Raw genomic sequence first — 72,089 nt, forward strand, 5'->3', positions numbered from 1 at the left:
AGTGACGATGGAGTTGGGTGGCTGAGTAGTTGAGTGACGATGTAGCTGGGTGGCTGTGTAGTTGAGTGACGGTGTAGCTGGGTGGCTGTGTAGTTGAGTGACGATGTAGCTGGGTGGCTGTGTAGTTGAGTGACGATGTAGCTGGGTGGCTGTGTAGTTGAGTGACGGTGTAGCTGGGTGGCTGTGTAGTTGAGTGACGGTGTAGCTGGGTGGCTGAGTAGTTGAGTGACGATGTAGCTGGGTGGCTGAGTAGTTGAGTGACGGTGTAGCTGGGTGGCTGAGTAGTTGAGTGACGGTGTAGCTGGGTGGCTGTGTAGTTGAGTGACGGTGTAGCTGGGTGGCTGTGTAGTTGAGTGACGATGTAGCTGGGTGGCTGTGTAGTTGAGTGACGATGTAGCTGGGTGGCTGGGTAGTTGAGTGACGGTGTAGCTGGGTGGCTGTGTAGTTGAGTGACGATGTCGCCGATGTGGTGGTGGTGGTGGGTTCGGCGTGCGCGGTATAAAAACACTCGCAGGGCTGCCGTGGGTGGGGTCACAGCCACCAGCGCGGAGTGTCGCTCACGGCCCCCCCCCCTCCCTACCCCCCCTCCCTCTCCCCCTCCCTCTCCCCCCCCCTACCCTCCCCCCCTCCCTCCCCCCCTCCCTTCCCCCCTCCCCTCCCTCCCCCCCTCCCCTCCCTCCCTCCCCTCCCCCTCCCCCCCTCTCCCCCTCCCTCTTCCCCCTCCCTCTCCCCCTCCCTCTCCCCCTCCCCCCTACCCTCCCCCCCTCCCTCCCCCCCTCCCCTCCCTCCCCTCCCTCCCCCCCTCCCCTCCCTCCCCTCCCCCCCTCCCCTCCCTCCCCTCCCCCCCTCCCTCCCTCCCTCCTCCCTCTTCCCCTCCCCCCCTCCCCCCTCCCCTCCCCCCCTCCCCTCCCCCTCACGCCGCCGCCGCCTCCACCAACCCCCTCCACCCCCCCCGCCCCGCCGGCTTCAAAAGCGCCTCTTCCAGTTCCAGCAGCCCCGCCCCTCCCTCTCTCTCTACAGCGTGCTCCAGAACGCGCTCGAGAGAGAGAGAGAACGAGAGACGAGGAGCAGGTGGTGGTGGAGGAGGTAGTGGTGGAGGAGGTGGTGGTGGAGGAAGAAGTAGTGGTGGAGGAGGAGGTAGTGGTGGAGGAGGAGGTAGTGGTGGAGAGCCCCCCTTTTTGTCGTCGTTGTTGTTGTTGTTGTTTTCGTAACGCATCTGCAAACACAAAAGCATAATGTCGAGCAAGACCAGAGTGGTTATTGACGCATGTGTTGAGTTGTCGTCGTTGTCGTTGTTGGTGTGTGTGCCTGCAGACCGCTGCCAATGCAGTAGCAGCAGCATCACCAGATTCCCTCTCTCTCCATCTCATTCTCTCTCCATCTCATTCTCTCTCCATCTCATTCTCTCTCTTTTTTTTTTACGATCAGTGGAAACATGAAGATGCTCGGTGTATTCGGCACTTTGTTTCGTTCATCATTTCGTAAAATTTTTTTTTTTTATTTTATTTTTTATTTTTTTTATTTAAACGGGGCTTTATGTAGCCCTCGCTCGCTCTCTCGCTCGCTCGCTCACTCTCTCGCTTGCTCGCTCTCTCGCTCTCTCTCACTCGCTCTCTCTCTCGCTCATTCTCTCGCTCACTCTCTCGTTATGTACGCCGCCCCCCTCGCAGTCCTATGGCCTCCGACGGGTAGCTCATAACAGCATGCAGAGCTCCCCGTCATCTGCCACGGAGCACACGGCCTCCTCCATCGCCCACTGCTCCTTGAAGGCCGGCACGGCGTGGGTCAGCCGCGCGTGGCGGAACTCCAGCCACACCCTGGCTCCGACCAGAGCGCGGAAGATGCCCAGGCTGCTGGCCGGACGTTTCCCCTCCAGGGCCACCTTCCTCGCCCTGTAAATGGCGAGCTTGGCGTAGCCGACGAGCACGTTGACCAGCCCCTGGAGATGTTGGGGTCCGTCGCCCTTTCGGTATCCAAAGATGAGGACCGTCGGGGAGAAGTGGAGGCTGAACTTTAGGAGGATGTTTCTCAGGACCTTGAACAGCGAGTCCAGGCTCTTGCACTCCACGTATTGGTGCGCCACCGTCTCCACTTTTCCGCAGAACCGGCACTCCGGGGGCGTGTCGGTGAAGCGCGCCAGGGAGGCGTTGGTGGTGACGGTGCCGTGGGCGATGCTCCAGCTGAGGTCGCCGATGCGGTTGTACGTCGGGCTGGAGTAGAGTTGCCTCCAGCGCGGCCTCTCCGGTGAGATGCAGGGCAGGGCTTTCCTCCAGGCATGGTCCTTATGGCTCCTCAGGGTGTCCTGTTGGTGAAACCGGACCATGTAGGAGTAGAGCACCTTCCTCTTGACATTTGCGAAGGCCACCTCTGGTAGGTCCTCCAGCCGGCACAGGTTGTGATCCGCCTTCGCTTGTCGGCATTGGCGACGCAGCGGCACGACGGAGAGCTCCGGTGGAGGGGGACCGAAAGGGGCCTTGTGATCCCCAACGCCGATGGGGGGCGTTCTCCCCGCTGCCGCTGAGAAGGCCCCCTTGGCTTCGGCCAGGATCCGAGCAGCCACCCGGAGCGATTGCAGCCCTGTCTTTGCGGCCATGTCTGCTGGTCCGAGCCACCGGCCCCGTGTTCCAGGCTCCACCAGATCTCCCATCCTGGTGAGCCGCGCGTTGGTGAGGCGCCTCTCCATTCCGGGGGTGGCGGTGGTGGACGGCAGCTTTGTCTGCGGGTTCCTGAGGATCGGTTCGAAGACCAGATCCTCGGCCGATTGCGGCTGGTTCAGCCTCCTGACGGCGAGGGAGCTCCACGTCTGCAGGACGCTCCTGTAGAAAGGTGGCAGCTGTCCCAGTGGGAGGCCCTGCAGGTCCATATAGAATAGTTGTTTGGAGCACTGCAGACCCCCCAGCTGTTTGAGTAGGAAGGAGGCCGTGACGCTCCAGGCTGGTGCAGGGGTGGTGGCGTGCAGGAACTTTTGTGCGGCCTGCAGTCGGAAGGTGGCCAGCTGACTCCGCACGCACACCAGCCCGTGACCGCCCTCGTCCAGTGGCAGGGCCAGGACCCCAGCCGCGACCCGGTGTCCTCTGCCCGACCAGAAGAAGTCGAGGACTCGCTTCTGAAGCGCGTTGACGAGGCTCATGGGGGGGTGCAGGGAGAAGAGTCGGTGCCACAGCATGGACGTCACCAGCTGGTTCACCACCAACGTCTTTGTCCTGAAGGTGAGGAACTTGCACAGGCGACTCCAGGTGCCCAGCCGCTCCTTCACCTTCTCCTCCAGCTCGACCCAGTTCCTTTGCGGTGGTTCCTCCTCTGGTCCCAGGAAGACCCCCAGGTGGTGCAGCGATGTTGTGCTCCAATTGATGGTTTTTGCCTTCTCCGGGCACTCGGTCATGTCCCACGCTCCAACCAGCAGGCCGCTGCACTTTTGCCAGTTCATTTTGGATGAGGAGGCCTTCGAAAAGACCTCCTGACACTCGTGCAGCAGGGCGACATCATCCAGGGAACGAAGGATGAGGAGGATGTCATCGGCGTATGCCGTCAGGACCAAACTGACATTTGGTTCCCTGAGCACCAGGCCGCTGAGTCTCCGCCTTATGAGATTCAGGAAAGGCTCTAATGCCAGTGCATAAAGTTGGCCCGACAATGGGCATCCCTGTCTCACTCCTCGGTCGAATTTGACAGGGGCAGTGAGGGTGCCGTTGATCTTGATCATGCACTCCGCCTTGGTGTAGAGTAGGCGGATCGTTCGGACAAACCCATCTCCAAAACCAAAGGCCTTGAGGGTTCCCAGCAGGTATTTGTGGTCCACTCTGTCAAAAGCCTTTTCCTGGTCAAGGGCCAGAAACGCGATTGGGATGCCCAACCTCTGGGACATCGCGATGAGGTCTCTGACCAGGAAGATGCCGTCGTGGATGGATCGTCCGGGGATGGTGTAGGACTGGTCCCTGTTTACGACTTGTGCAATCACCCCTTTCAGTCGCAGGGAGAGAGCCTTCGTCAATATTTTGTAGTCGGTGTTCAGGAGGGACACCGGACGCCAGTTTTGTAGGTGCCCCGTCTCTCCACCACCACTACTCTCCCATCTCTCCACCACCACTCTCCCGTCTCTCCACCACCACCACCCTCCCATCTCTCCTCTCCCCGTCTCTCCACCACCACTCTCCCATCTCTCCTCGTCTCTCCACCACCACCACCACCACCACCCTCCCATCTCTCCTCTCCCCGTCTCTCCACCACCACCACCACCCTCCCATCTCTCCTCTCCCCGTCTCTCCACCACCACTCTCCCATCTCTCCCCTCCCCGTCTCTCCACCACCACCACCACCCTCCCATCTCTCCTCTCCCCGTCTCTCCACCACCACCACCCTCCCATCTCTCCTCTCCCCGTCTCTCCACCACCACCACTCTCCCATCTCTCCCCTCCCCGTCTCTCCACCACCACCACCACCCTCCCATCTCTCCCCTCCCCGTCTCTCCACCACCACCACCACCCTCCCATCTCTCCTCTCCCCGTCTCTCCACCACCACCACTCTCCCATCTCTCCCCTCCCCGTCTCTCCACCACCACCACCACCCTCCCATCTCTCCTCTCCCCGTCTCTCCACCACCACTCTCCCATCTCTCCCCTCCCCGTCTCTCCACCACCACCACCACCCTCCCATCTCTCCTCTCCCCGTCTCTCCACCACCACTCTCCCATCTCTCCCCTCCCCGTCTCTCCACCACCACCACCACCACCCTCCCATCTCTCCTCTCCCCGTCTCTCCACCACCACCACTCTCCCATCTCTCCTCTCCCCGTCTCTCCACCACCACCACCACTCTCCTCGTCTCTCCACCACCACCACCACCCTCCCATCTCTCCTCTCCCCGTCTCTCCACCACCACCACTCTCCCATCTCTCCACCACCACCACCACCCTCCCATCTCTCCTCTCCCCATCTCTCCACCACTACCACCACCCTGCCATCTCTCACCACCACTCTCCCATCTCTCATCTCCCGTCTCTCCACCACCACCACCACCCTCCCATCTCTCCTCCCCCCGTCTCTCCACCACCACCACTCTCCCATCTCTCCTCTCCCCGTTTCTCCACCACCACCCTCCCATCTCTCCTCTCCCCATCTCTCCACCACCACCACTCTCCCATCTCTCCTCTCCCCGTTTCTCCACCACCACCACCACCACTCTCCTCGTCTCTCCACCACCACCACCACCCTCCCATCTCTCCTCTCCCCGTCTCTCCACCACCACCACTCTCCCATCTCTCCACCACCACCACCACCCTCCCATCTCTCCTCTCCCCATCTCTCCACCACTACCACCACCCTGCCATCTCTCCACCACCACTCTCCCATCTCTCATCTCCCGTCTCTCCACCACCACCACCACCCTCCCATCTCTCCTCCCCCCGTCTCTCCACCACCACCACTCTCCCATCTCTCCTCTCCCCGTTTCTCCACCACCACCCTCCCATCTCTCCTCTCCCCATCTCTCCACCACCACCACTCTCCCATCTCTCCTCTCCCCGTTTCTCCACCACCACCACCACCACTCTCCCATCTCTCCACCACCACCACCACCCTCCCATCTCTCCTCTCCCCGTCTCTCCACCACCACCACCACTCTCCCATCTCTGCTCGCCTGCTCGATGGAGGTGAGGCTGACGACTCCGTTGTCCGTGAACTCCTCGCTGCTCAGCGCGATCCGTGGCGCCGTGGCGGCGCTCATCCTCTCTCCTACTCGCCCCGTCAATCACCGCCTCAAACCTCGTCCACCAAACCTCGTCCACCGAACCTCGTCCACCAAACCTCGTCCACTCAACCTCCTCCCCGCACGACGTCTCCCACACGGCTGCACGGCTCCAATAATCACAGGAACGCGCCCCGTGCAGTCGCAACGGCTGCGAGCTTTAACATCGCAGAATGCCCCCGGGGCCCCGAGTTGCACTGCGTGCGAGCAGCGCGCCGATTGGACGGGCGCCCTCGGGGCGTGTAGCGTTCGCAAATTGCGCAAGCGGTGAAGGAAACTCTTGTTTCGCGTGACGACTGATTCGTTCGTGGGGCGTGGGGGGGCGAAGCTTGCACGCCCCCCCCCCGCGCCCCACAACCCCGACGCGTTTCGATGCGTGCTGATTCGCTCGGTGGCAGCTCTTCCGGGTGGGGGGGGGCCCGGGGTGAGGCCGGGGGTGGGCCGGGGGGGCCCGGTGGGGGGCGGGGCTTGGCCGATTGTGGGCGGGGCGAGGGTGGGGCGGGGGGGGCCGGTGGGGGCGGGGCTTGGGCGGTTGTGGGCGGGGCGAGGGTGGGGCGGGGGGGGCGGGGGTGGGGGCCTTTCCCCATTCCGTTTGTTCATTTGTCTCAGCTGTGGCCAACGGGGGTCGAGGGGGTTGGAGGCCGCTGGGCTGATTGTAAACTGGGATGGTAAAATATTCTTAGGTTTTTTCGGTAAAGTCACGTAGGTAAAAACATTTTTTAGTAAAATTAATAGAAATAAATTAAAATCACGACGTTTCGGAGGCAACACAAGCTTCCGTCTTCAAGTGGAACCGTCACAGCACGATAGATGTTACTTGATACACATGCAGACGGAAGCTTGTGTTGCCTCCGAAACGTCGTGATTTTTATTTTATTTTTATTTTACTTTTATTAATTTAAATTTTTTACCTACGTGACTTTACCGAAAAAAACCTAAGAATATGAATCATTGCAGTCACGAAAGCTTCAAATCTAGAAGGGATGGTAAAACCCTGGGAATTGAATGAGTAGAGATTTAATTTAAATAAAAGCGTGCTTCTGTATACGTATGAATAACAAAACACGCAACACATGTGTCGATAACGTTGTGAGTGTGTGTGGCCTTAATAGGGAACGCATGTAAACAGGCGACGTTTCGGGCAATGGTCCTTCTTTCAAAACACCTTGTGCTTTGGCACTTTTTCGGGCAATTGCCGAAGCTTTGTGTATTTTTTTCTTTTAAGGCAGTGATATTGACTATTGTTCTATTTGTGTTTGTGCATCACTGCCAATGCTAGGGTGGCAAGATGTTCACTACCTCGACTGGTATGGGTTCGGCCCCGATCCTAACGTTTATATGTTTGGAGTTTGCATGTTCTCCCAGTGGTCGCATGGGTTTTTCTCCAGGTCCTCAGGTTTTTGGCTGCTAAGCATTTCCACATAAGCCTCTTTCTTCACTCGGCTATCAATTGTGGCCAGGTCGCTTGTAAAAAAATACTCATATAGATCAGTGGGCTTTACCTGGCAAAAATAAAAACTTTTTTGTTTATCACCAATTCAGAAGGGACCCCTTCTGGCAGCTTTCGCTATGGGGCCGTCCATAAATGACGTCACGCACCTAGAGGGGGGGCGGGGTGAGACATTTGTGACGTCACATCAAAAAGCAACTTTAAACAAATATAGACAACATGTTCTACTTAATTAAATTGACTTTTTAATAAATGTCTTCTACAACATCAGAGTGCAGCGCCACATTAAATACGCATTACAATGACAATAGTTTAAAGCGATTTGAAGCATGTTTTATATTTTATTTGGGGGGGGGGGATGGCAGAGCTTTGTGACGTCATATTTGAGGGGGGGGTCTGACTTTTTGTGACGCCGTGTGACGAAGGGGGGGGGGGGTCAAATAACGTCCAAAATCGCGTGACGTCATTTATGGACGGCCCCTATGCGGCGCAAGCCACAGCAGCGTTGTTGCTGTGGCTTTCACGCGCGTTTGCCTCTGTTGAACAAACTAATCGATGGAACATTTTAAAAAGCGTTGTGTTACGATTTGTCTTATGAGATTCCTGCTGGATACTCAAACCACTGCACTTAGTGGAATTCCACGGAGATTGGCCACATTGATTGATGAACCAAAGCTCACCGATTCACTAGCTTATCAGGGGTCAGTCGCCTCATTGATTCTTAACATCGCTACTAACCTAGTTATTGTTGCCATTAATTTCACTCGTTGATTCTTCAATCCATGTCGAGGACTCGGTCTAAATTGGCTGGGTTTTTTTTCATCCAGTGGTCACAGCAAAACTCACCCACTCAGTGACTCACTCAGTCACTTACCCACTCAAGTCACTCACCCACTCAATAACTCTACCACTTAGTCACTCACCCACTTAATCACTCACCCACTCAATTATTCATCCACCCAGTCACTCACCCACTCAATCACTCAAGTCACCCACTCTCACCCACTCAAGTCACTCACCCATTCAATCACTCACTCACCCACTCAGTCACTCACCCACTCAATCATTCATCCACCCAGTCACTCACCCACTCAATCACTTAAGTCACCCACTGTCACTCACCCACTCAAGTCACTCACCTGTTCAATCACTCACTCACCCACTAAGTCACTCACTCACCCACTTAGTCACTCACTCACTCACTCACCCACTAAGTCACTCACCCACTCAGTTACTCACCCACTAAGTCACTCACTCACTAAGTCACTCACCCACTCAGTCACTCACTCAAGTCACTGGCCCACTAAGCCCACTGCAGGTCACACAACACATCTCTTTCTGCTGACCCGCCCATGCTGCATTGTTGACCCCGCCATAGTGAACATGTGAAAGAGCTTCAGAGCTCATCGGATTCCTCCAGTCGCAATGATGATTCTGATTTATGCTTCTTCCCTTGCTCTGATCCGGTTAAGAATTCCCTCCCATCATCTCTTTTTTTCCCGAAGCTGTTATAATAACCTTGCGAAATTCAAGAAACGTGTAAACTTATATCTACGGTATTTAAACAGTTATTCGTACTGCATTTTGCTGGCCGCTTGGATATTTTTTAATCCTTTATATTAAGTTCACTTGCTTGCGCGCTTACGACCGTGCAAATCTTTCGGTCGTTTTTTAACCCACTTCCCGTGATCCAATTGAGCTAACATTTTGCACACAGACTCGTTGTGTGTGACAATTTATTTTCGTGAAAAAATTTTTGTTCCAAAATGTTACACTTTTTAGGAATTTTTTTTTATATTTAATTACTAATTGCTTAATGGTGGCAGGCAATCATCTGACCCATAGGTGGCAGCCATCTCAAGCCAGAGGACGAGAGGACTCTAGCCGCCACGCATATAAAGGATTTATAGTGAAAAACTGTTTTTACGGGTTAATTTTTTAGCCCTTGAATCTGCATTCAACAACTGTGTAAAATTAAAGTACAATGCAGGCATTTTCGATGACACAATTCACTCGAATTTTCACTTTTGTACCGTGCCGTAATCAACTGTTTCGCGCCGTGGCCCTTCTACGAATGTCAATGACGAACGGAATGGGAGTTTGCGTGTTTACGCGGGTCGATTTACCAAACGCGCACGTGACCGCGGGCCGTCCCTGCCACCCCCCCCTCCACCACCCCACCGCGCTTACCGTAGACCAGGTCCAGTATTGATACGGAATAGGAACGGTCACGTGACCAACGAGCCGCGTGCATTCGATTTAATTTCCTAGCGCGCATAGGAACCCGTCCCAACAACCTCCCTCCCCCCCACCTCGCGCTTATTCGCGCACGCGATTGGCCCACGCGCCCCCCCCACCAACCCCACCCCCCGGGGCCAATCGGCGCGCGCGCGCATCGCCAATGCGGGCTGCGATTTCCAAACGGCAGTGACGTCATCAGGGAAGAACGGCAAAGCTTGGGCGCGAAAGGGCCGGGGAGAGAGAGCGAGCGAGCGAGAGGGCATCGGATCGCGTCGTTCGTCGCTGTCTGACGCTTCATTAATCCCCTCCGCCTCCTCCTCCTCCCGCCGCCGCCGCTAATTAACCGCACGCCGATAGAAAGCCAGCGAGGTTAAACGGCAGCAGCAGCGACGACGGCGACGTCGACGAAAACAACGAACGGCGTAAAGATGGTGAAAAAGAGAAAAGGAAGGGTCGTGATCGACTCGGATAGCGACGACAGCCGCAGCGACGAGAGCATGGACGCGGTTAGTGATTGTTGGGCCCACCGCCGGCCGTCTTTGTCTCTCTACACCCCCCACTTCCCTACCCTCCGAGCGTAGTGTGTGTGTGTTCTAACGCAGCCTTACGTGGGTTGTTCGTGTCTCAAACGAGCGTTGAGGCAATGCTCGCCTCCTGTTGGCAAACCCACAGCCGGCGGTGGGATCCCACGTTCCTAAACCCATAACCCCTAACCCCATACCCCTAAACCCCAAAGTGGGGCTGTACCAAAACAACATTGACTACGGATGGATGATGATGATGATGGGCTGAGTTAACGCCGCAGGAGGAGCCCGGAGTTGAACTCGCGTCTCTCGCCATCGAGGCTTAAAGCCAAAACCCGGTCCAGCCTCTACGTGAACATGTGTTGGACATTGCATTACTGTGCCTGCAATTACACGCACGTCGTCTTGCCAACACCCCGCACAAGTTTGTATGACCTCGCACAATTCAATGAACTGCATTAAGGCTTGGCTAAACTGCGGTACAACTTTGATCGTGCTGTGTTTGGCCGTGATGAACATGTGCAGTGCGTTTTTATCCCGCGACAGCTTTCGGAAGCCATTCATCATCATCATTTAGCAGTGGTTTGACCATGGCTCATGCTAACCCCACGAGTATTAAACACGGCATATAAGATACCAGCGTGGCTCAAAGGGTCGCATATTAATCCTAAGTATAGATAGGTCCCGGGTCGGAACTAAAAGAAGGGGAGGAGTGATGCAGTACAGTAGTGTACTGTACAATGAAATGTGTGTGCACGCTGTCCTCCAGCGGAGTTGTGAATGTCTTCTTAGGGAGCATCTGAGAACCTCAAACAGAGAAACGCCACGTAAATAGTGCCCGATATCTTTACCCGCATTTCACAAGTGATAGCTTGGCCCCTGTAACTTCACGGCATATGTTTATGGCAGTCATTCGTTTGGCCTAGATGCACGTATTCATAACGTTTTTGGGTTTAGATCGCGTTGTTTATAAATGTGTCGTAACCCTCCACCACCCGACACGGCCAATCAGCAAAAAAGTGTCACGTTGACAAAAGACAAATAGTTCACTGCTTTAGCCCACCGGTGTGTTGTAAATGTTGTGGTTTCACGCTTCAACACACCGATGGGCTAAAGCAGTGAACTATTTGTCTTTTGTCAACGGGACACTTTTTTTGCTGATTGGCCGTGTCGGGTGGTGGAGGGTTACGACACATTTATAAATAACGCGATCTAAACCCAAAAACGTTGATTATGAATAATATTGATCGCGAAAGCCTGCCACGTGTTAAACTAGATGCACGTATGTTGAACTGTTTGCGCACCCTACGTAGTCAGCATTTTTAATTTTACAAAGAACACTGACTTGTTTTGGCATTTTGCGTCTCTTCAGCAGATGCTTTGTAAACAAACACTGCCCTAGCGACACTTAGACCAGTGAGCAAATGCTTTAAAACATACCAGACAGGAGGGAAACGCGTCCTAAAGGAGACAATCGCAGTGAAGATGGAGCCGTAAAAGCAGCTCCCTGTGCAGCAGCTGATCGGTGGGGCTTGCTGTGACTTGCAATGCAGGACCATGAGGGATTGTGGCAGGGTGGTGAGTCCTTCATCCAGCAGCAAATAGAGCATGGGGGATGATAATGATTACTCGGTATGTTGCCATATTCCGTGTTGTAGGTGGATTAAAGCAGTTGAATAATTTCAAAATAAACTTGCTTCATTTAAGTTTTGCTTTTTTCACGAATTAAATGCTTTTGGAATTACTGCAAATGCGTTCATATTCTTGGTTCTTTCGGTAAAGTCACGTAGAAGCGAAATAATAAAATAATATTAATATAAAACAATAAAAATTCTCACGACGTTTCGACTGCAACACAAGCAATCATCATCAGGTGTGATGAAGAACCAAGAATATGAATCCCTGCAGTCACGAAAGCTTTAAATCAAAATGTAATGCATTGTAGAATACATGAAACTTTTTCTTTGAAAGTGAGACATTTTAACCTCTAGCCGGAGGATCGTAGTCATCATGAATCTCAAATGTGTTCACTCTTGTGATGTGCGCAAGCTAGGCCACGGTACCCATCACGCTGGATGGGTGTGGAATGGACAGCTCGTATTGTTTTGACAGTCGGTGGGAAAATGCACAATGTACAGATGCGTTGTGTTCCTCGGCCGTCGGATGTAGGGGGGGGGGGGGGTTGCAGCGGTGTTCGTGCTCGGATGTGCCCCGCTCGTGTTTTTGTTTTGTTATTTTTAGTTTGATATGCGCAATGTTAGTCGCCGCGTCCACCGCCTGCAGACGTCATATTCCTGAGTTTATTCCTTCCGTCTTCTTGTGCAAACTTTGGGGCCGAATTTAAATGTCTTTCTGTTTTTGTATTTAGAGTTGTAGACGATATATACGTTTGAATTGTTATTTTAGTTCGGAGCCTGCTAGTATTGAATGACAATCTACCTATGCAACCTGAAAGGTTATCTACGAGTAGAATTCTTCCTCAAGGTCGATCTCTTTAAGCCCCTACGTAATGTGTACATATAATCGTGGGCAATCGCCTAGTTATTCATGAGTGGATACACTGTTCAGTTTCAGAGTTTGGATGGAGAAAAGCAAACAGCAAAAACGACAACAGCTGAAATAGTTACATCCCAACAGTCCCTCACCTGGTGTTTTTTAGCTGTTTTCCCCCCCAATTCTGTTCTTGCCTATGGCAATATGTTCAGGAGATAATTGGCAATGTTGAGGGACTGCTTGGCACGAGAGGGCTTCAAGAGAGTTCTTGGTAGCTTTGCTATTTCTCCGTTGAAGGATCGCAGGCTACATTGGTTTACTCTAGTTTGTGTTTCATGGCCACAATAGCGCAGTCGCTTGTCTTCAATTTCCCATATATACACCTTATGAGCAATCGAAGTCATGGCATGAGACGAAAAAGCCCTTCCGAACTCTTGCAGAGCATCATCATTAGACCTCCTTTGCCAGTATCAAAATATAATAATAGGGTTTTTCCCCTTTTTTCTGGCAACAAAATTGAAACCTTTTTACGAGGATTCATGTCTGCATTAACCACAATACTTGCAGTCAAAATGCAAACAAAAAACTTGGTGTGGACCAATTAGTTTCAAGGACAATGCATATATTATCATAGTATGTTTTTTGTTTGCATGTTGACTGCAAGTATTGTGGTTAATGCAGACATAAATCCTTGTAAAAAGGTTTCAGTTTTATTGCCAGAAAAAAGGCGAAAACCCCTTTTAATTATATCTTGCAGAGCAGTACGATTCACTTGCGTTAGAGAACAGCCCTGTAGAAGCGATATCGTGTACTACGATCACAGAGCCACCTCTGATCCCTCTAAGTGACCTCTGATCCCTCTAAGTGACCTCTGATCCCTCTAAGTGATCTCTGATCCCTCTAAGTGACCTCTGATCCCTCTAAGTGATCTCTGATCCCTCTAAGTGACCTCTGATCCCTCTAAGTGACCTCTGATCCCTCTAAGTGATCTCTGATCCCTCTAAGTGATCTCTGATCCCTCTAAGTGATCTCTGATCCCTCTAAGTGATCTCTGATCCCTCTAAGTGATCTCTGATCCCTCTAAGTGACCTCTGATCCCTCTAAGTGATCTCTGATCCTCTAGTGATCTCTGATCCTCTAAGTGACCTCTGATCCCTCTAAGTGATCTCTGATCCCTCTAAGTGACCTGCCCTCAGTGATCTCTGATCCCTCTAAGTGACCTCTGATCCCTCTAAGTGATCTCTGATCCCTCTAAGTGACCTCTGATCCCTCTAAGTGATCTCTGATCCCTCTAAGTGATCTCTGATCCCTCTAAGTGATCTCTGATCCCTCTAAGTGATCTCTGATCCCTCTAAGTGACCTCTGATCCCTCTAAGTGACCTCTGATCCCTCTAAGTGATCTCTGATCCCTCTAAGTGACCTCTGATCCCTCTAAGTGATCTCTGATCCTCTAAGTGATCTCTGATCCCTCTAAGTGACCTCTGATCCCTCTAAGTGATCTCTGATCCCTCTAAGTGACCTCTGATCCCTCTAAGTGACCTCTGATCCCTCTAAGTGATCTCTGATCCCTCTAAGTGACCTCTGATCCCTCTAAGTGACCTCTGATCCCTCTAAGTGATCTCTGATCCCTCTAAGTGATCTCTGATCCCTCTAAGTGATCTCTGATCCCTCTAAGTGATCTCTGATCCCTCTAAGTGATCTCTGATCCCTCTAAGTGACCTCTGATCCCTCTAAGTGACCTCTGATCCCTCTAAGTGATCTCTGATCCCTCTAAGTGACTCTGATCCCTCTAAGTGATCTCTGATCCTCTAAGTGATCTCTGATCCCTCTAAGTGATCTCTGATCCCTCTAAGTGATCTCTGATCCCTCTAAGTGATCTCTGATCCCTCTAAGTGATCTCTGATCCCTCTAAGTGATCTCTGATCCCTCTAAGTGATCTCTGATCCCTCTAAGTGATCTCTGATCCCTCTAAGTGATCTCTGATTCCCTCTAAGTGATCTCTGATCCCTCTAAGTGATCTCTGATCCCTCTAAGTGATCTCTGATCCCTCTAAGTGATCTCTGATCCCTCTAAGTGATCTCTGATCCCTCTAAGTGATCTCTGATCCCTCTAAGTGATCTCTGATCCCTCTAAGGGATCTCTGATCCCTCTAAGTGATCTCTGATCCCTCTAAGTGATCTCTGATCCCTCTAAGTGATCTCTGATCCCTCTAAGTGCTCTCTGATCCCTCTAAGTGATCTCTGATCCCTCTAAGTGATCCTCTGATCCCTCTAAGTGATCTCTGATCCCTTCTAAGTGATCTCTGATCCCTCTAAGTGATCTCTGATCCCTCTAAGTGATCTCTGATCCCTCTAAGTGATCCTCTGATCCCTCTAAGTGATCTCTGATCCCTCTAAGTGATCTCTGATCCCTCTAAGTGATCTCTGATCCCTCTAAGTGATCTCTGATCCCTCTAAGTTGATCTCTGATCCTCTAAGTGATCTCTGATCCCTCTAAGTGATCTCTGATCCCTCTAAGTGATCTCTGATCCCTCTAAGTGATCTCTGATCCCTCTAAGTGATCTCTGATCCCTCTAAGTGATCTCTGATCCCTCTAAGTGATCTCTGATCCCTCTAAGTGATCTCTGATCCCTCTAAGTGATCTCTGATCCCTCTAAGTGATCTCTGATCCTCTAAGTGATCTCTGATCCCTCTAAGTGACCTCTGATCCCTCTAAGTGATCTCTGATCCCTCTAAGTGATCTCTGATCCCTCTAAGTGATCTCTGATCCCTCTAAGTGATCTCTGATCCCTCTAAGTGATCTCTGATCCCTCTAAGTGATCTCTGATCCCTCTAAGTGATCTCTGATCCCTCTAAGTGACCTCTGATCCCTCTAAGTGATCTCTGATCCCTCTAAGTGATCCTCTGATCCCTCTAAGTGATCTCTGATCCCTCTAAGTGATCTCTGATCCCTCTAAGTGACCTCTGATCCCTCTAAGTGATCTCTGATCCCTCTAAGTGATCTCTGATCCCTCTAAGTGATCTCTGATCCCTCTAAGTGATCTCTGATCCTCTAAGTGACCTCTGATCCCTCTAAGTGATCTCTGATCCCTCTAAGTGACCTCTGATCCCTCTAAGTGATCTCTGATCCCTCTAAGTGATCTCTGATCCCTCTAAGTGATCTCTGATCCCTCTAAGTGATCTCTGATCCCTCTAAGTGATCTCTGATCCCTCTAAGTGATCTCTGATCCCTCTAAGTGATCTCTGATCCCTCTAAGTGATCTCTGATCCCTCTAAGTGATCTCTGATCCCTCTAAGTGATCTCTGATCCCTCTAAGTGATCTCTGATCCCTCTAAGTGATCTCTGATCCCTCTAAGTGATCTCTGATCCCTCTAAGTGATCCTCTGATCCCTCTAAGTGATCTCTGATCCCTCTAAGTGATCTCTGATCCCTCTAAGTGATCTCTGATCCCTCTAAGTGATCTCTGATCCCTCTAAGTGATCTCTGATCCCTCTAAGTGATCTCTGATCCCTCTAAGTGATCTCTGATCCCTCTAAGTGATCTCTGATCCCTCTAAGTGATCTCTGATCCCTCTAAGTGATCTCTGATCCCTCTAAGTGATCTCTGATCCCTCTAAGTGATCTCTGATCCCTCTAAGTGATCTCTGATCCCTCTAAGTGATCTCTGATCCCTCTAAGTGATCTCTGATCCCTCTAAGTGATCTCTGATCCCTCTAAGTGATCTCTGATTCCCTCTAAGTGATCTCTGATCCCTCTAAGTGATCTCTGATCCCTCTAAGTGATCTCTGATCCCTCTAAGTGATCTCTGATCCCTCTAAGTGATCTCTGATCCCTCTAAGTGATCTCTGATCCCTCTAAGTGATCTCTGATCCCTCTAAGTGATCTCTGATCCCTCTAAGTGATCTCTGATCCCTCTAAGTGATCTCTGATCCCTCTAAGTGATCTCTGATCCCTCTAAGTGACCTCTGATCCCTCTAACGTGATCTCTGATCCCTTTAAGTGATCTCTGATCCCTCTAAGTGATCTGGACTAAGTGATCTCTGATCCCTCTAAGTGACCTCTGATCCCTCTAAGTGACCTCTGATCCCTCTAAGTGATCTCTGATCCCTCTAAGTGACCTCTGATCCCTCTAAGTGACCTCTGATCCCTCTAAGTGACCTCTGATCCCTCTAAGTGACCTCTGATCCCTCTAAGTGATCTCTGATCCCTCTAAGTGATCTCTGATCCCTCTAAGTGACCTCTGATCCCTCTAAGTGACCTCTGATCCCTCTAAGTGATCTCTGATCCCTCTAAGTGATCTCTGATCCCTCTAAGTGACCTCTGATCCCTCTAAGTGATCTCTGATCCCTCTAAGTGACCTCTGATCCCTCTAAGTGATCTCTGATCCCTCTAAGTGACCTCTGATCCCTCTAAGTGACCTCTGATCCCTCTAAGTGACCTCTGATCCCTCTAAGTGATCTCTGATCCCTCTAAGTGATCTCTGATCCCTCTAAGTGATCTCTGATCCCTCTAAGTGATCTCTGATCCCTCTAAGTGACCTCTGATCTCTGATCCCTCTAAGTGATCTCTGATCCCTCTAAGTGACCTCTGATCCCTCTAAGTGATCTCTGATCCCTCTAAGTGATCTCTGATCCCTCTAAGTGATCCTCTGATCCCTCTAAGTGATCTCTGATCCCTCTAAGTGATCTCTGATCCCTCTAAGTGATCTCTGATCCCTCTAAGTGATCTCTGATCCCTCTAAGTGATCTCTGATCCCTCTAAGTGATCTCTGATCCCTCTAAGTGATCTCTGATCCCTCTAAGTGATCTCTGATCCCTCTAAGTGATCTCTGATCCCTCTAAGTGATCTCTGATCCCTCTAAGTGATCTCTGATCCCTCTAAGTGATCTCTGATCCCTCTAAGTGATCTCTGATCCCTCTAAGTGATCTCTGATCCCTCTAAGTGATCTCTGATCCCTCTAAGTGATCTCTGATCCCTCTAAGTGATCTCTGATCCCTCTAAGTGATCTCTGATCCCTCTAAGTGATCTCTGATCCCTCTAAGTGATCCTCTGATCCCTCTAAGTGACCTCTGATCCCTCTAAGTGATCTCTGATCCCTCTAAGTGATCTCTGATCCCTCTAAGTGATCTCTGATCCCTCTAAGTGATCTCTGATCCCTCTAAGTGATCTCTGATCCCTCTAAGTGATCTCTGATCCCTCTAAGTGATCTCTGATCCCTCTAAGTGATCTCTGATCCCTCTAAGTGATCTCTGATCCCTCTAAGTGATCTCTGATCCCTCTAAGTGACCTCTGATCCCTCTAAGTGATCTCTGATCCCTCTAAGTGACCTCTGATCCCTCTAAGTGATCTCTGATCCCTCTAAGTGATCTCTGATCCCTCTAAGTGACTCTCTGATCCCTCTAAGTGATCTCTGATCCCTCTAAGTGACCTCTGATCCCTCTAAGTGACCTCTGATCCCTCTAAGTGATCTCTGATCCCTCTAAGTGATCTCTGATCCCTCTAAGTGACCTCTGATCCCTCTAAGTGACCTCTGATCCCTCTAAGTGATCTCTGATCCCTCTAAGTGACCTCTGATCTGATCCCTCTAAGTGATCTCTGATCCCTCTAAGTGATCCTCTGATCCCTCTAAGTGATCTCTGATCCCTCTAAGTGACCTCTGATCCCTCTAAGTGATCTCTATCCCTCTAAGTGATCTCTGATCCCTCTAAGTGACCTCTGATCCCTCTAAGTGATCTCTGATCCCTCTAAGTGATCTCTGATCCCTCTAAGTGATCTCTGATCCCTCTAAGTGATCTCTGATCCCTCTAAGTGATCCTCTGATCCCTCTAAGTGATCTCTGATCCCTCTAAGTGACCTCTGATCCCTCTAAGTGACCTCTGATCCCTCTAAGTGATCTCTGATCCCTCTAAGTGACCTCTGATCCCTCTAAGTGACCTCTGATCCCTCTAAGTGATCTCTGATCCCTCTAAGTGACCTCTGATCCCTCTAAGTGATCTCTGATCCCTCTAAGTGATCTCTGATCCCTCTAAGTGACCTCTGATCCCTCTAAGTGACCTCTGATCCCTCTAAGTGACCTCTGATCCCTCTAAGTGACCTCTGATCCCTCTAAGTGACCTCTGATCCCTCTAAGTGACCTCTGATCCCTCTAAGTGACCTCTGATCCCTCTAAGTGACCTCTGATCCCTCTAAGTGACCTCTGATCCCTCTAAGTGACCTCTGATCCCTCTAAGTGACCTCTGATCCCTCTAAGTGACCTCTGATCCCTCTAAGTGACCTCTGATCCCTCTAAGTGACTCTCTGATCCCTCTAAGTGACCTCTGATCCCTCTAAGTGATCTCTGATCCCTCTAAGTGACCTCTGATCCCTCTAAGTGACCTCTGATCCCTCTAAGTGATCTCTGATCCCTCTAAGTGACTCTCTGATCCCTCTAAGTGATCCTCTGATCCCTCTAAGTGATCTCTGATCCCTCTAAGTGACCTCTGATCCCTCTAAGTGATCCTCTGATCCCTCTAAGTGATCTCTGATCCCTCTAAGTGACCTCTGATCCCTCTAAGTGATCTCTGATCCCTCTAAGTGATCTCTGATCCCTCTAAGTGACCTCTGATCCCTCTAAGTGATCCTCTGATCCCTCTAAGTGACCTCTGATCCCTCTAAGTGACCTCTGATCCCTCTAAGTGACCTCTGATCCCTCTAAGTGACCTCTGATCCCTCTAAGTGACCTCTGATCCCTCTAAGTGACCTCTGATCCCTCTAAGTGATCTCTGATCCCTCTAAGTGACCTCTGATCCCTCTAAGTGACCTCTGATCCCTCTAAGTGACCTCTGATCCCTCTAAGTGACCTCTGATCCCTCTAAGTGATCTCTGATCCCTCTAAGTGATCTCTGATCACGTACCATGCTACAGAGAGTTATGTTTGTCACAGGAAAGTAACATTTATATTGAAAATTCTCAGAGCTGGAATTTAGCGACATAAATGACATAGTCACGTAGAAGGGAAGTAATAAAATAATAATAAAAATAAAACATAATAAAATCAAATAATTATTTGATTTTATTATGTTTTATTTTTCAAATAATTATTTGATTTTATTATGTTTTATTTGTATTATTTTATTACTTCCCTTCTACGTGACTTTACCGAAAGAAACAAGAAGATGAATCCCTGCAGTCACGAAAGCTTTGAATCGAAATAAATGACATAGTAAGGTGCAATGTAATGATTTTTTTCACGTGCAGCCATTGCCTATCAGGTGGAAAATCATCATCTCTCTACACTTGCAACCCCAATTTAATCATGGACGGCTACCTTATCAGTGGCAGCTCTGACCTCAGCCACCCAGTCATCTCTTATACTCACCTCGTTCTTAATAACTACCAGCTTTAGCTCTCCAATGTGTTTTCGGGTGTTCTGCATGTTGTTCAGCATGATATCACACAACATGATGAACAACACATACTAGGAGCTGCTTCAGGTATAGAATTCAGTTCCTGAAGAAGTTCCTAGTACGTGGAGTGTCGTTTCACGACCTGGGACCATTCACTCGAAACTCCACTTGCTGCGATCTTCTTTTGGAACTTAATTCAGTTCCCAGCACGTGGAGAGAAACGTCGGACATTGTGCCGAACAACACTCGATACAACCCGAAAGCACATCCGAGAGGTATACAGCACAAAAGTGAGAGGCTACGTAGTAAGGAACTTTATCTTTAAAAAAAATAACGAATATACCCTTTGCATCAGAGGTGTAGTTGATCTCGTTTGACTGGTATGCACGGTTCTGAATAACGCGGCGTGCCTGCTCAGTCATTGAGTCGCACCGCGTGCATGTGCAGAGGGCCCCCCCCTCCATCCACGAGGCTTAAGGTGCACATAGCCTGACACAAGCGCCGTGGTGACGTTATCGCCACTTAGTGGCGAATGGCGATTGTTGTTACCGCCGTCATTTTGCCTCCCGTGCAGGAGTGGCTCTCGCTGGCCAAGCGCAAGCGCAGTGAGCCCGAGCAGCAGAGCAGCCCTTCTCCCGTACCTCCGGCTGCCACGCCACAACCGGCGGCGGCATCGGCGGCGGCGACGGCGGCGGCAAAACGGTCAGACTCCTCCGACTCGGAGACGTCCGACAGCGACTTGGAGGTGAGATCGCGACACACTCGCTCTGACGCTTCATTCATTGCTTTACACTTTAAATCTCGGTTTAATCATGGGCGGCTGCATCTGGATTCAAATCCAGGTTCTTGATGGCACTGCTATATCGTTAATTGTGGAGTGATTTCATATTTGGGGTCAGATTTTTGTTCTGACGGTCTTTTTCTCAGCTTTTCAGATCGCATGTGCTCACATCGCTATTAGCGACACTATTGGAAAACACCAGAATGATGTGTGCCGGTCATTTCTTCATGATGGGAATCTCTCCTTAATCTATCCATCCACGGGCCTTCTGTTAATATGGAATGTGGGGTTGGCCTTTAACCAGCATACTATGTTTTGGGAATAGCGTTGTGAATACAGTCACCCCGAAGCATTGAATAAAAAATGTGGTAATTCTAGGCCATTGGCAGTTTGGTTAAACTAGGAAATAAAGGAAGTTATCATCGAGTGGCCCCTCCTTTTAAACTCTGAATAAATTAGATTATCACGGTTGGAAATGTTTTGGAACTCTGTAGCCAAAGGAAATCCTCTTGGCTCTATCCCAATGGAAAGATGGTTATATATAGTACCATGCATTTTATATACACCACATATTCTGTATATTGAACTTTTTATTTGGTGATGCTGCTGCTGCATTGGCAGTAGTGCTCAAGCGCAAATAACAACACAAAAAACTCCACATTTGTCAAGAACACTGCATAAATAGGAACAAAAAATTATAAAGATATATTCTAGCTATGTTGTTACAAGTCGCCCCCCTCGCTATAAAATCTATTGCCACTTTTTTATCTGAGATGGCAAGATTGGATTCTATTCGTTAAAATTTGCAGAATGTGCAGCATTTCAGGAACCACATGAAAACCTTTCGTGCAACATGTACGCATCAAAATAATCAACGATTGCTCCCACAATTAAAATTGTGCCTTAAATGTATTTTGCAATTCTATCCCATTTATCATCTACAACATTCAAAACTCATTAAGAGTCAGTGTGAAGAATGTTTATGGCAAGATAAATAAAGCCTCATTCCCATATTTGCGGCTTGACATAAAAAAATATAAGTGGTTATTTTACACATCCTGTCAGCTGCACGACCTTCTCGGCATTGCCTTCACGCAAGCCTAACTGCTGATGAGACAGTGAATGTGTTAAACCAGTGCAGAGTTTAATTGTATTAAGCTATTGCTTCTTGGAGTGCATATTATTCGCTGCATCGGTTCAACACAGGAAAACTGGGGCCGATTTCCATAAAATCAATGCGTCGTTACATGCCTAATACATACGAGAGGCGTCTTGATGGTCTTACGAGAGGTGTGTGCCTGCGTTTTCCACAGTGGACGGTCGGAGGCAACAACGCCAAGAAGAAGGGCAAGGGGAAGAGCGGCAAGAAGTCGAGTAAGAAGACGTCGGCCGTGGCCAAGACAGCGTCGGGGTCCTCCGAGGAGGAGAGTGCAGCGGAGGCGTCCGAGCCGGAGGAAGGTGCGGTCCCAGCGCAGTACAGTCCAACGCCTCGGTCGGAGCAAGAGCTCGAACGGAGCAGAGCGGCAGGAGGCTTTAACCGTGGAAGGAGACGCGTGCACACGGAGCAACGCTGGTGGTTTTCTTCACCGGAGTCGCTTAGCCTCTTGGGCTGTTGGGTCCTGACCGTTTCCCTCATCCATCGCTGCCTCTCTTGACTGACATAGCTTCCATCCTAATCCAACGTTCGATGTTTGACGTCGATTCAGATGAAAGGGAAATAAACAATACGTAGAGATGAGAAAGCTATACACAAGAGGTGCCAACTATTATTCATATGTAAGATGTTATTACATCCTGTTCCCGGTGCACAGACGTCATGTATGTGTGTATGTTGAACTTTTTTGCGCACCGTACATAGGCAACCGTGCTAATCGGAGGTGCAGAAACACGTCGCAACGTATTTACATGCGACCCCACGTCATGTGGCCCACCTACGCGTACTAATTTTGTTACGTGGCTCGCCAGGAAGCGCATTTGGAAGAACTGCCGTACCGAACCTTCTTCGTGGCCACAACGCCACCCCCCCTTCCCCCGCCGCCCTCTCTGTCCCTAGGGGAGGTGTCGGACTCGGACAGCAGCAGCGACTCGGGCTCGGGTTCGGCGAGCTCGTCCTCGTCGTCCTCATCGTCGGAAGGGAAGGACCAGTTCCACGATGGCTACGACGACGACCTGATGGGCGACGCAGAGGACCGCGCGCGCCTCTCCAAGATGACGGAGAAGGAGCGCGAGCAGGAGCTTTACAACCGCATCGAGAAGCGCGAGGTTCTCAAGACGAGGTCGGCATGCAAAAGCTCCCACCCCCAAGCACATTCAGTGGTGGCGTAGCCTGTTTGCAACAAGGCATGAAATGGGTGACCCCCCCCTCCAAACCCCATGTGCAATTTTGCCCCGCCCCCCACACCTCCATTTAGAACAGTTGGCTACGTACGGTGCGAAAGAAGTTAAACATAAGTCATAGTCAGAAACCAATGAGCTATAAAAAAAATTCACAGATATCCAGTCGGAGCGGGTCAGAACGTTACAACAACAAACAATACAAAAACACGATAGTTTCTGTATATACGTAGCCGGTGCCTTGTCCTCCGTTACACCGCCTGCACACGAGACAACTATGCCACTACATCCATTGTACTCATCATGAAAGTTGTTTGTCATTCCGCTTATGACTCAAGAACCAAAAGTGGTGCAGAGAAGAGCAATGCAAAAACTATCAAAATGCATAATTGTTGTTTGAAATAGCATTACCTCACATTTAATGGAGCGATTGGCTTGTGATTACTCGCTAATTTACTATATTTTACCTACTCGTTTTGGTAATCCTTTAGTTTGGGGTTTTGTTTGTATCTGACATGTTTGGCACTGTTTAAATCACTCGACTCACAATTATAAGGCCGTAATTTTCAAAGCAGCATTATTAGAGATTGACTCAGACCAACATTCTTTCAGGCCCAATAAAATTGTTACCACCATGGGACTTCAACATTGCTCTCTTCCAAAATAGATTTTTTTTTTTTGGGTTAGATCGCGTAAATATAAATGTGCCGTTAAACCCGCCACCACCCAACACAGCCAATTAGTAAGGTGTGTCACGTGAACAAAACATGCCAATTCTTTACTTGTACAGCACACTGATGTTGGAGAATTCTGGAAAATGATGCTGGATGTAGTTAGCAGCTAAATGTCATACTCAAATTGTGAATGCCGTGGATTTACTCTCCAACACACCGATGTGCTGTACTAATAACGAATTGGCATGTTTTGTTTCGTGACTAACCTTACTAATTGGCTGTGGCAGGTGGTGGCTGGTTTAACGACGCTTATATTGAAACGATCTAACACAAAAACCTCTTATGGACAATATTGATCGCGAAAGCCTACATTTTAAATTGCTTTCTTTAACGGAGAGACTGGCCCTCATCATGATAATATGAAATTTACACCACTGGCACCGCCCCAGGCTCATGTCAGCAGGGAGACATTGTAACATTGTTTCCTCTAATTTGCTTCATGTGTGGCTGATGATGGTGATTTTGTATGGAAAAAAAATACCAACTATTAGCGATTCAGTTCTAAGTGATTTAGCCCTTCAATTGCTTTGTATGATAGTTAGTGAATTGCAGATATAGCTACCCATTCATTCACCCACCGCCTTCAAATATTTATTGGGCATAGTGCGAATTTATGCGTCCGTGGTTTGATGTTCATCGCGGCAATCACGCGCAAGAGTGAGTTTGATTTTTCACTTGTGCATCAGGTATCTTCCATGGCTTGTGCGCAGATCCAGCCAAGCTTTGGCCACTGTGTCCATGGAAAATTGAAGATGGCCAGTCGGGTGGTGTCGTTGCTGATGAGCGTGTGTGTTGGTGAAACCGAGCAATGTGGTGGTGGGGTCATTGATCAGAATCGGTTGGGCACATTTCTTGAAGCCCACTAGCCGGTCCGAGCCGTTGCGATCCTGAAATTCGGTTCAACACAGCGTCTTTGCGCCGTGTTTTAAAAAATCCATTTCGGATGCACGACTCGTAAACGATTAACGCCGCAGATTCGAGATCGAGAAGAAACTGAAAGCGAGAAAGAAGAAGGAGAAACGAAAGAAGCACGAGCATGACCGGGAGCACAGGGAGAAGCAGAGCAAGGTGCAGGAGACACCCGTAAAGGTGAGACGGCAGAAAAATTATCTATCTGACGAGATTGCAAAAGGTTTTGCTGGCTGGCTGGCTGGCACGCGGTGGTGACATTACCACGTACATCTGCATGATGACGTCCCACTGATCTCACGCCTACCAACCCCCCAACCCCCTACCCACCCCCCACCCCGGCTGTGGATCCTGCACAAATGCATGGACAGTGCCAGGAATTTTATTTTTAACAAATGTTTTTATCGTAGTTGTTTTTAAAGTTTATTTTGTGTCGGTGAGAATTGCCAAGAGACCAGAATAGTCGTCATTTGCAACATTGACCTGGTGCAATGATTGCTGTTTTGTCTAATTCCAATTGAAAAAAAAGTGCGGTGTAATTTTCTAACGAAGAAAATTTTGACCGTGATGCCGGCACACACGATGGTCTACTCTTTGCGAATTAAGTCAGGGGGGCTTTAACGCACGATGTGAAGTATACGGCGCTCACCATGTACGGTTATTGCAGCCGCGGTAATAATCAGGGAGGCCTCTCTAGTTGAACCGTGAACCTCTGCAACAAGCGGTGAACGTGCGACTACCGCCGGTGCCACGTGAGCCGGTGGCGAAACGGAACGAACGTGCGAACGCGTCCCCCGTGACTGACGGTGACTGAGGATTTGGCATCGGCGTTGCCTTGGGCAGGTGATGTCGCACAGCAAGGAGCGGCGCTCAAAGCGGGACGAGAAACTCGACAAGAAGTCCCAGGCCATGGAGGAGCTCAAAGCCGAGCGCGAAAAGAAGAAAAACAAGACTGGTGGGTGACCACACACCTTCCTCTGCCTAACCCCTCTCTGCCCCCATCTCACCACAACCCCCACTGCCCGTGTGGGCACTTTGGATCTTACCAGGGCAACCCCTGAGCCAGACTCGATGCCGACCAGGCCAAAGCCTGCCAGTTGTTAGTAGATGCAGCCATGCACAGCCGCACGAGAGTGTGCGCTGCTCTGCGCCCCTTTGCAGTTTTAAAGGGTCACGTAGAAGGGAAATAATAATATAATAAAAATAAAATTCTCACGACGTTTTTTTTTTATTTTCTTGCTGTGGTTTTCACACCTGATGATGATTGCATGTGTTGCAATCGAAACGTCGTGATAATTTTATTGTTTTATTTTTATTATTTTATTTTTCCCTTCTACGTGACTTTACCGAAAAAACCAAGAATATGAATACCTGCAGTCACGAAAGCTTTAAATCGAAATTTAGGGTCAGTGATAGTTTGCCTTCAGCAGTGGATTGACTGGCTGACGGTGATCCTGATGGCTTGTGACTTTAAGCTGCACGTGAGGCATGGCAGTTGTTCAAGAGTAGCATGATATCATACTCTTTGATTCTTTCGGTAAAGTCACGTAGGTATAAAATAAATTAAATCACGACATTTCGATTGCAACACAAGCAATCATCATCAGAAACTCGTGATTTATTTTATTTTCTACCTACATGACTTTACCGAAAGAACCAAAAAGTATGGATCCCTGCAGTCACGAAAACTTCAAAACTAGCATTATATCACTTTTTATGATGTCACTTCAATGAATTGTCTGAGCCTACACTCTTCAATTAGCATCGCTCACCACCCTTTCTTTCACCATTGCTCCGTTGTTGCATGTGTGACTTCTCACCTCCATGAATGAAACTACGGTATTCCACAATGACCGAGTACAGTTCATATTACAGACTCCGAGCTGGTATCATAAATTACTCAAATAATTGGATATCCCCAGCTCTACATCTATCTGCACCATCCGGAGCTTAACTCAGAGTGGGAAGTGCGTGAGTTCAAGTACCAGTCGAGGGTCATGTTAACTCATGATTATCCCTTTGGGATGAGGGAGTCTTATCTATTCTCTTATGTTTGGAGATTCTGCATACATTCACTTGTGCGAACTCATCGTCGGAAGGAACTTTTTTTATTTGTTATTTATATTCTCCACAATGACCCGATTGATTGTAATTTAATGTCAAACCAAGACCTGAATCTTAAAGAGAGGGAATCCTTCTCGATAACAACTGGCAGTTCACCAGCATTGATTCAAGCAAGCTTGACTTTGCTGATAAGACACACTGTGCCGACAAAGGTCCAGTGTTTGCTTGTACTGAATCAATGCTGCTAAAATAATCCACTCCCAGAAGGCCTTGCGTGTGGAGAGACTGATATATGAAGGTGATATATTGTCTACCCATCTTTGTTTGATACCGAAGGACTGTCGTCCGTCATTGTTTTATTTTGACCAATTGCAGCGGAGCTTCTGGCACGGAAGCAGCGTCTAAACGCGAGCGACGTGTACTCTGACGATGACGAGGAGGAAGAGGAGGATGACAAGGCGAGCGAGAAGAGCGACCAAAGCTCCTGCTCGTCGTCCTCCTCCGATGAGGAGGAAGAGTAAGTCGTTGGGTTTCTTCTGCGTGCGCGTGCCCTCCCTGAACGAGCGCCAACTCCTAACGACTCCACACGTCTTTGGTCCGCCCTCGAATGGAATTCTGCTACCGCATATTTCAGGCAGTACGTTAACATCACTAAAAGCCTATTAATAAGAACCAATCAAAAGCTTCCCCCCCCTTATTAAGGAGCCAGCCATGTATGCTGAAATCTATACCGTACATCCAGCAGTGGATTGGTCACAGCTGATGACGATGGCGATGATGGGAGCGTAACATTCGAATCCAAGACCCCGATCGGTGCTGGCTCGGTGCACGGGTCTTGAAATGCCCCTAAGGCTACCCATCCACCTGCAAGCCAGGGTCGTTAGAGTCGTGGGAATGCCTTCATCCGACAGTGGATAGATCACAGCGGATGATGATTATGACGATGATGATGACAGCGGTGATGGTGATGATCCTTGCCGCAGGAAGGAGGAGTCGGCGCCCAAGACGACGCTGGTGTCATCCAAGGACGAGCTCAACCAGATCCGGCTGTCGCGGCACAAGATGGAGCGCTGGTGCCACATGCCGTTCTTCGAGCGCACGGCCATCGGCTGCTTCGTCCGCATTGGCATCGGCAACAACAACGCCAAGCCCGTGTACCGGGTGCGTCGCACAGTCTCTTGCCACCGCTCGCTCGCTTGCTCGCTCGCTCGCTCGCATCCATCGAGAGCTGTGGTTCTCAACCTTTTTTTTTTGGCTACTGTGTTGACCCCTTGTTGAATTTTGTTTCAACCGAGTGTGGTGCCCCATTGCCTGGCCCAAACATGGTTCTGAGGAATAAATGTGTGAATAATGAACGTTAATATTTTAACAAATTGTCCATTTTGTAAGGTATCCTAACTAGCTGGTAACTGCAAGTGAATTATAAAAATTAAGGTCAATATTTTAAATAATTGTCCATCTTCTGAGGTATCCCTAACACGCTAGTTACTTTTGATTTAAAGCTTTCGTGACTGCAGGGATTCATATTCTTGGTTATTTCAGTAAATTCACGTACAAGGGAAATAATAAAATAAAAAATATATAAAACAATAACATTTTCTTTAAGAAAAAAACTGCCACTTTTTTCAAATTTTCTTGTTGTGGATTTCACACATGATGATGATTGCTTGTGTTGCAGTCCAAACGTCATGAGAATTTAATTGTTTTATATTTTTATTATTTTATTATTTCCCTTCTACGTGACTTTACCGAAAGAACCAAGAAGATGAATCCCTGCAGTCACGAAAGCTTTAAATCGAAATTTACATTTTGTTATTTAACCACATTATCAGCGGCATCTGTACGCTTCTTTCTTTCTGAGCGAAACGACATGGTTTCGTTTTCCCTTGGGTGGGTGCCGGTTGCGAGCAGGTGGCGGAGGTGACGGGCATGATGGAGACGGGGAAGATCTACCAGCTGGGGACGACACGCACCAACAAGGGCCTCCGGTTACGGTGAGGCTTGCCGTGTTTGTGTCTCGCACAGCGTTAGATTAAACGTCTCGCCCCCAATTTAACTCCAGGTTTTCAGGTGTAGCGAGTTGATGGCCTCAGCCCGGTTACCCCGACGACTGCATCAATAAAGCGTCGTGTTTAAAAAAAAAATTGCCGCTTCGAGACATTCCAGCTCAAAATTCTTTGCAGGACATGTAAAATGGAGGCCACCTGCATGAGGTGCATTGAATTGAATTTCCCTCCCGATCTCGTCAGATCTCGGAAGCTAAGCCGGTTTGAGCCTGGATAGTGCATGAATGGGTTACCACCGTTTATAAAACGTCCGTTGCAAGCGGAGGGCAATGCAGAACAATCCATTCCTGTACTGCGCTTCTCCCACATCTACGCTCCGTATCGTCACCAAACCGCACTGACCGGCTTGGTGGAGTACGGCCGACATGGGGAGGGCCCTCATCCAGCAGTGATTGGACACAGTGAAGGACGCTGTACGTGTGTACACGTGTATCGGAGCACACCAACACCCAGAGGCCTTGCGTGCGTTGTGCCGGTTGTCTCCTCCCAGCCACGGCAACCAGGAGCGCGTATTCCGGCTCGAGTTCGTCTCCAATCAGGACATCACCGACAACGAGTTCCAGAAGTGGAAGGAAGCGGTAAGGCGGCGGCGGTGGCGGCGCTGTGTGCGCCACTCGGCTGTAGGAGACTCTTGATGTGTGAGGCCCTTCGCCGGCCGCTGCCCGTGCACGCGCACACGTGTGTGTGTGTGTGTGAATATATTGATGGAGAGTTTAGGGAGCGGTAGTGCAGCGGTTAGCGCAGTTCGCTATGTTCCTGGCGACCCGAGTTCAATTACCGCACATGGCCAACACCAGTGACGATTATCTGATCCGGTCCTGGGCTTCCCCTAGGTCGACTCAGCCTCAAATGAGTACCTGGTGCGGTGTGTAAACATCACACCACGTGGGATAACAACACATTTGTATTTACGCCATCTAACCCAAAAAAACCTTTATTACGGATAATATTGATCGCGAAAGCCTACGTGTTAAACTAAACTCTGGATCGCAAGTCCAGTATGCTTCCCATTATACCATGGCAGCATTATCCCCCTCGAAGCGAAAGGCGTTGTCTAGTGCAGAGCGTATTTACGGGCCGAACGACGATGCATCGTCTGAAAATGCATTGCTCCGCCCGGTTTCACTCAGATGATGCTGGGAGGGCTTCAGCTGCCGACCCTGGACGAAATCAATAAGAAGCGTCAGGACATCAAGGTCGCCCACGATTACAAGTTCAACGACCAGGACGTGGAGCACGTGAGTGCATGGCCCTCGTGTTCACGTATCCCCCCCCCTCTCCGTGCGCACAACGGCGACTGGGGACCGCTTCCCTACACAGTGGCCCATTAGGAGTCTCAAATGCGTTTGGCAGACCGCACTTTAACCCTTACCCATTCCGATGACGTACGTGTACGTCATCAGTTTTTCTTTCTTCCGATTCCTTTCCGATGTACGATGACGTACGTGTACGGAAGTAAACAGTTTTGCGCCCCCTATCGTGGAGTGCGGTCGTGTCGCCACGGTTTTCAGCGGTGAGTACAATGTCTTTAAAAAGAGCGGCACTATGCCTCTAAATAAAATTAATGCTAACTGCTTGCTCGTTACGAGATTCGGCGGTGAACGGGACCCACCCTGCAACTTGCAGACGTCTCGGTACGGGAAAGGGTCAATTTACGCTAAACTTTGATAACGCTAATACTTCATGCGTTGACTGTGCACGCTCAGAACTACTCAAAGACAACAGGCGACTGGGCACGCTTGAAGTAGAAACGTTGCATTGACAATTCCCAGGGGGAAAACTTCCCCTCGTACCTGATTAGTGTGGCTAAGATTATTGAAGTGAGGGGGAGGGGGCATGGGGACGTGGCGGGTGCTGCATTGGCCGTCAGTTGAGCATTGTAGCGGCGAGTTTTGGTTTCTGGGATACAGAGACATTGGTTGTCATGCAGATGTTTCAACCACTAGGTTGGAACTGCCGATAGACATGAAGACTATCCTGTGCTCCAATCCAATTGGAGGACACTGATTCTCTTTGCATAGCATTATTGTGAACTTCACCAACCCGCACTGACCAGAGCGGTGAAGTATGGTCAAACAACCACCAAGACCGGCATGGCATGGAGAGGGCCTCGTCAGTGTACATTATCGTAGGGATGCTATTGAGAGCATATTTAAGGCATGTGTCATAAAAAAAAATATTTCCTTGCTGATCTTGTAAATGTAACCAGTTGTGCAGCCGGTTAAAAGTTTGCACGCTTTTAATACCGATTGTTGCAGTGAGAGCATTGTGATTTGCCAGTTGTGTTGTGTTTTCCCACGTGTTTGACGCATCGCAGATCGTCCAAGAAAAGGATAAGTTCAGGAAAAACCCTGCCAACTACGCCATGAAGAAAACTGAGCTGATGAAGGATAAGGTATTTACGTCATTTGTTATTGTTGTCATCACGGCCGGTTACCCGGGAAAGACTCGGCAAGTCTCGTTTTTATGAAGAGTCCTGCCAAGTTTTCGCATCAGGGGGGTGACGATTGCTTCGTGTCTACAAATTAAGTCATTGCCGAGTAATTTTTTTCAAATTTGGAAAATGTTGTCCATGGTGCTGGCACACTATATATTTAAGTTTTTCATCATCATCATCATAAGTTGTTGAGTGCAGGACTTAAGGCCCAAATTACCAAGTTGCCAAAAGCAAACAGCATTACTGAAAGTAAAATGGATAAGGCTTCATACTTTTCTTGAATTTAATATATATAGTCTACAATATATATTGTTTACCAAATGACACTTCCTCGAGTGTCAATACTTTACTTCAGGGGGGGGGGAGTCATCAGCCAGTAATCTCACCTACTTGCTCGCTGCCTGCTATTTGATGTTTCGTAGCCTGGAAAGTTGCGCGCGATGATTTATGCACGATGCACATTAACCTCCTCCACAATGCATTGCAGCGTGCAACAGAGAGCTGTTAAGGTTGCAGCAATTAACGGTTTGGTAATCAGTTTGGTAACGTTGTTACAGTTTAAACGGTTTTCGTGAATGGGGCCCAGAGAACTTTGTAAAATTGTGTGACAGCCTGACACTTTTTTGATTGTTGCGGCGGTTCACATTTTCTGAATGGGGTGACCGTCGATGTTGCAAGGGGGAAATAATTTGTTGTGACCGTTACTGATCTGGTGAAATGGCGTGTGACGATCTTGGGGGACTGTTGTGTCTGTAAATGGTTTGGTAAAGTGGCCGGCGGTCCTTGATTTGGTGACTGGCGTGCGGTGCGCTTTGACGGTTTAGGCGATGGCGGAGGAGGGTGGAAACGAGGACCGCGCTCGCGAGATCCAGGACAAGATGAACGAACTGGAGGAGCGAGCGGAGGCCCTCGATCGCATTCGCACAAAGAACATCTCCGCCATCAGGTCCGCTCGCTCGCTCAGTCACTCGCTCGCTCACTGCTGCTCGCTCGAGCACCCACTCACTCGGTCATTCGCTCGCACTTTCACTCACTCACCCGCTCACTCACCTGCTCAGTCACTCGCTCACTCACTCGCTTGCTCAGTCACTCACTCACTTGCTCAGTCACTCACTCATTCAGTCACTCGCTCACTCTCTCACTGTCTCACTCACCCGCTCACTCACCCGCTCACTCACCTGCTTACTCAACCGCTCACTCACCCGCTCACTCACTCTCTCACTCACCCGCTCACTCACCCGCTCACTCACTCTCTTTCTCGCTTACTCATTCATTCACTCGCTCATTCTCTCACTGTCTCACTCACCCGCTCACTCACCTGCTTACTCACCCGCTCACTCACCTGCTTACTCACCCACTCACTCATCCGCTCACTCACCTGCTCAGTCACTCGCTCACTCACTCGCTTGCTCAGTCACTCACTCACTTGCTCAGTCACTCACTCATTCAGCCACTTGCTCGCTCTAGCTCACTCGCTTGCTCACTCGGTCTACTCGCTCACTCTCTCACTGTCTCACTTACCTGCTCACTCACCCGCTCACTCACTCGCTCACTCACCCGCTCACTCACTCTCTCACTCACCCGCTCACTCACTTTCTTTCTCGCTCACTCATTCATATTCATTCCCTCGCTCATTCTCTCACTGTCTCACTCACCCGCTTACTTACCTGCTTACTCACTCGCTGACTCACCTGCCACTCACCCGCTCACTCACCTGCTCAGTCACTCGCTTGCTCAGTCAATTGCTCACTCACTTGCTCAGTCACTCACTCATTTAGTCGCTCGCTCGCTCTCTAGCTCACTCGCTTGCTCACTCAGTTTACTCGCTCACTCTCTTAATTTGTCTCACTCACCCACTCACTCACCCGCTCACTCTCTTTCTCGCTCACTTGCTCAGTCAGTCGCTCATTCTCATTCACTTGCTCACTCATTCACTCACTCGGCTATCCACCATATTACACACATACCACATTTTAAGACCTTTCAGTACACACGTGAAATTTGTCTTAACAAAATATTGTAACCAATGCATGATTGTCTGCAGCTATATCAACCAAAGGAATCGAGAGTGGAACATTGTGGAGTCGGAAAAAGCCATGCAGGTATGGCGAATAGGCATGTAATGACGCGTTAATGAATATCATTTATATAATTTGCTATGCCATTGTGTGTAATTTGTTCACGTGATACCTGCAACCACTGGAGCTTCTACATCTACCGCAATGTGCCTTAGAGGTGGCTGGGTGGTGCAGTGGTCAGAGCACTGAGCCGGTGCTGTTGAGGTCGTGGGTTCCAATTTGGGTAGCCACCGGTGATTAAATATGAATGGTATTGTGTAACGTGTAAATACTTCGCAATGTTAAAATATAAATACGTCATAAAGAAAACACGTCTCAAAACGTACAATATGCAATTAAAGTGTCTCATCTCGGCGGTGGGCATTGACAGAGATTCGTTCTGAGAGAGCGATTGCTTGCACGAGTACGCAGATACCTTTGACACGTAAAGAAAATCTGGGCCAATGAACTCGGGCAACTAAATCTTTTGTGGGGTCTTTTGGAAGCCCACGTCGAGACAACAACATAGCAACTGTGTTTTTTTTTCCTTCCCCGCAATAATGATGGCGTGCGTCGAATTCAACAGGCAGAGGTTGTAAACATGAAGAACCAGAAAATGGACCCGTTCACTCGGAGGCAGTGCAAGCCCACCATGGTGTCCAATGTAAGCACTGCACCAAGCTGAGAAAAACACACAGCGAGGGCCAGGCAGTGAGCAATGACCTTGGGACAAACACCCAGGGCTTTGGTGGTGCGTAGCAGCCCTCTGCTCATGCATCATTGACTCGGCCCCGTGAGTTTTTTATTCCCTGGCTTTCCATTCGGCGCCGCTTCGTCGTTCATTTTACCAGAAGAGGCCGATTGATGGCCCTCTCCGGATGCGTTTTGGACGATGTGCCGTGAGTTTTTTGGCACGATGTCCCGACGTTTCGTTCCACACCGCCGGGAGCTTCTTTGGCGTAAGAGAAGCTCCCAGAATGTGGAGCGGAACGTCAGACGGCGTGCCCAATGATGCACGGCACAACGCGAGAACACATCGGAGAGCCGTGCAGAGCAACCCCGAAAACACAGCCAGGAGGTGATTGAAGGTGTATGAACAGGCAATGACTAAAGCGATTAAATTAATTAATCTATGTTATCGTTATGCACCGTCGGTCATCCTTTAAATGCAGTACTCTTGGTCCATCGGTCACTGGAGTTTTAATCCCCACTTGAGAGACACGATCTTGCTTCTTGTGTCATTGTCACGAACAAAACGTGTTTTCCACGCGTTATTCATTCACTGTGGGAATGTTTAAATCACTGGGAGGCCACGTCAAGTGAGCGGATTTTTCTCTCCATTTTTGTTTCCATTCTCTCATTTGTATCCAGATTTTTTCAGATTTTTATTCAGTTATCTTAAATATTTTAGTGAATAACCAATCGAGAAGATCCAAACACCTGTGGGATGGTGTACAACATAGAAACTATCCATTCCATTAGTGCTTGTAAAACATTCAAGAGTAATTAACGGCTGGGTGATTATATAACATAATCATTTTATGACAGCATATAAGCATTCGTTAATTGGCCAATAACACTTTCATATATATGGAGGACGTGTCAGTATGTAGTATGTTGAACTTCTTTCACACCGTACATAAACCACCAAGCTAATCGGCACAGTAGTTGATACCGAATCGGCAGAAAAATTGGACCAAGTGGAGCCATGTAGAGGCAGACTAGTAGGGCCCCCCAGGACGGAACCTGGTGGGAAACCAGAAGTTAAAGCGCCAAAGACAGAATTACAATTTGCCAGACCGTACGTAGCCAACAGTGCTAATCGCACAAAAGCAAATTTCGATTTAAAGCTTTCGTGACTGCAGGGATTCATCTTCTTGGTTCTTTCGGTAAAGTCATGTAGAAGGGAAGTAATAAAATAATAAAAATAAAACATAATAAAATAATTCTCACGACGTTTCGGCCACAACGCAAGCAGCCGTCCTCAGGTGAAGACCTGGTCTTTATTGTGGCCGAAACGTGAGAATTATTTTATTATATTTTATTTTTATTATTTTATTACTTCCCTTCTACGTGACTTTACTGAAAGAACCAAGAAGATGCACAAAAACAGTTCTACAGAAATTCGTTTTCAATCTAGATTATTTAAAACTGCATAGCTCCAGTGACTTCATAATATCGGAAGGAAGGCCATTCCAGACGGCCGCAGAAGTGCATCTGAAAGCGCGTGATGCAGTGACCATCTTTGTTCGATGGCGAGTCAAAAGCCACTGCGAGGATGACCGGAGTTCGTAGGCTTATATTGAGTGAAGTGTAGTTGCTTAACTTTTAAAGAATACATTTTTACTTGAAGTACATCAAAGCAGAAAAATAACACGATAAATGTGTGAAACAAAATACAGAAAACTGATATACCGCGACATTCATCACATAAACACGTGTTGCGTCGAACGGTATTGTAAACAATAATACCACGCTCACCGCAGTGCACCGCGCTGCGGTGAGCGTGGTATTATTGTAAACAATAATACCACGCTCACCGCAGTGCACCGCGCTGCCCTGTTGACACGACGCTCTGCCCACAGGCACGTGATCCAGCCGTGCAGGCCGCGATCCGGGCTCAGCTCAACGCCAAGTACGGACAGCTGGAGTCAGACAATCCGATCGAGATTGGGCGAGCGGTGAGTCGATGCGTGATCTCTCTCCTTAAGCAGGACGTGCGCGCGGGGCCTCTTGCCACCGGGATCGGTGGCAGTGCACACTAAAATATGGTCCCCTTTTATTAAATCGCTTGTAACCCGATTACATTTCTGCACTCTGCGGTTTTTGCCAGATGCCCATTTCTCTTCCCTCTCGTCTTTTTGCTTTCCTTTCCTATGCTTTGCACTCGATTGTGTTTTGTTGGTTGTCGTAACTTGTCGTAACTTTATGACCCTCCTCCACTGGACGTAAATAAACATTCAGATTTTTCCCCTCTTGCTGTCGCCCTTCTCTACGCTTCTCCACCCTCCTGCACCCTCCTCCTCTCCCCTTGCTTAGCTCTCCAACGCCCCTTCCATTCCCCTATATATATAACAGCCGGGCATTTGCAACGAAATATTATGTCCCTGGCGGCTGTGCTGCTCGCCTGCGATACAGCACTGGGGAGGCCAGGGGTCGATGGCTCACACAAATTGGTGAAGCTCTCTTAGCCGTGGGCGTTCAAGTCTGGCTTGCTAGGGTATGATGACAGGAGAGCAGGTGGATCGATTTCCAACCATTCCATCCGTGCGGTGATTGAGTATTATCCCCCTCGCGCTCGTGGCTTTTCTCCGGGTACTCCGGTTTCGTCGCACATGTCGTTCCACGTGCTGGGAGCAATAATTCTTGAGGAAGCTTCCAGCACGTTGAGCAAAACGTCGGACATCGTGCCGAACAACACCCGGTAGCGAACCAAAAACTCATGGTCGAGCTCGTTTTGTAAAATATTTATTGTTCGTAATATTTTTTTTTGTTACACCAAGGAATGTTCTGACCTAATTTAATGTCCTTCAAAACCTTCCTTCATCCTACACAGTCAATCAAATTAATTTGTCCCTGAAACAAGCGTTTTAAGGTGCTAAATATTATCGTTTCAGCTCGCCGGGAAGTTTAAGAACGATTCTCACAACAAACTTTAGCAATTGGATCCACATTCTCATTTAGTTTGGCTGTGTTGGGTGGTGGAGGATGTTACGGCATTAAGCGTGGCTAGATCTTTACTAAACCTCACCCAAAAATCAAGAGTGGATCGCCCGGCGGAAAAACTACGCTCTAAGATACGTGAAGTTAATCGTGTTTCTCTTTCAGTTACTCCTACAACGGGAGGCTGGGTCGGGGGGCGGAGCCAAGGATTCCTCGGGTGCCAGGGCTCATGGAGATGAATCTGACGACCTCTTCAGGGCCCATGACTTTGACATCAAGATTGACCTCCAAGTCCCAATGACAGGTCAGCCACCAGCGGGAGTGAAGGCGCTCCGTTGAATTGACGGGAGGTGCCACCTACTCCCACATTGCTCCCACCACCACGCTCCCACCATGCTCCCACCATGCTCCTACCACGCTCCCACCACGCTCCCATCACGCTCCCACCACGCTACCACCACCACCACGCTCCCACCATGCTCCCACCACGCTCCCACCATGCTCCCACCATGCTCCCACCACCACGCTCCCACCACGTTCCCATCACGCTCCCACCACGCTACCACCACCACCGCGCTCCCACCACGCTCCCACCAAGCTCCCACCACCACGCTCCCACCACGCTCCCACCATGTTCCCACCATGTTCCCACCATGTTCCCACCACGCTCCCACCATGCTCCCACCACCACCACGCTCCCACCACGCTCCCACCGTGTCCTGATGCACTTGAGCACAGCGTTCTTCATTGCAAGGTCCGTGAACCACTGACGGCCCTTAGTGGCTTTTCGTGCAGCCCCTGACGACTTTTCGTGCACCCCCTGACGTGCGGCGCTCACATTGGTGATGTCTCATCGGCGAAAGTGCCCCCCCCCCCCCCTCTGAAATTAGTGGAGAACACTGAAATTGGCAAGCTTCATCCATCTTTGGGTGCGTTCCATGAATCCCACCGTTCATTTTCCAACATCCGATTGAGATGACTAGAGAGAGATAGGAAATGGAGTGAGGTAAAGGAAATATAGACGAACAATAGAGATGAGAGATGAAAGAGACTGATAGGTTTGTTTATGATAATTAGCTTGTTATGTTAATTAGGACCTGAATTTGAGCTCATTTATTGATGCATGAATCAGGGGCCCCTTGAGCTGCCCACAGCCTTTGCTTGATTTGCTTGTGTGCCTCGCGCTGCCGCTGCTATTGTGCTGAACTATATTGGTTAAGTTTAGGGTCCTCACGAATGAAGCTTCAGGTGTTGTCTTCCTTCGGGTTGCATCTTCAAAACACCATGCAGACAACAGCCATACTTGATCGTGCAAACACTCGAAATAACACCGGAACAATTCCGTTTTCGATGGGCCTTGTTTTATTATTGTACGTATGTTGCACTTCTTTCGCACCATACGTAGCCAACCGTGCTAATCGGAGGTGCGGAGGAAGGACGACTCAATACAATAATCAGTTCTAAAGAGATTGGTTTTCAACCCAGGTGATTTAAAAGTGCATGGCCCCAATGGCTTCCTCATATCGGAAGGACGAGCGTTCCAGACGGCTGCAGAAGCACTTTGGAAAGCGCGCGATGCGGGGACCGTCTTTGTTGGCTGGCTAGAGAAAAGTCACTGCGAGGATGACCGGAGTTTGCGTGATGTTTTATGCTCCATAACGAGATCAGCAAGGTATCGTGGTTTATTTGTGGCAAGCACTCTGTGTGCAATGAGTGCGACCGATCATTGACCACTCATTCATATCGTTCTTTACACAAAGAACTTTCGAGACCTCTGATGTAGTTTTAAATTTATCGCACGGGAGACCTGGCAGGGCGACTGAGCGATGCAAAAACATTACAATTAGCATGTAAAAATACTGCAGCAGAGAGAGCTTCAGAGACCTGCTCTCTAAGTTATTTGGCCGCCTCCACGCTGCACAAACGTCTTGAAAGAGGGTACTTTAGCCTGCTAAAAGTAAAATAAAAAATGACAAGTTTTTATTTCCTGCAGCATGCTCCTTTCTTGAAGCTCCGTCTCCCTTTCCCCTCGTGCAGTCACTGACGGCCTCTCCCATCTTCTTCCCCTCACTGTGCAGAGTCCAAGTCAAACAGCGGCGTTTCCAAGCCACCTCCCGTGAAAGACGGCGGCCCTCGCCGTTCCCTCAACCTGGAAGATTACAAGAAACGAAGGGGCCTCATTTAGCCCCCCCCCCCCACATGCACTCCCCACACGTTGAGCCAACAACGTCGAAGAGAAGATCATAATCGTAATGACAGTGATAAAAACAAATATTCAAAGTCGGTGTCTGCCTACTCAAGATAAGCAATGGGGGTGGGGGAGGGCAGCTCTCAACTTCGCTGGTGATTCTGGTCCAGTGGGGTTGGTGGGCAAACGCCACGTTACCTTGGCAGGGCACATCGAAATTATGTACACTGTTGAACTTGCCATGAAGTGGACACTGATGATCTCCGTAGGGACGATGGGGGTGAGTTACGGAGGCCCACTGCCCAGTTTTTGAAGTGATGACCTTCCCGTTACAAGTTTTTGCTCGAGCCACTGTGCCACCCGGCTTGGATGGTGATCATCATAACGATGATTATTAATAATGAGCTGTACCTTATTCTCCAAATGTCAACGCCCTGCCTAATGTGTATGGTGGATAAACTTGTTCATATTATAAAGCCTGTAACATTCTCTTACTTTAAAGTGTGTTTATTTTTGTTTTGGATTGTTCTATTTTGTAGAGAATTCAAATTTTTATGTCAAAATAGCACCCATGGGTTAACCTCATTTGTTTAATTGTATTTCTTGTACACAAGGTGTTAAAACAAAATCTAAGCCTGCAATAACGGCTCGGAATTTTTTATATAATTCACAAACTCCGTGCAGTTTTATACTTAACCTAAGAAGTATGAACGTCATCTACAGAGGTTTTGTTCTATAATTTGAGTGTGTGTGTGCGCGCCCGCGTGTTTTCCCCGTGTAAAGTCCCCCTTGACTAGTAAGCTTGTATAATGTGATTGCTGTAACACTCTTTGATTGATTCTCTATATTGTTCTAGTTTTGTGTCTGTGTCTTTACAATGAGAGGGCGAGTGTGCTTTTTTTTGCGGAATGGGCATGTGTATATGGGAAACCCGCTCATACGCACACCACGGGTGGGGAGAGGGGGAAATGAAATATTCGGTGAAGATGGGAACATTATGATGGCTCTCTCGTCTTCTCTAAGCCACGTACATAAAACTTGCTCTCTCTCTTTTTTTTGAAATAAAATATCAATACACTGCAATGCAATGAAAAGCTTCAATTGTGATTTCACTGCATAGTGCAGTGGCTTGGGGCTGTCATTTATTACGACAGTATTCAAAACAATCTGCCCCCCCCCTCCCCCCGAGTTTCCTGGCTGGCTGCTGGTTGACCTCTCCACCCCAGAGGTCGCAATCGGGTACCCGATACCCGGCTACCCGTACCCAGCCGGTTACGGGTACCCGTTTGCGACCCTGGTGCGGCCGGGTACGGGTACAGGTAGGCCGTGAGTCACTGGTGAGTTACCATTTGTCACTCATTTCCCAAAGTCTTGTCTCTTCTCACAATTCAAGTTCCTAGAATCAACCCACCCGCGCCTGCAACATGGCTTCATCCCAGAGGTCGCAATCGGGTACTTGTACCTGTACCCTGCCCGATACCCAGCCGGTTACGGGTAGCCGGGTATCGGGTAGGGTGCGGGTACCCATTTGCGACCCTGGTGCGGCCGGGTACGGGTAAGGAATCAAAACCCGTTTGCGACCTCTGCTCCACCCCCAACGATAACTGTTCATGGCTGCTGTGAGCCAGTACCACTGATACTACCTGGGTAACTGGCTACGCGGGATTATCCGTGTATAAAAAAAAATACACATTGAACTAACTTTATTCGGTGGAAGAAGTGCGTAAAACAATAACGACACCGGAGTGGCGAGTGTAACGAGTACAGAAGACTGACGGTTCGTATGTAGAAATTCTTTCGCACCGTGGCCGTCATTTAAAATGTAGCTCGAACTTTTCAACGTTTGCTCCTTTTAATGTCATTCTGAGATGCCCTGCAGCACCGCAATGCGCTCCTCAAGATTTGGCAATGTCAACACCAGAGGCGGTGGCCTTTGCAGAATATTGGGGAAAGACCCGTGCAGGTTAAACATGAGACGCGACGAAGGATGTTATTCTTTCGCCCAAAATATTCTTTAAATCCTTGCGAGTAAATAAAAGATGAATTAGTTCTCCTGCTACGAGATTGTCAGAATAAGAAAATCGCAGTTATCGCTTCCTGGTTTCAGAGCGACATGCTCTCCGCTCGTGACAATACTAAGAACTGGCGTTAATATCGCGCCGACAGCGTAACGGAAACTTGTCCCTGTGGCGCAAGATGAGCGCAACACCGGGTGGCAAGTGGGGGCATTCGCTCGGCTCGTAGCTTGCCATGGTGCCATTGGTTATTCCGATTTAAGTACTCTTAGTTCTTTCGGTAAAGTCACGTAGGTAAAAAAAATGAAATTTAAATTAATAAAATAAAAATCACGACGTTTCGGAGGCAACACAAGTCTCCGTCATCAGGTGAGACCGTCACAGCCAGGCTGCTGTGGGCCGGTACCACCGATACTACCTACGTGACTTTACCGAAAGAACTAAGAGTATGAATCCTTGCAGTCACGAAAGCTTCCAATCTAGAACCGATTTAAGTAGTTTACGAGGTGATATTGCAAATTTAGACCATGGCACCTGACACGCATGGCCTGCTCATTGGAATCACGCTACAGGTTCTTTAACGCCCACCTTGAAGCAGACAATGCCCATTGTGTTGTTGCCATCCACAGTATTAACCAGGGCTCCCGGTGGTGTGAACCACAATCCTCTGCGGTAGGCGGCAAACATCTTGCCGCTCGGCCATGTCACGACCTCACCGACCCTGAGCTCTCGTCCCACTCCTCAACTCGGCAGAACCTCCGTCTGCACCACTTCCCCCACATCAGTGTGCAATATGCATTTCTAGTATAATACAATTGCAGCCGATTTGTCAATCCACTGCTGGATTAAGGTCTCCACACACTGAAATGGGGCTTAGTTGACCATATTTCACCGCATGCAGTGCAATTAAAACATTTGTCTTAGCGGTGGGCGTGTGGCTTAGGGGCATAGCACAGCCTGGTTTCACTGCCAGGACATAGCATGGACATTTTGGCACATTGCTTAAGAGATGTATGCAGTCAAACTGCCGATACATTCAACAATATCTAAATATTCCAGAACGCCCCTCAATTGTGAACGAATTTAATGTGTGTGTGTGTTTATATGTCATTCTCGGAGTATAATATTGCATTCCCCACCCCCCCCCTTGATTTTGAAAGCAAGATTCTGGGTGTGTGTTATTTTAGGAGCGTCTTATGATCTGAAGAGTATGGAATGGCACTCATTCGATCATTTGAATTGATCTGAATAATCCGCAAATTAGGTCGAGATATGAAATTTGAGACGATTGTAAATATACTTACACGCCTGTTTCGGATTATTCCGAATAGGGAAATTATGTCACTAAAATATTGTCACCTCCACTTCTTTCCTGCCAACATTCGTTGTGTCGCATTGCGTCGGATGACGTCACTTTTGTTAGCCAGCAGATAAATATGACGAAAACAATTTCAATTATCTGAATGAGACGCAACAATTTATATAAAAAAAGCTAAAATGCTTAATTCCGAAACTTTGGTGCCGTGATCATGACCTCGCAGTCACGCGTTCGCCGCTTGTTGTTAGAGATTCACAGCTCAAATCCAGTGGCCGCCCTGATTAATACTGCGGCTATGTATTAGCCATCACGAAGTCGCGCGCAGTCTGCTTCACAGTGGATGTTCAAGATGCCCTGACGTCAATCGCAAGAGGAGGCCATTGTGTGCCGGCATCTGGCGTACGATTTTTTTGCAACGACAACAAAAACTTTGAAAATTACACCGCAGTTAGTCGTCCTTCCATCGCAACTCCGATTAGCACGGTTGGCTACGCACGGTGCGAAAGAAGTTCGGCATACATGCAGCAGCAATCATCGCCCACTACTGGCCGACCAATGCCCCAGGTCACTCTTGTCAATGCCATTCTGCCGGTCTCTGCAGTTGTCACCTGGTTAAAACACATTCCTGCGGAGGGAGCTGGTAGGAACGTTGGGTTGCTCGGTCAATGGCCAGGGTCAATGGCGGCGTGGTGTATTCCGCAAATATGGCCGACTGTGAGGGCGGGCACAAGCCGGCGTGAGTAGGTTAAACGTTGAGTTTTATAAGGGCACCACGGGGTGACCAGCCCCTCCCCACCCAGCCCCACCTCTCCCACCTAGCCGCACCCTCCCCACCCAGCCCATCCGCACCCTCCCCACCCAGCCCCTCCCCACCCTCCCCTTCCCACATTGCCCCTCCCCACCCTCCCCTCCCCACCCAGCCCCTCCCCACCCAGCCCCTCCCCACCCTCCCCTCTCCACCCAGCCCCACCCCTCCCACCCCCCACCCAGCCCCACTCTCCCCACTCAGCCCCTCCCCACCCAGCCCCTCCCACCCTCCCCTCTCCACCCAGCTCCACCCCTCCAATTGTTGGATGCACAACGGACGGACGGACGGACACAATAATCCCCTGTGGGCTGGTGGAACCAGGAGGTTTCTACCAGTACAAAATAAACTGAAAAATCCTCTAGTTATTCGCGTGCAACGCTCGCTCAATTGCGCGCACGCCCGGTGCGCGAGTGGGTGCAGCGTGCCGCCGCTGCCAATGGGTGTCTCCGTTGTTCCACGTGGCTTGGGCTGAGTGAAGAGGCCAGGGTCTGTAAGGGATGGAGGGCCCAGATGGATAACGGGGAGGCTTTGTGCTAAGCTGGTGGATCCAGCGGCAGCGGTGGCGGTGGCAGGTTGACCTGCCCCGGGACCGGTTTCGACACTCGGGTGTCTCATCAGCAGAGGCCGCGCTCACGTAAACAAGTGCCCGAGTAAATATCGATTTAAAGCTTTCGTGACTGTAGGGATTAATCTTCTTTGTTCTTTCGGTAAAGTTACGTAGAAGGGAAGTAATAAAATAATAAAAATAAAACAATAAAATAATTTTCGATTTAAAGCTTTCGTGACTGCAGGGGTTCATCTTCTTGGTACTTTCGGTAAAGTCGTCGTCAGGTGAAGACCAGGTCTGTCGGGGAGACAGCGTCTGAATGACGCTGTCCGAATGACGCTGTCTCCCCGACAGACCTGGTCTTCACCTGAGGACGGCTGCTTGCGTTGTGGCCGAAACGCCGTGAGAATTATTTTATGTTTTATTTTTATTATTTTATTATTTTCCTTCTACGTGACTTTACCGAAAGAACCAAGAAGATGTGCCCTAGTAGGCTGCGCGGCTGATGGGATGTCAGAAGAATGTTTTCGTTTGTTTATGCGGAGAGGCAAATACTGCATGGGAAGGAGGCGGCTGTATGTGGCTATTATTAACTGGATGTATTAGTTGTGTACAAGGAGTGCGCTACGTGTGATATAGTTTGTCACCGGACTTGATGAACCCATGTCTTTCACCATTGGGCAGCTCACCGTCATGGGTTTAAGCAAGCGTGATGGAACACTGAGTGTCGGCCAGAGTTATATGTTTATATGTACAACGTATATGCTTGCACACACACACCACACACACGTACATTTTCCTATTATCTACATATTTTTGCACATAGGAGCAGTCACCAGAGAGAGGAGGGAGATTCATCTTATTATCCGAGAATAAGCCACCCAAAAGTGCTCAATTAATCTGTAGTGACGTGACGTCACTACTATGTCGGGTCTGTATACACATGACGTCACTACTATGTCGGGTCTGTATACACATGACGTCACTGCCATGTTGGGTCTGCATGCGTGACGTCACTGCTGGTTCGTTATGGAAGCTTGCGGGTGCCACGGGGGTTGTGTCAGGCCATGACACTCCGAGTGACCCCGGCTGGACACGTGACCGGATCCAAGAGGGGGCCGGGGGCCCTGAGGGACCCTGGGGGTCACGTGGTCAGGGAGTGGAGCCTTCTCGAGGGATCTAGAAGGGGGGCGTGGTCATACTCTTAGGGTTTTTTTCTCGGTAAAGTCACGTAGGTAAAAAATAATAATAAAATAAAAATAAATGAAAATAACTAAATTAAATCACGACGACGTTTCGGAGGCAACACAAGTCTCCGTCTTCAGGTGGGACCGTTACAGCCAAATTTACTGTATCAAGTGAAGAGAAATCCAAGAGACAAGATCTTATATACTGGTTCAGGGGAGGGGGGAGGAGCTTATCTAAATGTGGCAGTCAGGGACTGGGAGAGGGGGCGGGGCTAGAAGGGAAAGTGGGCGGGGCTAGAAGGGAAGGTGGGCGGGGCTAGAAGGGAAGGTGGGCGGGGCTAGAAGGGGAAGGTGGGCGGGGCTAGAAGGGAAGGTGGGCGGGGCTAGAAGGGGAAGGTGGGCGGGGCTAGAAGGGAAGGTGGGCGGGGCTAGAAGGGAAGGTGGGCGGGGCTAGAAGGCGAAGGTGGGCGGGGCTAGAAGGGGAAGGTGGGCGGGGCTAGAAGTGAAGGTGGGCGGGGCTAGAAGGGAAGGTGGGCGGGGCTAGAGGGGGAGGTGGGCGGGGCTAGAAGGGGAAGGTGGGCGGGGCTAGAAGGGAAGGTGGGCGGGGCTAGAAGGGAGGTGGGCGGGGCTAGAAGGGAAGGTGGGCGGGGCTAGAAGGGAAGGTGGGCGGGCTAGAAGGGAAGGTGGGCGGGGCTAGAAGGGAAGGTGGGTGGGGCTAGAAGGGAAGGTGGGCGGGGCTAGAAGGGAAGGTGGGAGGGGCTAGAAGGGGAAGGTGGGCGGAGCTAGAAGGGGAAGGTGGGCGGGGATAGAAGGGAAGGTGGCGGGGCTAGAAGGGAAGGTGGGCGGGGCTAGAAGGGGAATGTGGGAGGGGCTAGAAGGGAAGGTTCAGGTGAAGAACCTCCACAGGGGTTACGGCCGATGTTGGCTTCCAAACCAAGCAATAGCAGCACTGTTAAACGCTGGGGATGTCAACAACTCGGTAAAATAGACTAGTACCTGTCAAATAAGATGGTACAAATATGCGTCGTTAAATCTTTTTTACATGGTTAATAAGATCTTTCCAATGATTGCTCAATTTGTACCCATGATCACGGTTGAAGTTATGTCTATGTTTGTATATCTGGATGGCTTCATGCACAAACCTTTGATGGTAGCCAGAAGGTTTGCATAGCACCTTGGTCTGGGAAGAGACAATATCATGAGAGCCCACAGCGTTGTGGCCGTCCACTCCGGGGAGGCTTCGAAGCGGGCTCAGCGTGCAGATCTGCGCTGTTGGCGCCTGGGATGAAGCCGTCGTATGAAGACTCTGAAGAGAGAAGCCTTCAGTCATCGTGGCCAAGCAGAAGCCCTCCTGGCTTGGCCGCGCCAAGAAGTACCCGAGTGATAATTGGTTTTTTACCCTTTTATCTGGAAACAAAACTGACACGTTTTTTTTACGAGGAGTCATGTTTGCATTGACCACAATACCTGCAGTCATAATGCAAACAATAAACATAACTCTGATAATGTATGCACTGTCCTTGAAGTTGATTGGTCCACACCCGAGACAGCTTTCCGTAGAGCCTAGTCTCACATGGGTTGGACCAAATATTTTTGTTGCCAGATTAAAGGGTAAAAAACCAATTATCATATTTTTTACTGCCAAATGAGGTACCAATGGTAGTACCCGAGTGTTAGTGAGAGTCGGACGGTGGTCACCACCTCATGTGTAGGGTGTGTTGCAGTTGTGTTGAAGTTGTGTTAAGTAAATAGAGTTTCCTCCACACGAGTGTCGAACCATTACAAATCCATCGACTGCACAGCCGCTGGAGCTGTATGCACTTTTAAATCTAGATTAAAACTAATTTGGTAAAGTCATGTAGAAGGGAAATAATAAAATAATATTAATATAAAAATAAACATTTTCACGACGTTTCGACTGCAACACAAGCAATCATCATCAGGTGTGAAATCCACAGAAAGAAAATTTGAAACTAATTTGTTTCTAACTGCTCTTTTTGTTCAGTGTTGTTGTCCTTCCCCACGCACCTCCGATTAGCACCGTTGGCTACGTACGGTACGAAAGAAGTTCAACATACATCATGATCATAAGCATTGGTGTAAAACAAGTCGACTGTGGGCCAGTTTCGCAATTCAGTGTCGACTTTCGCATTTCTGGGAAACGGTACCCCTGGGTGGCTTTATTCGCAGATAATAAGACGGATTTGCCGCCATTCCTCACCTACTGTTGTTATTTATCTCTCCCACGTGACCTAACTCCTCCCCCCGTGACGTCACATCCGCGAGGCCGTTTACGCCCGCATTACAGGTGCACTGCGCTATTCAGGACCAACGCCAGACTATCGCCGTCATCTCACCCGACATTTATGCGACCTATTCCCAGGATCCTACGAATTGGCCTCGTCAAATCTTGGAGAACGACCGACGTGCTCTTCGATGCCAGCACGGGTTTGGTGACCTTTTCACTCGCCACCTGTGGTTGATGCCTATTTGCAAGGATGGCAACCACTGGCAACTCTTCTGCTTTGTTAACCCTGGACGTCCAGACGCGTGGGTTACTTTGCTTGACTCGTTGAGCCGAGACGGAAAGCCAAACAACGCTACTAGTATTTTTTCCACAACGGTTACTACTTTATTGTTTCCTATGTTCCACTACGTCTACGTTTCCATCCACTTATTGGCGGCCATTTTTGCCATTTCATTTTATTATAGCCATTCATTTGTTCGTTCCTACCAGCCCACCCCGCAGGGACCTGTTTCTGAGTTATATTTTAATGTCCTGAGGTTAAGTGTGTTGGACGGAGTAGAGCAGCTCCATGGAGTCGGTGCAGTAAAACGACAGCAGCCCCGCCTCCCAGTGCAGGTGACACCCGACTCTCTAGGGAGGATCCTTCATCGGCACTGAGGTCACTACACCACCATGACGCACTGAGCAGCTGTTGGTATTTTTATATAAAACCCAGGACGAGTCGTTGTGTCCCAGCCCGCATTCTTTACCGCTCCCTTTCAGTGCGATCGTCCCGTACGTGACTCCAACCATCCAAATCCCCGCCGCGCCCCCCACGTCCACCTCCCAGTAGTGCTGACCCGACGAGAAGCTCTCGGAGCACAGGGCTTGTGGCCAGTGATCAAAGCGGTGCGGGTGATCGGGGGGGCGACCCTGGGAGACAGCGGTCCGCGTCACTGTCCTGAGGTCTGAGGAAATCTGGAGGATGTTGTGGGCCGAGTTTGGGTCCACAGTCGGCGAGCGTCCGTACGTGACTGCCAGCAGGCTGATCACAGCTCCCTGCAGGGCTCTGATGGAGGCGATGTCTTTCTCACTGGGAGATGACGGTGGAGATCCCTTCTGAGTGTTTCTCCGGTTTGTCTCCTTTAGGTTGAACCTGCAGGAACGTGAGCCAGTCCCTCTCCTCCTGCAGAGCGCGTGGGCGCGTAGCTGCTGCCTGGAGGTTGCTGATCTCACGCTCGTAATGAGCGATGTTCTCCTTGATCTGGGACGGCAGCTCACACCCCTTCACGTCCACGCGATCCAGAGCTGCCTTCTTGTCTTCATCCAGCGTCGCCCTCGTGTGGGTAAACTCGCCTGAGATGCGAGCCTTGGTCTGGACCGTGGAGTCCTGCACTTCCTTGCGAGCGGCCTTCATCCGTCCCACGGATGCCTCCGCCTTCTTCCTCTTCTCCTCCACCGCTCGCGTCTCCTCTCCGACTCCATGCTTCCGTGTCTGATGCTCATCCTCCAGTGTGATAAACGTATGACCCGCGTGGTCTCCTGCGATGGTGCAGTCCCTGCACACGATGCTGAGGAGGTCTTGCATCTTGCAGTAGAACTTGAGCTGCTCTTTGTGCCTCTTGCACTTGCGTTCTTCAGGGTTCACATCTGGTGAAACCAGGACGTGGTCATTAAACTTCTTCTTCGCTCCTGCCCCCCCCCCCAATCTCGCGAGAACTCGCTCCTGCCCCCCCCCAATCTCGCGAGAACTCGCTCCTGCCCCCCCCCAAATCTCGCGAGAACTCGCTCCTGCCCCCCCCCCCAAATCTCGCGAGAACTCGCTCCTGCCCCCCCCCCCCCCAAATCTCGCGAGAACTCGCTCCTGCCCCCTTCCCCAAATCTCGCGAGAACTCGCTCCTGCCCCCTTCCCCAAATCTCGCGAGAACTCGCTCCTTCCCCCTTCCCCAAATCTCGCGAGAACTCGCTCCTGCCCCCCCCCCAATCTCGCGAGAACTCGCTCCTGCCCCCCCCCCCATCTCGCGAGAACTCGCTCCTGCCCCCCCCCCAAATCTCGCGAGAACTCGCTCCTGCCCCCCCCCCAAATCTCGCGAGAACTCGCTCCTGCCCCCCCCCCCAAATCTCGCGAGAACTCGCTCCTGCCCCCCCCAATCTCGCGAGAACTCGCTCCTGCCCCCCCCCCAAATCTCGCGAGAAACTCGCTCCTGCCCCCCCCCCCCAAATCTCGCGAGAACTCGCTCCTGCCCCCTTCCCCAAATCTCGCGAGAACTCGCTCCTTCCCCCTTCCCCAAATCTCGCGAGAACTCGCTCCTGCCCCCCCCCCCCCAAATCTCGCGAGAACTCGCTCCTGCCCCCCCCCCAATCTCGCGAGAACTCGCTCCTGCCCCCCCCCCAAATCTCGCGAGAACTCGCTCCTGCCCCCCCCCCCAAATCTCGCGAGAACTCGCTCCTGCCCCCTTCCCCAAATCTCGCGAGAACTCGCTCCTTCCCCCTTCCCCAAATCTCGCGAGAACTCGCTCCTGCCCCCTTCCCCAAATCTCGCGAGAACTCGCTCCTGCCCCCTGCCCCAAATCTCGCGAGAACTCGCTCCTGCCCCCCCCCCCAAATCTCGCGAGAACTCGCTCCTGCCCCCTTCCCCAAATCTCGCGAGAACTCGCTCCTTCCCCCTTCCCCAAATCTCGCGAGAACTCGCTCCTGCCCCCTTCCCCAAATCTCGCGAGAACTCGCTCCTGCCCCCCCCCCCCAAATCTCGCGAGAATTCGCTCCTGCCCCCTTCCCCAAATCTCGCGAGAACTCGCTCCTTCCCCCTTCCCCAAATCTCGCGAGAACTCGCTCCTGCCCCCTTCCCCAAATCTCGCGAGAACTCGCTCCTGCCCCCTTCCCCAAATCTCGCGAGAACTTGCTCCTGCACCCCCCCAAATCTCGTGAGAACTCGCTCCTGCCCCCCCCCCCCCAATCTCGCGAGAACTCGCACCCAGCTCGAGTCCTCCAGGCAGCTCCTCTGCAAGAAAGGCGGCACACAGAGCGTCGGGACTTAATGATCACGCACGCACACCGCCCTGCTGCATGTGTGTATAGAGCGGGTAGTGCAGCGGTTAGCGCCTTCTCGTGACTTGCAGCTTGCCCATGCGTTGCTAGACTTGTGCTTAGAGCCCGTGGCATCAGGCGTGGCGGCAAGCTGCCTGCCACTGGCTCCAGCGGCAAAGCTGTTCCCTCTCACGCGGCGAGGCCAGCGGTGGCAGAGAGTCGGGCACGGCGAACACGGCCATATCCCGTGGCGGTCTTGTCGTCTTACTGCGGGGCATTGCGGATATTCCCCAGATGTAAGGCTGCTTCTCGGCATCTTCTTCCATCTCTGCGTCCCAATCCTCCTGGCACGGCTGTGCCTCCCCGCTGCTCTGCGGCACCCAAGAATGACCATCTCCTCTCTCCGCACGCGGCCGCCCCTCGCGTCGACCGTCCGGTCGGGGCACTGCGCCAGATGCTCGGCCACGTTACTCCTCCTCAGTATCCGGTGGCGTGCGTTGAGTGGGCACGTGCGCATGTTCTGCGCCACCTTCTTGTGCGTCAGGCTACACTTGGCCACGTGATGGGTGTAGCGCTTCGCGCACACGATGTGGCTGGGGTCGTAGGGACACGGAAAGAGCGAGTCAGGGTCCACATCCGTCATGCTTGGCAGAACAGGATAGTCTCCCCGTGTCTCCTCCCCGTGTCTCTCCGTGTCTCCCCTCCACTGTACCCTTCTTTCCTTCCTTTCTCGCTCCATCTGTCTACCTCCCACCCCACTCCCCTTTGTATTTCTCTCCCCAACTCCTTGTTTCTCTCTCGCTCTGCCTCTCTCTCTCTACTCTCTCCACCTACGCCACCCACACACCCTCCTGCATCCACCTCTCTCTGAACTCCGGTCCCTACGCTTGGGAGCCGGACAAGCCCCTCTCTGTACCAGCGTGGACGGCACCCTCGTGGTGTTCACCTTCTGAAGTGCTCGCTCGTCACCGTGGCGTGCGCGATGACCACCACCACCAACCACCACGTGACTTTTCTTTCGTGTTGTGCGCGGTGCTTTTAGCGCCATAGCGCATAGATTTGTAGCGTTTGTTTTATTTGTTTGCTGGTGACTTTGTGCATTTCATATCGGAATCGCCTCCAGTGCTGTTGCTGCTGCTGGCGGCATTAAAAGTTGTTTAAAAAGTCAAAAGTCTGCCCCGTCTCTCCCCTCGCAACTCTCTCTTCCTCTCTCTCTCTCCACCATCACCACCACCACCATCACCACCACCATCACCACCATCACCATCACCACCATCACCACCACCATCACCACCATCACCACCATCATCACCACCACCACCATCACCACCACCATGATCACCATCACCATCACCACCACCATCACCACCACCATCACCACCATCACCACCATCACAATCACCACCACCACAATCACCACCACCATCACCATCACCACCACCATCACCACCATCACCATCACCACCATCACCACCACCATCACCATCATCACCACCATCATCACTACCACCACCATCACCATCATCGTCATCACCACCATCACCACTACCACCATCACCACCACCACCATCATCACCACCATCACCACCACCACCATCATCATCACCACCATCACCACCATCACCACCATCATCACCACCATCATCACCACCATCATCACCACAATCACCACCACCATCATCACCACCACCATCACCACCATAATCACCACCATCACCACCATCACCACCATCACCACCACCACCACCATCACCACCACCACCATCATCACCACCACCACCATCAACACCACCACCACCACCCACCATCACCATCACCACCATCATCACCACCATCATCACCACCACCACCACCACTGTCACCACCATCACCACCACCACCATCACCACCATCACCACCATCACCACCCACCATCACCACCCACCATCTGTGAGTCTATGGCTCTCTCTCTGTGTGAGTGAGTCTATGGGTCTCTGTGTGTGAGTGAGTCTATGGCTCTCTGTGTGAGTGAGTCTATGGGTCTGTGTGTGTGAGTGAGTCTATGGGTCTGTGTGTGTGAGTGAGTCTATGGCTCTCTGTGTGTGTGAGTCTATGGGTCTGTGTGTGTGATGAGTCCATGGCTCTCTCTGTGTGTGAGTGAGTCTATGGGTCTGTGTGTGTGTGTGAGTCTGTGCCTCTCTGTATGAGTGAGTCTATGGGTCTGTGTGTGTGATGAGTCTATGGCTCGCTCTGTGTGTGTGAGTGAGTCTATGGGTCTCTGTGTCATGAGTCTATGGCTCTCTGTGTGTGAGTGATGAGTCCATGGCCCTCTCTGTGTGATGATAAGTCTATGGTTCTCTCTCTGTGTGTGAGTGAGTCTATGGGTCTCTGTGTGTGAGTGAGTCTATGGCTCTGTGTGTGTGATGAGTCTATGGCTCGCTCTGTGTGTGTGAGTGCTTCTATGGGTCTCAGAGTCTGAATGACTCTGTCTTCTCGACAGACCTGTTCTCTGTCGAGAAGACAGCGTCTGAATGACTCTGTCTTCTCGACAGACCTGTTCTCTGTCGAGAAGACAGAGTCTGAATGTGGGGGGGTGGGAGGTTGAAACTTATGGAAACATTTGTAATAGATTGACGGTGATCATTGCCACGAGTGTGTAAGAGAAGTGAACGCATCGCCTGTGGAGAACACGGGGATCGAACCCGCAACCTCTCGCATGGGAAGCGAGACTGCGCCACTCGCCCAGCGTGTGAAGGTGTCAAGCTCTGGGCTCCTACACGGTGACGTTCAGCCACATCCATGAATGAGTTCTAGATATGAAGCTTTCAAGTTCAAGTTCATGTATTAGGTGTAGCCCTGTGAGCCATTCGGCTCTTGAATCGGGTGCAACCGCAACAAACAAAAAACAAAGACATGAAAAAAAAATCTCAAAGTGACTATATGTGACTAAGAGCAAACAGAAAATCCAAGAAAAGACAGCAAAATATTGCAGAAAAAAACACCGTACACACCAACGCTGTGTGCAAATATCCCAGTGGGATGCAAGTCAAACAACAACAACAACCACAACAATAAGACAACTTAGATTATGGCCATCAGTCTAACTCTGTACTACAACAAACAAACATGGCTAAACCAATACACTTTTCGAAATCACCAAAATAAAGCCATGAAAGCAAAATTTCGATCAACAATGTTTCTTTTAATAAACAGCAAATCCCAATCAAGCGGTCAGTGCCTTGCCCAATGGACTCACCAAATGTGTAACGTTTTCTATTTGAATAAATGTAAAATAAGTATAACCCGTAAAAACAAAGTTTTTCACTCTAAATCCTTTATATGCGTGGCGGCTAGAGTTCTCTCGTCCTCTGGCTTGAGATGGCTGCCACCTATGGGTCAGATGATTGCCTGCCACCATTAAGCAATTGGTAATTAAATATTTAATTTGTTTTCCCTAAACAGTGTAACATTTTGGACATTTTTTTCCACGAACATTAATTGTCACGCACAACGAGTCTGTGTGCCAAATGTCAGCTCGATTGGATCACGGGAAGTGGGTTTAAAAAACGACCGAAAGATTTGCACGGTCGTAAGCAAGCAAGCACTCAAGCAAGCAAGCGAACTTAATATAAAGGATTTAAAAAATATTCGCCTGCGGAGGACGCGGGGATCGAACCCGCGACCTCTCGCATGGGAAGCGAGACTGCGCCACTCGCCCAGCGCGTGAAGGTGTCACGCGCTGGGCTCCTACACGGTGACGTTCAGCCACATCCATGATGAGTTCCAGATGTGAAGCTTTCGTGACTGCAATGATTCATACTCTTAGGCTTTTTTCGATCAAGTCGCTTATTAAATTGTAGATTTGAAGCTTTCGTGACTGCAATGATTCATACTCTTAGGCTTTTTCGGTAAAGTCACTCATTAAAGCATAAAACCCACGACGTTTCGATCTCCACACATTAACATAATGTATTAATGACGTCAGTTAGAGTCGCCACTCGTTGTGGGAGGGGCTGTTGCTTGTACCCCGGGAGTGACGTCATGTCACCTGCTGCCGCGTGACGTCACAGGCTGCAGCTTCGCGCGTGCAGTGAAATCCGAGGTGAGAAATTCTCATCGCAGTTGTTGTGGTTGTTGTTGTGGTTGTTGTTGTGGTGGTTGTTGTTGTTTACCAAGCTAGAGCCTCGCTCTCTCTCTCGTAGGGATGTCACTAGAGCAGCAGCAGCTTGTGAATCGATGTCCAAGTTGGAACTTTACAACGCGGGGCCTAGACACGCGGGGCCTTGCCTCCTGTCCTCGCCTGGTCGCGTTTGCTTTAATTCCCTCCCTTAAGTTTAATTTGTCTTCACGCGGCTCGCTACTTTGTCACTTTGGTTTACTGTAGATATTAACGCAGTTTTTTTTTCGTTTTTTTACCAGCCCAAGCCCGCCTGAGCTGCTGTACCGCTCTTGTTTACAGAAGCTACCTGCCCACGACACAAGGTGGGTGGGTGGGGTTTTGTGAACGCGTGTCTCGGTGTTTTGACTTAAAACTTTCGTAACTGCAGCAATTCATATTCTTGGTTCTTTCGGTGAAGTCACGGAGATAGAAAATTTTGTAAAAATAACATAATAAAATTAATAAAAGTAAACAAAATTGTAAATAAAAAAACCCACGACGTTTCCATCGCAACACAAGTGGCATTTATTTGATGTTATTATCTGTTGTTATTGTCTATCTACGTGACTTTACCGAAAGAACCAAGAATACGTGTGGAAATGTGTATCGGTCAAAGAGGCTAAACTCGTGCTGATGTTGACTCTAAATGTGGAGGGGAAACCCGGGAGATCCGGAGGAAAATCCACGCGACCACGGAGAGAGACACGCAAACTCCAAATATACAGCAGCAGCAGCAGGCGTCAGGGTCGGGATCGAACCCACGACTCCCTGTAGACCAGGCGAGGTAGTTAACATCTCACCATGGAGAGAGAGAGAGACACAAACTCTAGTTAGCCTCGGCTATGTTGATTGATCCTCAATGAATTACTTTGTGGAGTGAGGAAGCATTAATACTGAGCAGATGAAGGTGGCCAGGCATGGGTCTGGACACACCACCACCTGTTAACCATGCCAGTGTGTGACAGTGTCAAGTTTGTGTTTGCAGTAAAGTCTATTAACTCTGTTGAACACGGAGGTTATATCAAAACAATAGTTTATTTTTGTTTCCCTCTGGAAGCACATGCAGCTGAATTCGGATCTGTTCATCCCAGCATTCAAGAACGTTAATTTATGCATTTCTGCATAGCACAAATAGAATTGTTTTCAACCCCCTTTGCAATGTCAGCTGAATTTAGCTTTTATACATATTCCTTTTGTAGCCAGACAGCCGAAATTGTGTGCTCGGAGTTTTGGGTTAACATTCATTTTTAAGATACGAGGGCTCCCAGGCATATTTATGACCACTTGCTCTCTCATTGTTTGCCATCACAGCCCGTGTGATGAATTTGAGTAACGTTTTTACTACATCATGAATATATGAATAAGTATAGACGTGTAAGTCACGTGTGACTGTACATATGCGTTCTTCTGTGCCTCGATACCGGAGTGGATATATTCTTAGGTTTTTTTCGGTAAAGTCACGTAGGTAAAAAATGTAAATTAATAAAAGTAAAATAAAACAAATTAAAAAATTCACGACGTTTCGGAAGCAACACAAGCCTCCGTCTTCAGGTGGAAACGTCACAGCCACGACAGCTGTATTTTTTTTTTTACTTGATACAGCTGTCGTGGCTGTGACGGTTCCACCTGAAGATGGAGGCTTGTGTTGCTTCCGAAACGTCGTGAATTTTTTAATTTGTTCATTTTTACTTTAATTTAAATGTTTTACCTACGTGACTTTACCGAAAAAAACCTAAGAATATGAATCCTTGCAGTCACGAAAGTTTCAAATCTAGAATGGTGTGGATATTCCTATTATCTGTCTGCAGCTGACGCTTCCTTCGACGCTTCCTCTGCAGAATTGGTCTAATGGAGCAAAGGCAGTCAGCACAGCTCGGTACGGCAAGGCAACAATGCGACCAGAGTGCATACAGCACGGAGCGCACTGGAAATTTGACACAGCACCAGAGAACACACACAGGAGAGAAACGTTTCAAGTGCACTGTGTGTGGGAAGGCCTTTGCAAAGTCACGTAATCTTGTAAGACACCAGAGAATACACACGGGAGAGAAACCCTTCAAGTGCAGTGTGTGTGCGAAGGCATTTTCTCATTCATCTGTTCTTAAAAAACACCAGAGAACACACACAGGAGAGAAACCCTTCAAGTGCAGTGTGTGTAGCATGGCATTTTCACGGTCATCTTCTCTTAAAAATCACCATAGAACACACACAGGAGAGAAACCCTTCAGGTGCATTCTGTGCGGGAAATCCTTTGCAAAGTCACATAATCTTGTAATACATCAGAGAACACACACGGGAGTGAAACCTTTCAGGTGCACAATTTGCGGGAAGGCGTTTGCACAAGCATCTGTTGTTCAGACCCACCAGAGAATACACACAGGAGAGAAACCCTTCAAGTGCACTGTGTGTGGGAAGGCATTTTCACTGTCATCTTCTTTTAAAAAACACCAGAGAACACACACGGGAGAGAAACACTTCAAGTGCAGTGTGTGTGGGAAAGCGTTTGCACATTCATCTACTCTTGTAAGACACCAGAGAATACACACGGGAGAGAAACCCTTTAAGTGCAGTGTGTGTGCGAAGGCATTTTCACTGTCATCTGTTCTTAAAAAACACCAGAGAACACACACAGGAGAGAAACCCTTCAAGTGCACTGTGTGTAGCATGGCATTTTCACAGTCATCTGATCTTAAAAAACATCAGAGAACACACACAGGAGAGAAACCCTTCAGGTGCTTTCTGTGCGGGAAGGCGTTTACACGGTCAGAACATCTTCAAAGACACGAGAGAACGCACACGGGAGAGAAACACTTCAAAATTCACGACGTGACTTTACCGAAAAAACCTAAGAATATGAATCCTTGCAGTCACGAAAGCTTCAAATCTAGAATTGTCGGTAATGTTTAGAATTATCTACATTTTGACTCAAGACGCAATCATGCAATGGCCTACTCGTTTTGAATGACACAATAGTATGTTTTACATCCACTGTTAAGCAGACGGTGCATAATTATTTAAAATAGCTTAATACGATGTAACCTGGTGCAGTATATTTCACTGCAGTAATTACATTTTGTTAAAATGTAAAATGTCTGTCAATAATTTAGAATGAACACTGATTTTGTGTACATGCAACATTTTATTTACAAGGGTCAAACATTGAATAAGTGATGTTAGGACAAAGTGTGTGTTTTTGGAAGTAACCTGTACAGATAACTCAGGTGAGACCCGTTGTTCTTGTGATACAGCTCAAAGGGTAGTTTTAAATCCTTTATATTAAGTTCACTTGCTTGCTTACGACCGTGCAAATCTTTCGGTCATTTTTTAACCCACTTCCCGTGATCCAATCGAGCTGACATTTTGCACACAGACTCGTTGTGCGTGCCAATTAATGTTCGTGAAATTTTTTTTCAAAAATTTTACACTGTTTATGGAAGTTTTTAAAAATATTTAATTACCAATTGCTTAATGGTGGCAGACAATCATCTGACCCATAGGTGGCAGCCATCTCAAGCCAGAGGACGAGAGGACTCTAGCCGCCACGCATATAAAGGATTTATAGTGAAAAACTTTGTTTTTACGGGTTATACTTGTTTAAATCCTTTATATTAAGTTCGCTTGCTTGCTTAGGACCGTGCAAATCTTTCGGTCGTTTTTTAACCCACTTCCCATGATCCAATCGAGCTGACATTTTGCACACAGACTCGTTGTGCGTGACAATTAATTTTCGTGAAAAATTTCCAAAATTTTACACTGTTTAGGGAAATTTTTTTAAATATTTAATTACCAATTGCTTAATGGTGGCAGACAATCATCTGACCCATAGGTGGCAGCCATATCAAGCCAGAGGACGAGAGGACTCTCGCCGCCACGCATATAAAGGATTTATAGTGAAAAACTTTGTTTTTACGGGTTAATTTTTTGTGTTTCCGGAAGCATTTGTCTCTGGAGCAACTCATCGTCTTTGAAATAGGGAGCACGCTCGGATTATTTAATTATGTTTAATTTTTATTATGGTATTACTTCCCTTCTACGTGATGACTTTACCGAAAGAACCAAGAAGATGAATCCCTGCAGTCACGAAAGCTTTAAATCGAGAACATTTACCTAATTAGCGCGTTGATTTTTGTGTTCGTTTAAGCGCCCGTCTTGATTGCAACACGCGTAGCGTTCCACGTATCGGCGCTATATTTAATTAATAAATAACCCCGCCTCCCTCTCTAAAGCACACAGACCAATTCTGACCTTATTGGTCACCCCGTGCCCTTATACATCTGTAGTGACATAAGAAGGGAGGGGCTGCTGGGGGCTCTGGGTTCCCGGGCGGGTCCAGACGCTTAAGCCTCTGGGCGCCAGGCGCTGGGTTCCCAGGGGGTCCAGACGCTTAAGCCTCTGGGTGCCGCCAACGGGGGGGGGGCTGTGTGTGCTCTGTGGGATGTCTGGTGGCGCACACGGCCCCACCCCTCGTTGGACCAGGCATAAAAGGGGAGCTCCCTGGACGATCGGGGCCCAGTTGTAACTCAAGACCCAAGACCCACGACCAGCCATCTGAAGACCCTGGGATGCTGTGAGAGCCAGTGCTGGGACTCTGGAACTCCCGACTCTACGACCTTGTGAGGGCGAGTTCCGGAGCGTAGCCAGAGTAGAGTATCTAGGCTGTGTAGCTAGGCTGTGTACCTTGGCTTTAACAGAGTATCAGGACTGTTGGGAGTACTGTTGGAGTGTTGTAATAAAGAAGTTACCTCTACAAGTGTGTGTGTACACTGTTGTATATGTTGGGTATGAAAATTTGTTATGTTGTATGCGTGCGTGGGTGAAATTATTATGTTGTATATGTGGGTTATGAATATTCAGTGGAAATAATAATAATTAAATGAAATTTGGCCAAATGTGTAATTATCCGGAAATATGTTAATTTATGTAATTACGCACATTTTAATTATGCCAATTCGAGAGGTAATCGTATTAATTATGCGAGTGGGTGTAATTATGATAACGCAAGTCGTTATGATAACCAGACCCCGGTTCACCCCGTTATCGCTTTAACATTTACTGAGTATGTATTAGTGTGTTTATTAAGGTCACCAAGTTCAAATCTCAACGCAGAAGCAGATCTTATGCATAGATTTCAGGAAAGAATCACACAACCACTTCTGTATTGATCAATTTATTACTAATTCAACCTTAACTATGATATAGTATGCGAACTCTCAATCCCGGAACGTCAATACGGCATCAATACAGTATCATCAACGATTGTCTGATTTCACTTTGACAACTGCACATGGATCCCGCATAACGCGATGGTTGTTAGTGAGAGAGAGAGTCGTTGAAATATGCAAATATTATGCTAAGAAAACCTTAACGTTAATGAATGATTATACTCAATATTGTTCACGCAGTACCGCACTCCTTATTGATCATACGCAACCCTTATCACGTTGTTAACACCTTGGGTCACGGAACAGTTGAATATTCTGTAGAGGATGCGAGTACGTGCGGCGATTATGACTGAAAGATACTTGAAAGATTATACGGCGATAAACAAAAACACAATCAAAACAGTTATTATTCTTAAAGGCACCAATCTCAACAGATACATCGGCAGGTTATCTCAGAACGGCTCGGAGTAAGGGCCTGCGATGGTGCTCCTTTTCCGAAGATCGTTATCTTATACCAAGTTTACTAATTGGGGACCAGATCACCTGATAAGGGTCCGGTGGGCCACCACTCCCCACGTGAGCGTGGCTCGGCGGAAGGAGGTGCCAAGAATCAGTTCGTATTGATGGATCTGTTGGGAATTTATGCGATTAAGAGTACAGCCCACTAAATATTAAAGATAAAAATTAAGAATACTCTTATAAACGACGGATGGCCACCACTCGGTCTCGTTGTGATGCTTTCCAGCCACGGATGGCTTATGGGTTCGAGTGTGTTTGAGTGGTAAGAGTTGTCTTGAATAGTCAGTGTTCGGAGTCGATTCTTTAGGTCAAACAGACGCCTGGTGGTCGTGTGGTGAGGGGGCGGTGCGCGTCATACGTATCCATCGCTCCCCTGTCGGATGGCTGTTGATACGCTGTCGCAGTTCGGAACCCGGTCGGTAGGTGGCGCCCACAACTCGCTCGTAGCGTGCAGCGCTGGATCGTCGCCAAGTCGCGACGCTCACCACCGGCGGCAGCGGAGATCTCCGGCGGCAGCAGAGATTGACGAGCTGAAGATGAGTCGAGCCGACCCGCTGGTCGCAGCTCGCTCCTGAGTCGACCCTCCCGGTCGAGCTCGCTCCTGGGTCGACCCGCTGGTCGCCCTCGCTCCTGAGTCGACTCTCTGGTCGCACTCCTGAGTGGACCCGCTCTGGTCGCACTCGTTCCTGAGTCGACCCTCCCGGTCGAGCTTCTGAGTGGACCCTCCCGTCGCACTCCTGCTGAGTCGACCCTCCCGGTCGAGCTTCTGAGTGGACCCTCCCGTCGCACTGGTTTCCAATGTTCAGGATCCGTTCCTTTATGCTGAAAAATCCCCCTGGATCCCGCCCACAAGGCGGGGCTTCCGATTTTTGCTGTGTCAGGATCTGTCCGTAGGCAGGTGTGTCCATGTGTGTGTCCGTATGTCCTTGTGTGCATCACTGACGGTATATTCCGTTGTCAACTCCCTCCATAAAACCCACGAGCAAACAACCAGATGTTACAAATTGTCTCGAAGTCGTCTCTCTGTCTGGGTGCAATTTATCTCTTGTCTGGCCTTCTTCATGAACCCAAAACACAGACGTTACAAATCGTCTCATAGGCGTCTTTGTTCGTGTTGCACAACCTGGAGGGGGGCAACACTCTCTCCGACCCGGCGCACAAAGAAATGGTTAAAAGTTTTAAGTTAACATTTGTCCCTTACTATTTCACAGTTATGATTCTGTATGTAACCTAAGGTCTGTCGTTTCCCATCGTGGTTCCCGACCCAAGTGTAGGTGTTTCCCCGAGCGTACACACACTCCTATCCCGCGCTGCGGGAATACAAAGACGGCCGGGATCTCCCTTTCTCTCCGACCCTGGGTTTAACATTGTTTTTTTTTTATTATGTATTTATATTCGACCTGGTGGTGATTCATCCCGTTATCCTGGCTTTTCATAAGTTTAACTTTTGTCTTTCATGCATATACTTATTACTATTAATTTATTTCCGATATCTTAGGTTAAGGGGTAGTTTCTTGATCCTAGGAATTCGTATTCCTTGGTGCCTGGATGGTTATATAAGCGGAATATAGTTTACGGTGAATAGCGTTAACATTGATGTTATGTGCGATATTATGTATTGTGATGTCTTTAACTTAACTTGTTTGTCAGGGCTTTACTGACACGAAGTTGCATTCCATAGTCCGCAGTCTTTGCCCCACCCTATCTCTGCTCGCCGTTGTTGTTGCAGTCCAGCTGACGTCGTTAACTCAAGGCCTCATTAATTTCCGTCACTCCTGAGTAGGTGAGGGCGGTTGAACCTTGGAGTCAGTTCTGGTTTTTGTCTGCCTGCTTCTTCTTGTGTCCCCTGACCCCGGGAGTTATTATTCTACTTTATGGCCTGTCGAAGCCCCACTCGCTGTTGCTGGGCTGGTGTTGTTCCCGGCTTTTTGCTTACGTTTGCAGTTCGCCGTGCTCTTGATTTCCTTCCCTCTTCAACCTTATATTGACTATTCGCTCCTGTCTGGGTGCGATTCAATTTTGACTTAGGAAGGTTCTGATTGTCATATGCTTCGGGTCGAATTGTATAGAAAGTATTGAAGTATGGAAATAACATTTCATATTGACTTAATAATGGTGATGGTTCAGTAGGCGTAACTTGTGGCCTGGTTTAATTGGAGTGGGTGTGAATATCGATAACTTTAGCCTACCCTGTTGTTAAATTCCGACTTTAACGTTACTTTAATAGCAATACAGAATAATTGAGCTTTTTGTCTTAACTAGGCGAATGCGAACTTCTGGTGACCCCCGCAGCCGTGTTGTTCAGCTGGGTCTTGTGCCTTGAGAGATATACAACCCTCTTTTAAATCACCTCTCCCCCTGTGCAACCTTCTGCTCTGGGAGTGTTTATTCTTGATTCCAGGTCCAAGGCCCCCTCACATCCAGACGCGCAGGGTTGTTTACATCAGCTCCCCCCCTGTGCACGTGTTCTAACTAGCTCGGAATTCCTGAACACACAATCAGTGATGATTCCTGGCTTTCTGTGGTTGTGATTTAGACAAAGGCGCCTCTGTTTCTTCCATTGCCTTTGAGTCGACACTGCCCTATTATTTGCCCATGTGCTGAGGTCATAGAATTCGTTTTGACTTCAGTAATATTAACATTCAGTATTGGATTAGCAAATGGGCAATGGTTCATTGATGTAGCTCGCAGCCTGGTCTCCAATTTGAGCGAGCGCGAGGATCGATAATTTAGCCTACTCTGTTGTTGAATTTCGAATTTTGACGTTACTTTAAAACCATGCAGGATGATTGGGCTTTTGCCTTAACTATGTCTGGCTGACACTCCCACTGTCTCTGCCGCCTGCACGGGTGACATGTGCCCGTTCATCAGGCCTTATCTTCCCTTGAAGCAACGTTGTAAATTCTGCCATCCTAGCCCTCCTCCGGTTCATTACTTAACAACACCTGGTGTTTTGCAGTTTGCTGCGCTTGGTGTGTTTCACTCATTAAAAAAAACAAGTAAAAAGATAATATATAAAAATCATCAAATATTATTAATCTCAATTATGGAAGAAGGGTTAGTATACAACATTCCGCCCTTTTAAAAATGACCAGTGGTCAAATGGCCACGGGTTATTTTTAAAAAAAATGTATACCCTTCTTCCATCATGAACCATCGATTGTCCTCAAGTTTTGCTGCTATTCCTTACAACGCGCGCGTACGTGTCACAACTTAACATGGTTATTTTGAATTGAGCAAAGAAAATTAAACAAGCGTTAAACATCGATATTGCGTTACATCGGTTCTGATACATCATGACTCCGACGAATATTCATTTTTGTTTTTGTTAAATCCTGGGAAACGCTAGGTAGCGGTTTCGAACGCATTTATGCGTTACTTTCCTCATGTTGCCTCGTTCACCACTTATCACTTCGATAATTCGATCACGGTTTTCGGGGTTCGTTTTTGTAGTTTCCTCTCTCACTCTCTGTGTCGTGGGAGTGTGTGGTGAAAAATTGTGCTGCACATAACCAGAATTCGCGCACCCGACCCACTTTGACCCTTGGTTCGAGGCATTCGCTCTCTCTGCGATTACATGCACATTTGCCGAGTCCGTGTGTCGATTTAATTCTGTCCCTCGTAATGTTGCCCTCTTTGTTTTTACTAGTGTGTTGGATTTCAACACCATTCCCGATACGTCATGGACATTCGTCTCCATTTTAGCACTCCGATCCACATAATTTTTGGTTTCCCTTGGATATTTTCCATTCAAAGGCTCATGCCTGCGCTCCTCAGGGCGTGTCCCTGCTGTCTGTTTTTGTACTGTCCGATCACGCTTCAATGCAACCCTGTCCTTGTATTCGATCCGCGCGTCATTTACGGGAGCACTGTCCACGTTTTTGCCCGCCCTGTCACTTGCAGCCTGCCTGTATTTCACATTGAGCGCCGGGTTTAACACCTCGGCGGGTGTGGCGCGTATGGGCTGCCCGCTCTCAATCACTGTGGATGGTTCATCACGTATTTGGACCGTATTCTGTGTTATTCCTCTATTCCCTCCTGGTATAGCCGGTGGAGGAATTGGTCGGAATTGTATCGATTGTGTTTGACCTCCCATCCTGCGATTCTCGTGAATGTTCGCATCCATACCTCCGCGGTATGTGTAACACCTTCCCGCTAGGTGGTTATCTTCCCATCTCTGTGCGTAATTTGAACCTTGCGTGTGTCGTGGGATGGGGTGTTGATATGGTTCTGTTCTGAACCTCCCCCTCCTACGATTCTCCTGCACCCTTGGCCCAGTGTTTTTCCCATTTGGGTGCCAAATTTTTCCTGGATTGTTACTTCGCCATCCCTGTGGGTAATCTTGACCTTGCGCATGTCGGGGCATGGGGTGTTGGTATGGTTCTATTCTGAACCTCCCCCTCCTGCGATTCTCCTGAATGTTCGGCTTTGTGCCGCTCTCATTCTCGTGCCAACCTCTCTCTGGGTTATTTTGCCATGTGTGCGTGCGTTTCTGCTGCTCTCTGCATGGTGGGACTGCTCGGTGATTTTTATTCCTCTCTGAGAGGCTGGGTTCCTCATCCCTCTCCCTGTGTTCTGGATCCGAATTATGATTCTTAGCTCTGTATAACCATGCCATGTACGCCTTGCTCTCTATGCGGCGTAAGGATGCGGTTTCTGGATTCAAAACCATTCTCACCCTTTCTGTAATCTCTGGGCTCAAGGATTCAAAAAACATTATTTTGAACATTTTATCCCCTTCGTGGTATTGATTCACATCGCCTGCGTAATACGCTCTTTTAAATTGGACGAGGTAGTCACGTGGATCTTGGTCCATGCCCTGGGTCATCGATTTTACAGCATAAAACCCCTCAGTGAGTGTCGAATATTCTCCAAACTTCCGAATCACTGCCAGGCTCAATTGTTTAAAATCATTTCTAACCTTGTGTGGTAGTGACTTTACCCATGGAATAGATTCTTTATGTAAGGTCCGTTTCAACAAACTCGCTTTTTCATCCCGTCTCCTCAGCCCTCTAATCATTGCCTCCTCTTCCACTGTCGCGATATGTGTGTGGATATCCATAGTCTTATTGTGGGGGTCAAAATCGGGAATTCTGACTAGAGCCTTGTCCATCAACTTAAGGGTTTTACTGGTGAACAGGTATTCCGAAAGTTGATTGCTGACAGCGTCATCATCAAACAAGTTATCATCAGGCAATCTGTCACTTTGGTCTGTGCTGTGTCTCCTGTGTTTAAGTGGTGTGCATTTTCTGTGTGCGCGCCCAGTGCCGTGTCGCTCGTGTTGCCATTTCCCTTCAGTTTTTGCCTCTGCCCTTAGTGTACCATGTCCTGGCGATTTTACTTTAACTTTTGTGCGATCAATCCCTGGACTCTGTCCACGTACCCAAGAGAGTGATTTGATGTTACTTCCATATTTATTTTGTGGCTCAACGTCTGTGAGTTTCGCTGGTGTCGCGAGCTTTGACTTCTCCTCCCTCTCGAGGGCGTCTGCTGCTTCAATTTGTTGTTCTATTTGTTCTTCTATTGTAAGGACTCTTCCCTCTTGGTTTGGATCTAGGGCCTTCGTGGTTTCGGGCGGCTCAATTGAAAGTTCCTTTTGCGTTACTATCGGTTGAGTTGCCTTGGCTTCATCCGAGGGTAATACGCTCTTGCCCTTGGGTTCTCCTTCATCAGTTTGCAGTTCGTCGGTTTGGCCTCCAGGGGGCGGTATATACTCCATGAGGGGACGGTCTTTCGGTGATACTGACTCTAAGTCGGCTTCCTTTCGGACTTCTCTCAGTCTGTTAGTCATTAGCTGAGTGATTCGAATTCCTGCGGGGAGCTTGTCTTCGTTCCTGATTGTCGTTGATAGGTCGTCGAGCTCTTGTGTTATCACTTGGATTCCCGTGGAGTCTCTCATAACGTCTTCATCTTCTGAGTCCCTTTGTTTCTCCGGCATTGACTGTGCCCAAATTTGTCGGGATTCAAGGTTCACAATGGGTTTCAGGCGATTCAGTAGTTCGATCCCAAAAATCAGTTCTTTACCTGGGTATTGTACGACATATAGTGGATGGTTCATGTTGATTTTGTTGAACGTCAACTTCGTCATAACTTTGCCCAATGGTCGCATGTGGGTCCCTTCACATCCTGAGTAGGTAAGTTTACTTGGCATCATTTGTAGTGTTTCATTCTTCCTCTGGAGGGCAGTCTGGAGTTCGTCAAATAATTCTCTGGATATCATGGATATTTCTGCTCCAGTATCACAAAGGCCCTGGCTGGTCAGGGTGTCTTGCAGTATTACTTCCACGTGGACTCGTCCGACTGGTCCTACGGGAATCAATTCCCCCAGATGGTACCCTTTTCCTTCTGGTACCACTTCGGTGATTGCTTCGAGGCTTCTTGTCTTCTCTACGTTCACTTGGGCTACCTTTGCTCTGGGTGTGCCCTCCTCCTGTGTGGGTATAGTTGGTATTCTTCCCTTCGCTACTTGCATGGAAGTCTTCATACTCCCTAGGAGCTCTTTTTCCATCCTAATGTGGTGAGCATATCGATTCCTGTTAGCTAACGGCGGTCTATGCTCTATTGCTGGTGGAGGCGGCAGTAGGGGACGATATGGTGACTGGTTTGGTGGGCGTCGGCCTCCGCGGGGTAGGTGTGGCCCGTCACTCTCTCTTCCTCCTCCATAATTCCAGCCTCCGCCCTCTTCTGAATTCCATGGTGGTGGCGGCTGTGGGTGCCAAGTTCCTCTGGCCTCGTTCCTCCTCTCACGTGGAACGTTATTCAGCGTGTTGTGGACGGGTGTTGATTCTATTGGGTTAGGCGCCCTCTCCTGGGGGAATTCATGTTCACCCCGTGTGGCGCTAATATTATTCCTTGGAGATTCGCTTCCCTCCAGATCGAGGCATTCTTTATCTCTGGTGACGATGTGGGTTTTGGCTATGCCAGTGGTTTTCCGTCCGTTCACCCAGGCCGTGTGGGCCTTGCTTTCAATCTGGCGTAGGGAGGCAGTCTCGGGGTCCAACATCATTCCTACTATTCTCACTATTTCAGGTCTCAATGATTGGAAGAACATCACTTTTAAGACTGTCTTATCTCCCTGGGCATTGTCCACGTCCCCTGCGTAATATGCTTTCTTAAGGCGTAGGAGATAATCTCGTGGGTCTTCGTCTACACGCTGGGTCATCAACTTTGCCGCGTTCAATCCTTCGGATAGTGTGGAGTATTCCCCAAATCTCTTAACTACTGCTCGGCTCAATTGTTTAAAGTCACTCTTCACCCTATTTGGCAGGGAGGCTACCCATGGTCTGGCGGGTTCATGTAGGCTCCTTGATAATAAACATGCCTTTTCTGCTGATTTACCCAGACCCCGGATCTTAGCCTCCTGTTCTACTGTAGTTATGTGAGTGTGGATATCCCTGTTTTTGTTATGTGGATCGAAATAGGGAATTCTCACGAGTGCTTTGTCCATTAGTTTTAGTGTCTTACTGTTAAAAGTGTGTTGTTCGTCATCAGTGGTGTCGGTTCCTGAGGAGTGCTCCCTTGAGCTACCCTTGTCTCCACTATCACTGTTGTCATGTGTCCCGTGTCTGTGTCGTGATCTCCCTCTGTCCGAGGATTCGTATCTGTCCCGTTGCTTGTGTCTCTTGTTTTCCTTATGTGGGTCTTGTGATTCGTGCTTGTGGGTTGGTGTGCGTGATCTCCTTGAGTGGTGTCTATGTGGTGAGTGTTTTTGTCCTCGACCTTCATGCTGCCTACTACGTGTGTGGTGCCTGCTAGGTGAGGTGTTGAATTTATGTTTGTCTCGTGCTTCATGGTTATCGGGATTCCTGTCTCTGGGATTTTTGGTGCGGGTGGTTTTGCGTGGGTGATTTTTACATGTCATGCGTCCCTCTGGTGAGCTCTCTCTGGTACCCATGTCGTGTTGGTCATTGTCAGAGGAGTCAGTGTTAGATGAGCCGTCACCATCACGGTGGCTCTGCTTAACATAACTTTTGTAGTGCCTTTTGCACCTGTTACGTGGGTCAACTTGGCTCGGTGATTTCTGCTTATCCCATGGCTCATGCTTGTGTGATGTGCGTCTCTCTGGTGAGCTCCTGTTATCCGTGTCGTGTTGGTCATTGTCAGAGAAGTCAGTGTCAGATGAGCCGTCACCATCACGATGGCTCTGCTTAACATCACTTTTGTAGTGCCTTTTGCACCTGTTACGTGGGTCAATTTGGCTCGGTGATTTCTGCTTATCCCATGGCTCCTGCTTGTGTGATGTGCGTCTCTCTGGTGAGCTCTTGTTACGTGTGTCGTGTTGGTCGTGTTTGTGCGAGGTGCGTTTCTCTGGTGAGCTGTCTCTGTCATCTGCATCATGTCGGTCATACTTGCGTAGCGTGCGTCTGCCTGGTGTTCTGTTTATGTCATGTTTCCCGTCTTGCACCAGCTCCGCCCTTTCCCGCTCTATCATTACAGTGTATCCTGATGACTTAGGGTTAATTATTTGTCTCTCTCTAACGTTGGGGTGGTCGGCCTCATGTTTTCCCGTTTGTATTATTATTTCCTCTTCTCTCTCCTCGATTTGCGAGGGTGTTACTTTATCAAAATTGCTTTGCATAGTAGCCACACTCATTGTGGGATCTGGCCCTGGGCTACGTCCCCGTGGCTCGGAGTGTGGTAAATTGTTACTCCCGTATGTGTTCTGTGTATCAACGTCTGGGTGTTTCACTGGTGCATTTAGTGCGGATTCTTTCTCTCTCACGAGGGCGTGCAGACGCTCTACCTGCACCATTAAGGACAGTTTCTCTTGTCTCTCCCTTTCAAATTTTTCCTCATTCCATAATCTTTCTCTGTCTGTCTGTGCGATGAGATACGAGTCTACCCTCGCTATTTCTGCAATTTTTACGTCACGTTTGGCTTTGCCACATTTCATCACGTCCTTAAGTAGTTTCCTTCTATGGGCCTTAACATCTTCTGTATGGCTCCCCTCCCATATATCTCTCTGCTCCGTCTGCTGGCTAGCAGTCCGTCCAGTACGTTTTAACACAAATTCCCGATATTGTTTTTCCATAGATTCCATCTCCTCCTCAGAGGTCCACTCTGTATCAGTGTTATGCGTTGGTGTGTCAAACTCAGAATGTTGTGGATCCTGTGCCATCTCTATTATGTAGTGTGGTTAATAGACTTAAGAGTGTATCTTAATTCTAACATCTCATGTGCGTCGTGAGTTACTCTAGAATTCCCTTTCAGAGCACATATAAACAATTGTATCACAGGATGCGTCAGTTTAACTCGAGCAAATAATCTCAGCCCAGCTGTCTTTTTTATACTCTGCTACTCTGGTACCTCCCTTCAGAGCGCGTTTTGTTTGTATACCCCCGTTTACAATCACAAGGCAACGTTAGTTCACAACACTTTGATTAACACATCAGTGATTCGTTCCTGAATTCATGCATAACTGTCTGCGAGAGATCCCGGAAGACGAGCCCCCATTATGTTGTATATGTTGGGTATGAAAATTTGTTATGTTGTATGCGTGCGTGGGTGAAATTATTATGTTGTATATGTGGGTTATGAATATTCAGTGGAAATAATAATAATTAAATGAAATTTGGCCAAATGTGTAATTATCCGGAAATATGTTAATTTATGTAATTACGCACATTTTAATTATGCCAATTCGAGAGGTAATCGTATTAATTATGCGAGTGGGTGTAATTATGATAACGCAAGTCGTTATGATAACCAGACCCCGGTTCACCCCGTTATCGCTTTAACATTTACTGAGTATGTATTAGTGTGTTTATTAAGGTCACCAAGTTCAAATCTCAACGCAGAAGCAGATCTTATGCATAGATTTCAGGAAAGAATCACACAACCACTTCTGTATTGATCAATTTATTACTAATTCAACCTTAACTATGATATAGTATGCGAACTCTCAATCCCGGAACGTCAATACGGCATCAATACAGTATCATCAACGATTGTCTGATTTCACTTTGACAACTGCACATGGATCCCGCATAACGCGATGGTTGTTAGTGAGAGAGAGAGTCGTTGAAATATGCAAATATTATGCTAAGAAAACCTTAACGTTAATGAATGATTATACTCAATATTGTTCACGCAGTACCGCACTCCTTATTGATCATACGCAACCCTTATCACGTTGTTAACACCTTGGGTCACGGAACAGTTGAATATTCTGTAGAGGATGCGAGTACGTGCGGCGATTATGACTGAAAGATACTTGAAAGATTATACGGCGATAAACAAAAACACAATCAAAACAGTTATTATTCTTAAAGGCACCAATCTCAACAGATACATCGGCAGGTTATCTCAGAACGGCTCGGAGTAAGGGCCTGCGATGGTGCTCCTTTTCCGAAGATCGTTATCTTATACCAAGTTTACTAATTGGGGACCAGATCACCTGATAAGGGTCCGGTGGGCCACCACTCCCCACGTGAGCGTGGCTCGGCGGAAGGAGGTGCCAAGAATCAGTTCGTATTGATGGATCTGTTGGGAATTTATGCGATTAAGAGTACAGCCCACTAAATATTAAAGATAAAAATTAAGAATACTCTTATAAACGACGGATGGCCACCACTCGGTCTCGTTGTGATGCTTTCCAGCCACGGATGGCTTATGGGTTCGAGTGTGTTTGAGTGGTAAGAGTTGTCTTGAATAGTCAGTGTTCGGAGTCGATTCTTTAGGTCAAACAGACGCCTGGTGGTCGTGTGGTGAGGGGGCGGTGCGCGTCATACGTATCCATCGCTCCCCTGTCGGATGGCTGTTGATACGCTGTCGCAGTTCGGAACCCGGTCGGTAGGTGGCGCCCACAACTCGCTCGTAGCGTGCAGCGCTGGATCGTCGCCAAGTCGCGACGCTCACCACCGGCGGCAGCGGAGATCTCCGGCGGCAGCAGAGATTGACGAGCTGAAGATGAGTCGAGCCGACCCGCTGGTCGCAGCTCGCTCCTGAGTCGACCCTCCCGGTCGAGCTCGCTCCTGGGTCGACCCGCTGGTCGCCCTCGCTCCTGAGTCGACTCTCTGGTCGCACTCCTGAGTGGACCCGCTCTGGTCGCACTCGTTCCTGAGTCGACCCTCCCGGTCGAGCTTCTGAGTGGACCCTCCCGTCGCACTCCTGCTGAGTCGACCCTCCCGGTCGAGCTTCTGAGTGGACCCTCCCGTCGCACTGGTTTCCAATGTTCAGGATCCGTTCCTTTATGCTGAAAAATCCCCCTGGATCCCGCCCACAAGGCGGGGCTTCCGATTTTTGCTGTGTCAGGATCTGTCCGTAGGCAGGTGTGTCCATGTGTGTGTCCGTATGTCCTTGTGTGCATCACTGACGGTATATTCCGTTGTCAACTCCCTCCATAAAACCCACGAGCAAACAACCAGATGTTACAAATTGTCTCGAAGTCGTCTCTCTGTCTGGGTGCAATTTATCTCTTGTCTGGCCTTCTTCATGAACCCAAAACACAGACGTTACAAATCGTCTCATAGGCGTCTTTGTTCGTGTTGCACAACCTGGAGGGGGGCAACACTCTCTCCGACCCGGCGCACAAAGAAATGGTTAAAAGTTTTAAGTTAACATTTGTCCCTTACTATTTCACAGTTATGATTCTGTATGTAACCTAAGGTCTGTCGTTTCCCATCGTGGTTCCCGACCCAAGTGTAGGTGTTTCCCCGAGCGTACACACACTCCTATCCCGCGCTGCGGGAATACAAAGACGGCCGGGATCTCCCTTTCTCTCCGACCCTGGGTTTAACATTGTTTTTTTTTTATTATGTATTTATATTCGACCTGGTGGTGATTCATCCCGTTATCCTGGCTTTTCATAAGTTTAACTTTTGTCTTTCATGCATATACTTATTACTATTAATTTATTTCCGATATCTTAGGTTAAGGGGTAGTTTCTTGATCCTAGGAATTCGTATTCCTTGGTGCCTGGATGGTTATATAAGCGGAATATAGTTTACGGTGAATAGCGTTAACATTGATGTTATGTGCGATATTATGTATTGTGATGTCTTTAACTTAACTTGTTTGTCAGGGCTTTACTGACACGAAGTTGCATTCCATAGTCCGCAGTCTTTGCCCCACCCT

General features: G+C 49.0%; 2 protein-coding genes across 2 annotated transcripts; both read left to right on the forward strand.

Annotated features, from left to right (window-relative positions):
- Positions 1–9,636: 9,636 nt before the first annotated feature.
- Positions 9,637–40,127, forward strand: LOC133362241 (RNA polymerase-associated protein RTF1 homolog). The gene is made up of 18 exons (XM_061581172.1): positions 9,637–9,938; positions 20,408–20,578; positions 21,928–22,072; positions 22,668–22,890; positions 24,657–24,771; positions 25,435–25,546; positions 27,031–27,172; positions 27,639–27,816; positions 28,567–28,649; positions 29,212–29,299; positions 29,852–29,959; positions 31,039–31,116; positions 31,983–32,104; positions 33,203–33,260; positions 33,802–33,879; positions 35,801–35,896; positions 37,044–37,182; positions 38,957–40,127. Exons 1-18 carry the CDS (start codon positions 9,861–9,863, stop codon positions 39,061–39,063), a joined length of 2,121 nt encoding a protein of 706 aa, XP_061437156.1. The 5' UTR covers positions 9,637–9,860; the 3' UTR covers positions 39,064–40,127.
- Positions 40,128–55,393: 15,266 nt separating this feature from the next.
- Positions 55,394–57,054, forward strand: LOC133362244 (zinc finger protein 391-like; the record flags this gene model as incomplete). The annotated part of the gene is made up of 2 exons (XM_061581175.1): positions 55,394–55,413; positions 56,358–57,054. Coding segments are annotated over exons 1-2 (717 nt in total), but the record flags the coding sequence as incomplete, so codon positions are not given.
- Between the last annotated feature and the right edge of the window lie 15,035 nt (positions 57,055–72,089).

This window comes from Lethenteron reissneri, unplaced genomic scaffold (genome assembly GCF_015708825.2).
Source record: "Lethenteron reissneri isolate LAM-NWPU_2019-01 unplaced genomic scaffold, ASM1570882v1 scaffold_1409, whole genome shotgun sequence".
NCBI lineage: Eukaryota > Metazoa > Chordata > Hyperoartia > Petromyzontiformes > Petromyzontidae > Lethenteron > Lethenteron reissneri.

Bases quoted from the DNA above. Each gene is read 5' to 3' on its own strand.
- LOC133362241 (XM_061581172.1), top strand. From the start codon at position 9,861: ATGGTGAAAAAGAGAAAAGGAAGGGTCGTGATCGACTCGGATAGCGAC. The intron at 9,939-20,407 runs GTTAGTGATTGT...CCTCCCGTGCAG, and splicing joins GCGACGAGAGCATGGACGCG to GAGTGGCTCTCGCTGGCCAA. The intron at 33,880-35,800 runs GTAAGCACTGCA...CTCTGCCCACAG, and splicing joins AGCCCACCATGGTGTCCAAT to GCACGTGATCCAGCCGTGCA.